This window comes from Coccinella septempunctata, chromosome 4 (genome assembly GCF_907165205.1).
Source record: "Coccinella septempunctata chromosome 4, icCocSept1.1, whole genome shotgun sequence".
Lineage (NCBI taxonomy): Eukaryota > Metazoa > Arthropoda > Insecta > Coleoptera > Coccinellidae > Coccinella > Coccinella septempunctata.
Genome location: NC_058192.1, coordinates 25,197,874 through 25,269,962, shown reverse-complemented (window position 1 = coordinate 25,269,962; position 72,089 = coordinate 25,197,874). Strand labels below are relative to the sequence as shown.

The 72,089-nt window shown below is 34.3% G+C and overlaps 1 protein-coding gene across 2 annotated transcripts; it reads right to left on the bottom strand.

The window, feature by feature from the left end:
- Positions 1–21,550: 21,550 nt before the first annotated feature.
- On the bottom strand, positions 21,551–66,662 carry LOC123311305 (protein Wnt-1). Of its 2 annotated transcripts, none has more exons than XM_044895192.1 (4): positions 66,291–66,662; positions 47,268–47,530; positions 33,459–33,760; positions 21,551–22,658 (listed from the first exon to the last, which is right to left on the bottom strand). In XM_044895192.1, the coding sequence occupies exons 1-4, from the start codon at positions 66,392–66,394 to the stop codon at positions 22,083–22,085; spliced, it is 1,245 nt and encodes a 414-aa protein (XP_044751127.1). In that variant the 5' UTR covers positions 66,395–66,662; the 3' UTR covers positions 21,551–22,082. The 2 variants fall into 2 exon arrangements, with proteins under 2 accessions (XP_044751127.1, XP_044751128.1); XM_044895193.1 differs by lacking the exon at positions 66,291–66,662 and adding an exon at positions 58,457–58,592.
- Positions 66,663–72,089: the final 5,427 nt, after the last annotated feature.

Sequence of the window (72,089 nt, the reverse complement as noted above, 5' to 3'; positions counted from 1 at the left end):
TGTGTCGATGTGAATTCAGGCTAATATTTCAACTAGCTTATTTTGCAACTATATCAAAAACTGGGAGATTGGTTAAGATGGATAAAAAATACGATATAAGTGTAGAATTGAGACCTTTGTTCTTCGATAATTTAGTTGATAGGAAGATTATCTAGACCAAAACACTTCTTAAAAGAAGGCCGACTAGTATCGGTTCTAATTTGAAATCACATTCCATATTTCAAATATGGAACAATTAAAATCATGAAAAGGACATCACGAACGTGCAATTAAAACTATAAATAATAATCATATATTACTATCACAAACGAAAGGAATAACTGAAAATATTATAATGGGCAAATAAATCTCACCAATAATTAACCTATTGAAATCAAGGGAGAAAATGGTTAAAAATTTCATTATAGACATTTCAAACTATATCTTGAAAGGAGTCAATAAACAATCTTTCAAATGTAGGTAGTGGTGAGTTTATGCAGAGTAACTAAGAAGTAATGCCTAAAAAAGCGACCAATCTCATGGCCCATGGGCAAACATATGCACGCTTTCTGCCAATTAGGTTGGTTCCTTTCATAGGTATTAATTCTTAGTTGCCTTAACTCAGCATTACAGTTTTAATATATCAATAAAAGATGCAAACAAACACAACTCATTAAAAATATTCTGACAGACAGTTAGTTGCGTTTAACATACTCAACCATTAAAGAAGAAAAAGGAGCTAGCTGAGCATGTTTCAAATACCTACGCTTTACTCTTTTGACATCCACATCTAGTAAATTTACGAATTGGAGCATTAAAAATTTTTGAGTGTTCCCACTACATGAAATGATTTCTATCAAACAATATGAAAAATAGATTAATAAAAAGAAAGATATTGAAAATTTAAACTTATTATCATCCGATCAATGAAATATCCATAATACTTGATAATTAGGGCCCATAACCAGAAATCATCGTTACATACGAATAGACTATACGGTATCTGAATGACACCGAAAAAATGAAAGGGCGGGTGATTTTTTTAGAACAATTAAAGTGGGTATTTGGTATAAAATTTTTTGAAGAACCTCACACATTTTATTATTGTCGTTTCAAAGCACAAACTACTAGATATTAAGGCAAAATACCTTCGCATTAACTCATATTTTTGAAAATGAATTGACAAATGATATTCACTAAGTTTCGTGTATTTAGCTAAATATGCAGGGGAAATTAAAAAGAATCTTCTGAAGGGTGTAACTTTTCCGTGGGGAGGTTTTTCAAACAATTTTATGCCAAATACCCACCTTTATTTTCACCACAGAATTACCTCTTATATTTTTTTGGTGTTATTCAGATACACCCTGTATATTTGAACTTTGAATCAGTCAGTTCGTTCCCAGTCGTTTTCTCCGATGTGCAGTGAGGTGTATTCATTTCCATCTTTCAATTACATGACTCAAACCACTTTGAAATTGTAAGTGAAATTTCTAAATTTTTAAGAAAGTTTATTGCCTCTTTTAAAGTATAGTTTTAGATATCTATAATCAAATTTGTATCCATGTCCTCCTTTATATTCAAACAGCTCAATAATAATTTCGTTATCCAATGAAACCATTTTTAGTTATTTCTTCTGTTTGAGATCGTTATTTATAATACTTAATCTTAATGATGATAATGGCACCTTTTTTTATGATTTTAATTGTGCCATGTATTGAAAAATTGTATATTTTCATTGTTGTGCCCCGTAGACGATTTTGAAATAAAATAGCAACTAGTAGGTCTCGTTTTGAAAAACGCTTTTTTTCTGATAACTATACTTTTTTCCTATCAACCAATAAATAATATTAATGTTAAGTAGATTGAAAATAGATCTCTGAGCATCTAACACCTATTATGATCTCCAGGCAAATTGCAAGTCGTTTTCTGTACAGTATGTCCTAAATTCGATATTCAGTGAGGGGATCTCGGAAAGCAGAAGAGCTAGAGCCTAGAGAAAAACAGATTCAGCGTTTTCGAGCTCTTCTCCAGAGAAACAAAGAATGGTGGAAACCGTAGCCTCTTAGGATCCTTCGTTTTTGACAGTTTTTGACAATTTTTCATTTTTTTTTTTGTGTTTCAAGTTACAGATCTGAAACTTCAACCTTTTTTTCCGTAGAAACCACTGCCAATATATTTCAGGCAGTGACATTTTAATACTCAGAATCAAAGATTATAGAGTAAAAAGATAGGAAACGAAGCTACTAAAGTTATGTGAGCGCCATCTGTGTTTCAAATGTGTTTTTAAGGCCCTAAGAGTGGTTAAAATATTAATTCGAGGGACAAATGAAATTTTGTTAGATGTCAGATGGCCATTTTGATCAAAGAGGTTTTGAATTTTTGATTCTCGTATCGCCTTTTGTTTATCAAGTTCGTTCTAGTTGCTGATTATTGAAATTTTTGTCTAATTTCTTGGCGAAAACCTGAAAATATCGTTCGAAAATTATTGTATGGTGAAGAACTGTGGATTAAATAAAACGAATTTTTCTAAGGAAAATGGGAATGTAAGTTTTAAAACTGGTAGCATGTGACTCGGTCATTCTTTGACTTTTATTTTCAGTGCTACGAAGTGGATAAAATTTTCAGGGCGTAAAGGCCTGCAAACACTACTGACTACACCATGTGCAATATGAACATCTTACTGCAAGTCGATTGAGAACTGTCCATCCACGTCAATTGTTGCATGCATGAAGCATACCTTGCAAGAAGGCCCTTTTTATTAGAAATTATGACTTTTATACGTCCATTCAAAGATTCTCAATTGCTGCTGCTTCAATATATTCAGAAATGCAAAGGTTTTATCGATTTCGTTTTGGGTAGCGAGGAACTGTCAAATTGTTTTTTGGAAAGTCAAAGTTTTATGAAACCTGCTGTGAATGTTTTGTTTATTCATTAATCAATTTGTATATTGTGTCATAAAGAGACCATATCCTGAAGAAACTATAAAGAAACTATACCGACAGGTCTTGTATACCTCGGTGAAGTTTTTTTTCAATTGGGATTCTGAACATTTTGTAAATAATATGTAAGTAACTAAAATGTGTATGCTATGATGATATACCTATTGAATATTTGTTTATATTAATTTCTGATATGAATTGTACCTATTCAACTAAGTTTATTAATTCAAAACATTTTTTCACACAGAAATAACACCTTTGACGTATAGCAGATCACCATATACTTTGGTGTCCTAGTCAAAGCTCTATTCCTTGTCCATAATTTCAAATTTTTGTGAATTTTTTATAAATTGCAAATAAAAATATAGCACATCCGACAACATGTTTCATTGATATCAATTGATTCCGAACAATGTTCAGATAAAAACTAACATTCTGATCACAAAACAAAACCATACTTCTGTTTTGTTGCTCAGGATGTTTGTTTTATGGTCTCAACAAAGTCGATATTGAAATTCAAAACAAGAAATAGAATTCGAATTTCGCACCTCTCTATTATAAAACAGAAAACTGTTACTAAACAGGTTTTCTATATTGACAGTACGTTAACAGCGCCATCTCATTGTTAAATGTGCTTTCACTGACCAAAATGTTGTCGGTTTTTAGTACTAAAGATATGAGGGCGTCTCCTATCTTTCTACTCTATAATCTTTGCTCAGAATTGTAATTAAAACTATGACAGGAATATGTAAAACCTACCTGGATGTTTCGGGTGTTATTTTATACTTTCTGAAGACTCTGATGATGATTTTCAACTATTGACATATTAACTGTTTCATAGATAGATAACTTCTCTAAAATTGCCATTATGTAGAGGGAGTAAAAACTCAAAATTCGCATCTTTGAGATTCACTCTTCTGCAGTAATGCAGGCAAATTTTGATTTTAAATGAAAGTTTAAGTGAAATCCTATGTTATTATGTAGGTACCTTATTATTTCAGCAGTGTTCATGCAATGTCCCATAGAAAAAATTTCCGGAAATAGTTGCCTCGATGAATTGATCCAAGTGATTCCATGACTCCATAGATCTTATTATGTAATGATAAAGTTGTTTATCGGGAAACCTACAATTACGCCAAATCCGTATTGTTTTTTTTTTCAGCGCCAAATTCCCGTTCTTTTCAGATGTCCAACTCATATCTTTTTTTAATCCTTTGTTCGATGAAACGTAAAGAAAATTTTGCAATTCATATGAGGCGTCATATGTTTTCTGCGATGGTTATTATAATTTATTTACCATATCCACATCGAGAATGCGATAATCGCAGTTCAATTCCTAGATTTTTTTGTATGTAATTGATTCAGACCTCCTCAAAAGTATTGACGTCACTACTGAATAATGGCTTAACTCCATTAATATTATGCCGATGCACAGTAACAATTGAATTAGGTGTGTCGAATTTCATAACCTTTTTCAATAGTTTTTAATTCGCCACGGTCTTAGTATAAGGATCATGAAGGAAATAATTTTATTTAGCTCTTCCCACGCAAATGGAGAGAATGATGAACTGACGTCATAACACAGGGTATCCCAAAAATAATGCACACAGATTCTCGAGACAAAAATTAGCAAATTCGTATTTTGGATATATATTTGTCAGAAATATTTTCGGAGTTACAGCCGACACTGAATTTGGTACACACGAGTTTTATGATATGCGAAATCTGAATTGCCAAAACACTTTTTACTGGACCACAATATCCTTGAAACGATACTGAACATCAACCCTCGTATTTGAATTTCTCGAAAATTGTTGAATCATTATAACCCTTCTAACTGGACAACTTTGAATGAAAAAATTTCAAGAGACAAGAAGTTTAAATGTGATGAAATTGTTGTAGCTGGAATAATTCCATCAGCCTTGAAGATCTCAATAATTATCTTCGACTGCTTTTTCGAAAATTTTCGGAAAAGTTCTTGGAGTGCCTGCGTCTAATTCATTTCTTTCAAAAATGTTGAATTTTCTACCATGCCAGTATGGATTCATGAACAAAAAATATGACCACGGCTCACAAAAACGGTTGGACTATTTTTAGCTTTGTCTAGGGCTTTTGATTGTGCAAAATCTGAAAATTTTTTGATCAAAATATAGAATTTGAACTTATAAAAACTTATCTACAAGGTCGTAAGAAGAGATAATTCATGAGCTTCCTCAGGGAAGTGTATTAGGGCCTCCCTCATACTTGATTTATATGAATTCCTTATCATATTGATCACTAACTTAATGTAGGTACATGCAATGACTATCTCTGTTCCACTATGATGATAAATGGAGTGTAAATTCTTTGCTGATGGTGAGGTCATTTAAAATGACCAACTACCATAGCAATAATTTGGCGTTTTTTTGCCGCGTTCTTCAGGCTGTAGGTAAATAGAATTATTTATTGAAATATCTCCTCAGAATAGAATATCTTTTTCTATACACAGTACTAAAAGGATGAAAAAACAAATGAGATATACATCTAAATAAAAAATAGGAACCGGCAGCACAAACTGAATACATTACATGATACTATTTTTTGCGAAAAAGTTTGAGGTTTGTCGAATGATGCCTTATAATAAATTGATAAACTTATGCTGCCAATTGCTATTATTGATTTTTTTTTACATATGATTCTGATTTTTTATTGTCATTCTATTGTATGTGTGTATCGAAGACGACGTTTTTGTGAGGGGATGTTTCAACAAAAACAAAAGTCTGTCAAAACTTTGCTAGAAAAGTTGGTCGTTTGGCGGTATGTGCTGGGGTGAGTTCACGCCATTTGAAGAATGGCGTGCTCTTAGGATGATTGTTTCGTCCCACTGCTAGGGTCGGGCTCATCAGGTAGGTTAATGAACCCTAGCAGCTACCTACGACAATCGCCGAAGCAGCGTAGTTTGTGCCTGCTATAAACGCCGGTTACGTCGAGGGTATAGAGTGTTGCGTCGCCGTTGGCGCCATCGTTTGGCGTATGCTGCACCGCAATAGACGTATAATCTACCCTGTGATCGCAACCGTCGTGCGCAGTGATGCCATCGTTTGGCTACCCTTGGTACCATCATGTTGAGATGAAGTATTCCTCTACCATGGGTACAACTACGCCGCCACAGTCGTTTTCTTTAACTTCCTCTTTCGAATAATTTAAACTTACTCAACTAATGTATTTAAAAAATTCTATCTACTGCCTGGAGAAGGCGGCAAAAGTACGTCGAAACGTTGCTAAGAACAAGGGCGGATTTAGGGGGGGGGCACGGGGGCACGTGCCCCCGTCTGTCACATTTTTAACTCAACTTGCCACAGGGTGATCCAAATGAAAAATTGGGATCAAGATTTGCCAATACTTTCGTTTCTCATATTAGAACCATAATTTTTTATGGTTACGTCTGCTAAGAAGAATAATGATAGTGTTTATATATGTCAATGCTCTTAAAATGAATAATTTCTGAGTTATTTAGGATTTTCTGAATTAATGTCGTACGTAGAGTACAATTCATAAAATATCTTTCAATGCTCATAGAAGATGAATTTTCCCAATAATCCTCAAGTGGCAGACCTCTTTTTTGAAATAAATCAATTCATTTGAAAATGAAAACGCAGAATACAGAATTTGAATGAATAAAACAAAAATTTCAGGTAAGCTTATTAGATTTGTCACTTGTGAATTATTGGGATAATTTATCTTCTATGATCATATATATTATAGATATGAAGCAGATTTTATCAATTTGACTCTACGTATACGACATACATTCAGAAAATCTTAAATAACTCAGGAATTATTCATTTTGAGAGCATTGACATATATAAATACTATTATTATTTTTCTTTGCAGACTACAACGAAATCATATAGAATTAGAGCTCTAATTTGAGAAACGAAGTTTTACAAAATTCAGGATTCGCACAGTATCAACACATCCTTCGAATTCAAAAATGTGAATACAGTTTGTGCTTTCTTTTCAGTTTTTTTTCGATATTTCGAAAACTATTTGAATGAATGCAATGGTTTCAATAAAAATGTATTCATCATTGTATACTCAATCATATAAAGTGCTCAAGATCCAAAAATATTTTTGCTCGGTACAGAATTTTGAACAATATCATAATCCCAATTTTCAGATTTCAAATATGTCCAGTTCCCCAGAAACTGGCACTTGAACTTGAGACACCCTGTTCACTAGCGGTATTCAATGAACAATAATGTACCTAAATTTAAATTCCAGAAAAACGAAGGGGGTAATTACTGTTTTTATCATACCGATAGATCTAAAATATTACCAATATGACCAAGTGAAATACTTTTGGATGGTAGGTTTCAATAGGCCATTCTTCCAGGCTTCTCGGTATTCGGTAACTGTAATTTGAATCAATATACCTACTTAAAATGACAGTGGATGTATTCACCTTGAAAATGGAGTATTTTTCCAATTTTCCGTCGATTTTGTCTTATGTTATTGATTGCTGGGGAAGCTCATACTATGGTTTCTCATTTGTTGGAAAAAACTATACTGGGTGAGGAATGCATACAGAGATCTGGGCATTTTTTCGTTAACTCTTTCTTTTTATTTGTTCGTTTTCCTTTTTTATGTCAGAAGGATTTATGAAATTCTGAACGTGATCCACCAGCCACAAGTATCGAAAAAAATCTTAAATAATGACTCTGAAACTGTTCAATCTAGTAATAAAGGGCACTAAATCATTATAAAGATCAAGGTTCCATTACATAAGAGGAATCCGTGAAACCACCTCAGTAGTAGTTCAAGGAACGCAAAACGAATCAATAAATAAGCCAACAGAACATGATTAGAAATGCTACTGCCAACTACCAAATATTTTTTGTGTATCAAAATATATGTGAAGACAACTTTGTCTTACATAATGAATTAAATTCGAAGGAATGAAATCTTTGTTGATCATTTCCTGTATTCATTCAAAGTGTCACTGAAATATTTCCAGTCTTATAGCGTACGAGGTTATCTTTGGTGTTTCCCATCATTAAAATCGTTCTCGGTGAATATTCAAATCAAGAGGCATTCTGAATGCATGCGTTTGAAATATGGATTAAACTCTAATTTATTGATATCGGCCTGGACATTCTTGGTGATATCAATCAAGATCTATGGTCAACAATTCCCGACTCACTACTGCCTCATGGATTTCGTTAGAAACTTCAAACGGCAATTTATTAGCCAGGATTGAATTGGACCAAGAAATAACAATTAAATCAATGTAAACGCGTAAATTCCTCAGTTTCGTAAAACCACAAAAATTTAGACTTTATTGCCTTGAGAGCAGGCGGCGGGTTCTCGATTTCTGTTTCTCAAAATGCCAACCCAACACCTCTGGGCAATAAATATGGGTAGGTGGAATATCATGAGAAAGTAGCATTCCCTGAGAATGTTCGGAAAGATAAATTTGTGTTTAGGTCGATTCTACGTTCGAGGAGAAAAAACATGACTTGGATAGATTCGATCAGGGAGGTCATGGAGGAGCTCAAGTGTTGTAAGAGTTTTTACTACTATAGGCAGCTTTAGCTTTTGAGACATCTAGCACTTGAATACGAGTTTGCGAGCAATTTACTTTAAGTCATCCAACAATATAACATATGATAAACTAAATCAATTTAGCACATGGCACCCTCTGATATAAAATATACAAAAATTGCAATCTGAATAGAACTAGCAAACAACCATCACTCAATTTTTAACAGAAATACCACTTGGACGAGAAAGATTGGATGCTGACCATGATTTTGGTCTTATTTAATCTAGTAGGTGTATTATGATTATAATGATGATGATCATGATAATAAAACATGTGTCTGATAACTTATATTTTTGAAATAAAACTTAGGTAAAACACATGATAAAGCCTATCTACTATTTATATTGAAGGGCATATTATTCGTTGAAAAAATATTGAAAAATACAGGGCCGTCCACAAAGTTGTGGAGACTAATAGTTTAATTTTTTCAAGACGAACTCATTACTCATTTCGACTGTGGAATCAATTTGAAATTTTTTTTTAGCCATATATTATAACATAATCATAAGATTCCTATATTTCCTGACACTTTGATCAGTTACTGAACACTAAATAAATTTCCAGAAACAATTTAATGTGTCAGCTTTGAACTGAAACGTATAGAAACCATGGCAAAATGGCTCTATTTTTCAATAAATTTCGAAAATCGCCCTCTTATGCCTACAAATTGACAATTATACAAATTATGTCAAAAATGTCTGTGGGTGATTCCATTTATCGCGAGTAGATTTTTACCAGCCCTACAACTTTTTTATATGAGACATTCTTCGAGAAAACCTATATATATATATTGATATAATCGTTCTGGTGATATTTTTTAATTTTGTATGAATCATTCAATACATTATAATATATTGAACATTGAACACATAAAGTAGCGAAATTGGTCATTTTTACACCGAATAGACAATTTCCGCAACCGTTGTATTGAAAAAAATGTGTACTTGGGATGTTAGTTTTCTACAAAAAAATATTAATTTCTTTCATTTTGTACACTATACAGGGCGAGTCTTATACAATTATTTCAACAGTAGATTCTCAAGGTAAAAAAACACTGTTTTCTTATACCATTTTTCCGAATCAGCGAGGTTTGAAAGGTATAGGCTGTTGAAAAACCATATAAAAAAATTTATTTTTAGTTCTCACAAACGGTTTTATCGAATCAAATGAATTTGGGAATTTAGTTTTTCATTATAATTTCATGATTCTTTTTCGAACACAAGATATCACCCACGTCTTCCAGTTTTCTCATAATGACCATTAATTACGTACCATAACAATACCAAAAATCTCCAAACTATCTTGGACGCTATCTTATGAATATTTGAACATTTTGTAAAATAAAATTATTCCTTATATTTCCTCGTATAATGCGCCGTTTTCGAGTAATTTGATGAAAAATTAGGTACTTTGGCTCTTTGGCTTAAACAACTCTGTTCAAAAGATCCACAGATGTATAGTATTACAGATTAAGCTAGTTATTCTGAAGGTCATATTGATTTTCCAGGGGTTGCACAGTTCATTAGGATCATTATCAGGGCTGAATCGGAAAAAAGGGTAGAGAAAAAGAGTGTTTCTTTCGATCTCTAGAATCTTTCTGGATCTAGTTAAAATAATTGAGCAAGTCAAAGGGTTTTATCATAAACTGGACAAACATACATTGCGCCGCGTAGATGATACCGGTTAAATCATTTTCGGCTTATGACATATACCCCGTTTTCGAAGCATTTTTGAGCAGAATTCGAATGAGTGTGGTCAGTTATGTATAAACTTTTAAGTAACGGTTTCTGGTCAAATATGAGTATCTTTGGGTGCTCAATTCAGAAAAAGTGAAGAACTCCGAAAAACTTGCAATTTTTTTTCCGGAATAATGAACAGTTTCTGTAATTTTTTTTTTATAAATCGAACATTACTTTTTTTTTACATATCTACAGCGAACTCACATCAGGCCTTTTCCCTTTTTGATATTTCAATTTTATTCTACAGGGTGTTACCGCACAAGTGCGAAAGTTTTCAGAGAGCGATTCCTTATCGAAAATTGAAGGGAGGCTTTCATTTAAACTGAAGCTCTCAGGCATTTGCTTTCTGAAATCAAAGTCAAAAAAATATTCTGTGATCGAAAAAATCTAGTATGTGGCTGTCAAGTGGCTTTGATTTTAATTGTAGCCTTCTCATTGGTAGTCCACAAAATGCCATTTTCTTAAGTCTTCAGCACTAATTATAATTATTTCTCATTATTGAAAGTGTCTAACCTTTCGTGGAAAGGCCTTCAATCCAGATGGAAGATCCAGTCTAGTTTTCGCCAATTAATCAACCCCTAAAAACTTTCCTAATTATTTGGTATCACCCCGTATTATACGCATTTGAAGAGTAAAACTTTATTTACGAGCTATACGATATTTTCTCTCATTAGCGAATGAATATTATTCGAACGCAAGCACGGAAATTCCTAGCACCCAAAAACCCTGCTCTTTCAACTGGAAACTTAATCACCAGAAAAAATTCCGAGTATTCGATTTCTCACCAGAACAGTAAAGTTACAATTCCAATAGCCTTGTAATTACCAGATGAAATGTAACTACAGGCCAACAAATCACTGAAAACCCGATTTCAGAAAGGTGAATTCATTTCACGGATTTAGAGGGAATGTGGAATCCGACCAGATAGGTTCTGTACAAGAAATTTTATTCTGGTTGACACGTTGATTGATGTACGAATTTTTATTAAATGCTGGAAATATCGTTCGAAGGATGATAAGTATCGCTACTCTCAGTGAAGTGTTGTTCCTACAATTCCATCGAACATGTATGTCTCCAGTGGCGGTGCTGCTGCATGAAAGTGAAGTAATGCAACATGAAAACCATGAAACTTACCTGTTTGATCGAAGAAGAATATAAGATAAATAGAATATTTTGTAGACAAACAAACATCGAATTTATAAATCAACATAAATATCGTTTTCATTTCATTATTCAGGTTTATAGATAAAACAATGTTAACTGAAGTAATGTCTACAAAAAAATGACATTTATAACTCACCCTCCTCTTATCAGATAATATTCTGATATGAATTCCATAAAAGAGTTATTTTCCTCAGTGGAAATCGATACTTTCCTGCACGCTATCGATTGCCCAAACCCTATGAACTTTCAGACTCTAAAATATCACTCTCGGCCAATAGCCCAGCACTAATGCTGGAAAGTTTCACTTTGGAAACTATAGACCATATTAGTGAGGTTAGAATTACTCAGTTGGCGGGAGATCCATATTCAAATTTTTTTACATAGGAATCGACTTTAAGATGGAATATCGCTAGTTAGAAGTAAATGTTAATATAAAGACATGCAAAATTGGGTGCCGCAATTATTAGAGGTTGTTTCCAAGTACATTTTACATCACAATATACTTTTATATGTCCTAAAATCAAAATTGAACACATTATTATACGGAATATATCCGTATGTCGTAGATCATTTCTGCTATACGTCAATCATGAACCGTAACAAAGAAAATGACATGCTACGCTTGCGCGTTAGAATGATGTCAGCTTCAGAGGTTAGAAACGAAATGAAGCTACGACAAACTTCCATGGATCTTACTGACCAATTTTATATTGATCCATTATTAAAAAAATATACCATTTTATTACGAAATTTTGTTTTCAACTTGTTAAGAAAGGATCATAGAACACATTCCAACAGAAATAAATCTTAAGAAATTCGCTAAAATATCCAAAAACAGGCGAGAAGTACGCGGCATTTTTAGTCCCATAAGAAATGCATAGGGAATTCAGGGACCAGATCCACGGATGGATCGCGATTCAAATTTCCCGCCTAACCTCACTAATATGGTCTATAGTGTGTGTGTGTGTGCAGGAAAGTAGGTTTACATGTACCGGAGTAGAAAATACTTATTTTCCTAAGGCCCGGTACTTTCACGTGCGAATAACTAAATTTATTCGATAAATAAGTCTTATTCTTAGGATAAGTAAAGATGCAGTCTTTTCACTTTCAGATAGCGTTATTCATCGAATAAATCTGTCATTGAAACTCGTTAATAAAATTTTATTTGTCATAGATCGAATGTCGGTACGTCATTATTGGTTGAATTTTTAAGATTCTGGATGTATGGTTATTTTTTGTGTGATTTTCACGGAATATCTGCTTTCTAGTTGAAATTATGACAATTTCTGCAATGCGGTTCCTTATTTTACATTAATCAGTGAAAAGTAGTATACCGTGTTTTCACAGAATTGTTATTCGTCAAATAATTTCATCTGAAAGCACCGAAATAACGTATCCTTCAGATAGGAAATACTTATTGACAGTGAATAAAATTTATTCGAAGGTGAAAGTACCGGGCCTAACCGAAAGATATAAACATAAGTTGAAAACATTACTTATTCTACTTGGGATGGAATCTTGCAAATATGAATATATTGTGTGATACACCGTGTGTAGATGAATAGCTGCGAAAAAATTCAAAGAGTGAATCCTTGGCACAGGATCTTCCAGTAGTTATTTTCCTAACAAGTGTGGAAAGTTATACTTGTTCGCAAGAGACTGCGAAGCTCCGCGTCGTTCGGTCAAGCTTTCGAGTTTTTATTCGAACTTAAATTTACCTTGTATGCGGATATCATGCTGGCATTATAGATAGGAGAATATCACCAACATTTTTCTGATTGTCTTCTCGATTCCATAGAATATCTGCTCAAATTCATTTGTGTTAATTTTCTGATTTCTAAAAAAAGGTAAAAATTGTTTTCAGGGAACTGCACAAAGAAAAATTTGTGAAAGACCCACACCAACTCAGATGTGTAGAACATACTTTTCAGATGGAATTCAGTTGAATGTCCTTGTTATGAATGCGGGGATGCAGAAGAAACAATAAATCCTCCTGTGGCGTAGAGGAAGTCTCTGCCTCCCCAGGAGCCCTGTCAGTCTCAGATCCTGGGATGTAGAGGGCATCTCCACATCCCAGTGTTCAGTTCTGATAGCATCCCTCTATCCTAAGGGCTCCCTCAGATTAGGGATCTATCTCAATCGCGAAGATCGTACCTTAACCTCCTTTTTGGAGTGCAGCACATTCCCTGCCTCCAGTCTTGGGTATGGAGTTTTGAACACTTCTCCGGTTCTATCACGAGGCTTCTTGGGAAAAAGACCATTATATTGGTATCCAATCTGAGATTTTAAATGCGGTACTGACATTATGAGCCAGTCTGCCAACTCTTGACTTACACAATAATTCATCATCATTACATCATTCCACAAAGGAAATGAATGCCAACGAAGTGGACCCCCTTTTTGGGCCCTGGCACATCTCTTCCGCCAGAGTGAAGAGTTCCTCGGCTTTCAGGTTAACCCAGGGTATTGCTGGGGCTTTATTGCTACCCTGATCGCCGCATTTCTTGCTTTGACTGCTGCTTCATAACCAGTGGCTTGCCTGTTTTTCGCAACAACCGTCTTCTGTTTTTTTTTTTTTCATTCTTTAGCCTGTTATGGTATAAGTAATAGCATTCTCACTAGTCCAGTTGCTCGATATCCGCAATAATTATCATGTGAAATTGGTCGCAAACTCTTTGCGGCCAATTATCGGGTTTGGGCGCCTGCTTTCTAGCCTCCTTATATAGGTTCTATCCCTCGATGAAAGTGTCATAGGTACCTCCACAATCCAGCTAGATTGAGCCCCTTCCTCAGTAGGTCCTCTCTGTCACCTGGTTGTCTCAGTTTGGGCTCAAACAACGAATAATTTTTCGGTCGTCTGACAGGGTGCCCGGTTGAGAAGGTCGTGGTTGCCTATACCCTTTTTTCAGTGGTTTTTTTAAATCATTTTTAATGGTCCCACGAGTTGCTAGTAAGCGGAAGTAAGGGTTTATGCAATGGAGTTCATCCTGGTGCTCCAAGGTCGGAACCAGTAGAGACTAGTTGGTGTTCTATCTAGCCACGCATTCCTCAGCCTGCTTTCTCGTCTTGGATTTAAAATTTTTGATCAGGTTTTTTCCTCTCGGTCCTGTTGGTCATACTAAGACCCCCATCCCCCACCACACTCGCTCTCGGGACATAAGTATGGACGGTCATCAGGAAGCGTTGCTATAACAGAATGGACCCGAGACTACTACAGCTGGGACAGGAAAACTTTGTTGGCGGCATGGAATGCTGCCAGTTGAGTTTTTAGGCACAACGAGCCTATGTTATTTACCTGCTAGCCTCCTCCTTATAAATACAGTCAGTGTAAGTGGCAAGCCTCCTATCCGCCACCCAGAGAAGCGCCAGTTTGGTACTTCAGCCCTCGACAAATTATTTACATTTGTCATTCCACATCGTTGAATATTACCCAGTTCAATAATAATTCATCCATAAATATATCAGGAAATTGAGAATTTTTTCTAATGTATTTGACTCAGCTGATCTCATCTATTCTTTACAACTGAAATTATTTTATCACTATTTATAATCGAATTTCTCATTGTAAACCATTTTTACGAAGCATAAAATTTTTGACTTGAACTAGGTATTTGCTATATTTACTTTTGTACAAACCTATTATATTGTTTTGATATTTCGAGAAATATCAGATAAGTAGGTACTTGATTTCTCGATGGAAATTAGTAGAGGTACCTACTTCAAATAAATCTTCTCCAAAGTAGCCACAATTTGAAGGGGATGAGGACTTGACAGTTTCAAATTTTATAAAAGTGAAAATAAAAATGTGTAGTATGACGTAATGTAGATATTCTTCGCACAATTTTTCAACTTCACTCTTAGGGGTTGAAAATAACAACTTGTACTGTTTTTCTTCGATTATTGTTTACGTGAGGAAGATATTCGAAGAGTTAATAAGTTTTATGGCATCCCATTTATTTCAATAGAAAAATTTCTCTTGTAAAATTTCGACGCATTCAATACTTTTAGAGTAAATTAAAACTTACATGTATAGGGACAGTAGGGCTGATCAGTTTTCTTTCAATTTCTTGGATAGGGTGCACCGAGAGGTGCAACATATTATTATGAAAAATCTCTAATAATGGAGTTGAGTGTCCGGAAAAATTATGCGAAGGATATCTACATGTATGTAGAGTTATATTCAGTGTTTCTCAGAACCAGTAAAAAATAAAATATGAAGTACCCCTACTAATTCTTTAAGGACGAATCAAGTCCTGAAGTCTCTCATATATTCAAAGACAAAGTAAATTATTTCTAATAGTCAGTGGAATAAGTGGTATAAGATTAACAGTGTGGTAATCGATATCTCATTCAAATTTTGGAATATACATAGTAACAAAACTTAAAAATATAACCATGGTAAAGATACAGCCTACTAGGTATCACTATAAAGTGATAGTATTTGATTACTTTTACATAGATATCTCAATAATAACTTAGATTCAAAAAAGTTTTTTTCAGAACACCGTGATATCGAAAACGCATTGAGCTCACCACGATCCTCTTATTCAGTATTTTCTTAGATCCCATTATACTTTAGAGTGCGAATAAAATGAACATACCTTCAAGCATTCGTCGACCCAAAACTGAAACAATCCGTATTTTCAATTTCGGCGATGTAATGGTAAGTGGAATCCCTTCTGAAAAAAAGGAATTCTGTTTCGCGATCGTTGATATCCTTCTTTGTACAGCATTCCATTCGAGGAATGCGAAGGCTACATCGGCCCTTGTTGAAATCCTCTCTCGTTTCGCTCACAGAGATCAGCCGAAATGAGTTATTTATCGCCCTATCTAATCATAACTGAAATTGTTTATGAATACTTTGAACTGTGCGGAACTCGAAATTAATCTGAATTCTCCAAGCGCAATGAATACTTTGCTGCGGAACGTATATACATTCCGAAATACCCCTGGTTTTTCCTTTTCATTCTGTGAAATATTGAATAATATCCTACCCCATCAGTTCCTGCTACATTCTCTTTTATTCATTGAATCGTTTATTTTCTATCTTCTAAACTCCTTTGCTATCCGCAGTGGCTCAGCTCAATCTATGATTAATTTTAGATTTGGACCCAACATCGGCAATAGTATATATTACTAATACACATTTTCGAAGAACACAAAAGTTATGAGAGCTAGCAACAAAATCAGAACATCCAATATCTATTCGCTTCTTAGTTGGGGAGCCCAAGAGGGAAAATCGGGATTTACTCTAGCGCGTCAGATTAATATAAGGGGAGATACCATGGACACTGTAGAGTACCTCTACCAAAAATTAGATCTGTATAAAAGGCTCTAGGACAGCCTGTCAGAATAGTTAGAAAAAACGATCATTGTACATACTCGAGCGTGTCAGATTAAGATATATGTGGTTAACTACATGTTGAAAAATATATATTCTCCGACAATTTAAGCGTGACTAAAATTTATGAGGGGGCGCCAAACTTGCAAAAAAAACGTCACGTGTACATTCTCGAGCGCGGTGGCTTTTTTTCTCATTTTGAAGCTAATGATTCAAGAATAACGGAAAAAATATAATCTTGCAGTTTCAGCAAGACGAAACAATAGAAATAGGCCATAAAGGTCACAAAAATCAGTTTTTTTATATTACCTCCTCTCCTAGGCTTCCAATTTTTTTCATAAAAGTTTTAGAGCATAACATTTTCTACAAATTTTGTCCGAAGCAATTTTTTCTACGTTGGAACGTTTTTGAGATATATGGCGATGAATGTACATTAGACTGGGATTCTGCATTGACCTTGGCCTTTTGCATGTGTGGCTAAGCTCTTCGCCCTTATCGACCGCTAACTCGAAAACGGTTGAGAGTATGTAAAATTTCTTCAGACAAAAGTTGAATAGAATTTTATTATCTACGACTTTCATAATGAACACAGAAACGAGTAGAGGTACAGAAAGGTAGATATTTAAAAAAAATTCCTTGTTGTCATCTTCAAACTGTCAGATTAAGAAAACCCCTCTGATTAGTGTCAGAAATGGGTCAATACCGATATTAACCATCTTCATGAAGATCTGACACTTTCGATAAGTATGTGTAAGTTAAATTTTTTTTTGCATTTTTAAAGGACCGATGTTACCTTGCGTCACGTCCGAATTGTCAGTCCCTTGAAAAGTAGCTTCTTTTGGGTTCAATTAACATATCCTCAAAAAAATCTGACCCGCTCGAAAAAATTTTGTTTCACCATTTTAAAGTACTGCCAGCCCCACCACGCAAACCGTCAGATTAACATGAATTTATTATCAGAGACACTTAGGGCATATACTGTATTTGAGTATTTTAATCTGACAAGTTCGATGATGTACACCTGACGATTTTTTTTCATCTTTGAGAACCTGCAGACGGTTTTCCCACCGCTGAAAGTGCATGCGTCATAGAAGTTTTTTTCCTTTCTACAATCTAAACTTCAAAATCTACTAGATCTGCACGACGCTCGAATAAATCCCGATTTAGCATCGTCGGTTCCCCAACTATCTGTAAAGAGTCAAAAGGCTATACCGATATAATGGTGGTTTTTTGTAGACAATGTTCTATTATTGGATTACAGGTGTTTTTCTATGAGAAAGTCTATCCATAGATAGAATTCACTTCTACAATTCAACTATCAATCTAATGACCTAATGAGGTAGATGAACCACTGAGTTCAGGTTGCAAGAAAAGGTACATAGTACATAGTTCAATATGTTGGTAAGGTTTTTGAATTATATCGAAGAAAAACTGGGAAAAAACGATTTCCACTACCTACTGATCTTTCCTCTAATTTTCAATTTTTTTTAATGTGTTCAATCAAAAAAGTCTCTTCAGTTTCACAAATTGTTCATTCATTATTCATTTTTATTGTGTGGTTGAAATGGCTCCACTAGGTGGTTGAAGCTCAATGGTGGTATGGTTTCAACTAAAAACCTAGTTTGGATAAAGCCCCTATAGTTAGCCGTGATAATTATCCACTAGTAAATTATCGAAACTTTGATGATACGGGGGTTGTTCATACAAAAGTGGAAAGTTACAGCTGTTATTGTTTTTAGCATTGCTATTGTTTCCATCATTGTTATTGTTTCCATCATTGTTATAGTTGTTCATATCATTAGAATCATAATTAAAGTAAGAATAGCGAGGCCCCTGGGATTTTCAAATTGGGGTGGCGAATGAAAAAGGCTTGAGTGTTAAGACGTATAAATGGAGTTGGGTGTTTCCGATTGAAGTGTTAAAATGGTTGAGATATGTCTAATTCACCCTAGACGATAAGAAAAATCTAAATACATAAAACCAGCATTTAATTATTCCTCCCCCAAACGTTATTTGATGTTATATTGAACGGTCAAAGTAGAATTTGAAAAATAAATTTTCTTGAAATATTCCTCAGCACCGACCAAAATTTGGTCCTTCTCAAAAGTAAGGTACAGTAAGCTATGCTGTCGATTTTCAGGGCAATCAAGAAGTATCGCTGTTATTTACTTTTAAGAACCTGAGACGAATTGAAAAACCTATGATGGGTATATAATAAATTTAAACTTAACTTACAAAATATTCAAAAAAATATTTGTGATGCGAGTTCCCACATGCATCAGAACATCTTAATAAGGACTTATATGAATGTCTAGTAGTCTAATATATTTGTGGAATCATATTCTTCTGAACAATCTGAATGGCATTACGACTGAAGTTGTTTCTATACAAGAGCATAAGTGCAGGGTATGTATAGTATCAATGAGTATCGACCTTTTATATCACCCCACTGGATCGGTAGCAGAAAGGTAGTTATCACGTATTTATCCAACATGTGATAAATATTTGCATTAATAACCGTTCTTGCTTTCTATTCAACGGTCAACTGGAAAGCACGAAAATTGCACATTATTAGGCTTTTACACGTTAGATAACGTGTATCGGTGTATCCAAAAAAATTTTGAGTTTGGAGGTAGTGGAGAATCAAGCAAACATCTTGAGATTCCTCTGTGAATTTTTAATTTTTTTAAAATTGATTAAATTTTATTCACATTATACTGAAATTGAAAGAAAAATTATAGCTACATCGTTTCTTCTGAAATTCATTCATGCGAGAAGGAGTTAAAAACACATTTTTATGCATTTATTTTCAATCTACTATGTTTTTGTTCAAGTCAAGAATTAATACGATTATTCAAGAAATATTTACGACAAAATTCTTCTTGTTATTGACCCATTGAAAACATCATTGCCAGTAGCCTGACATCACATATACCTAGAGTCCGACCGAACTTTCGGTTTCGTTTTCGGTTTCGGCCTAGTTTCGGCCAAAAAAACAGGTTTCGGCTCAGTTTCGTTTTCGGCCAAAATCCAGTCGAAACTACAGCCGTAACCGAAACTGAGTTCGGTGCAGCTGCGCTGCTAAGAGTTATCCATAGAATTGTTACTCTTTCGTTATTCATCGCGTATGCGCTCATTGTAATTGTCCTCGCTGGATGATATCGAATCATTTGCGTGACTGGTCTTGGCGCAGCGAACTTTGCATTAATGCTGTTTGCTGCTAAATTTCGGTACGGCTATCATGACCTATAAATTACAACATTATCTCGAAACTATAGAAGAAGACGAAGACAAAAGTCTCATTTTTTATTGGTTTCATTCACATCATGTATATGAAATAAAATCTACAATATCATTCACGTTGTCGTCAATAGCGGATTTGCAACCCGCTAGGCACTTAGCCCTGTTGAATTTAGTCAAATTATTTTCACCTACTCTGTTTTTGTCACGAACAGCCGCCCTATCAGGCCTACTTTTGGCCTTAAGGCAAATCCGTCACTGGTTGTCGTTAAATAACGTTGAATAAAGATCTCTACAGTTTTTATGATCGGCATTCTGAGTTAACTTTGGTTCATTGACAAGATAGTCATCTCTTTTCCTAAAGTTGAAAGAATATTCTCGTACAATTAAAAATATTGAGAAAAAATATTTCTGTTTGCATTCTTCCTTTCATGTTTTCCACTAGTGTGTGTAATTCGAAGTTTAATGAAATTGGAAAGATATGGAAGGAATTACTCATTTCATTTCGACATTTTTTTAAAACCACAAATTATTCACTGGATTCAAAAAATAGTTATATGTTTATTTATTTATATTGATTATCAGTTTTAAGATCAGATTATCGAGATTATTATTATGAAACTGATAAATAATGACCGATCATGATGAACATTCTTCCACGGAAACATAGCATTATTGAAGTTTCGGTTTCGGTTTCGTTTTCGGCCGAAACTGGGACCGCAGCCGAAATTCGGTTTCGGTTTCGGTTTCGGCCTTAAAAACTAGTTTCGGTCGGACTCTACATATACCTATTACTGTTAGCCGTAAAATCCACAAAAGACGAAGTGGCTACGTCAGGTTCCGGCAATTTGCCGGCATTCCTGCCATATGAAAAATAAAATTTCCGATAAAGGTGATATAAGGACCCTTTAAAAATACGTGAAAAATTCACGTATCTTGGCTGCAAAGGAGTTACGCCCCATTTAAAGTGTCATAATTGTCCCAAATTCTCGAATTCCGTATTCTTCATTCACAAAAATCATTTGGATGTCTGAAGGATTCTATTTTCCATTGCTCAAAACAGTAGTAATAAATATACAGTGCAAACTGATAGAAATGTCCGTTGTTGAAGAAGACACCCTTATATTGATATTTCATAACTGTTTATTTGATGGGATGGTATTTTAACTTACTATATTTTTGTGTTTTTATCATATGAAATCGAAGCTATCATTTCAGGGATACTAACTCAGTAACTCGTAACTTGAAAAACTTGAAAAAAAAACTTTTACCGGCTATACCTACACCAGGTTTGTAAGTGTGAAAATATAAAAAAAATAAATAAAAAAACAAAGCTTCTGTACTTTGTCGTATTCTTTACGCACTTTCGATGAGTTTCATATCCTTTTGAGAACTTGGCACAACTTTTGAATATACCTACCCAACATAAATAACCATAAAACAATGAAAATATCGAATTCAGTAAAGAAGAGACGGAAAGGACAATAAATGATTAAAATGCAATTAATAGTGACATATACAGTTATATTTCGAAGAAAATAAATATAATCACAAAATGCTACAATTAGCGGTTATATACATATTAAATAATTTACAATTAAGAAGCAAGATTTATAATAAATTAAATGAAAGAATATATAAAATTTCAGTTACATAAATAAGAATAATTTACAATTTGAGATACACTATACTCGCTGATTATTTATTTACAATGCAATAAATTAATTATCCTACATTTCATTCTATTCCACAATTATTATTAAGATGATTGGAACTTGAAGTACATCTATATAGACACAATCGTCATATAGAATGAAATTTCATGCATAATATTATCTTATACACGGTCACATAAATTTACAAATATAACACTAAATTTACATCACAAATTGAACATATGTACAGGATTGACTGGAGTTTTAAATTCGGAATCAGTCTTTAAATTTTATAATACTGATTGATCAAGATGAAATGCAAATTGCGTTGACATTTCCACCAATATAAAACTAAAAACTATTTCACTGGATTCGAAATTATCACAAATTTTTTCGGAGGAAAACATGAACGAAAATTGCAAATTCTTGACTATATTAAAACTAGACGCACGTATGGACCAATTTTCTAGTTCTGCATATTTCACATTTAACCTCACAACACCAGTGGAATGTACAGTTGCATCGCTCAGCCACGATTTTTTCATGGGTGCGATAGCCTCTACCACAGCACATTATGTCACATCCATCGACCCCGATCGATGACGCGTTGCATATTCTGCCGTGGGTTCCTTGGATACCCAGCTTGGTGTTTCTTTCGCAGAATCCGGGACTCATTTCGTAGTACACCAAGTCCTTGGCGCTCGGCGGTTTGTGTTCCGGATTGAAAGGTCTCAATTGAAAATTGTATTTCTGCCTTCGCCTGTTCTCCCTCTTGCTGTATATGCTGTTTCTGGAGATGCTGTTGAATTTGGGGTTCATGTTGATCATCCTGCCGTGTGCCTTGTTGTTCCTGTGGTGATTGTTGCCTGATGTGATGTGAGAGGCGCCGTCGAAACGATCTTTTAAGATGTCGCCGATCACCCTGAAGGATGGAAGTTTCATCCAGCACGTCCTCACGGTACAGGATCCAGACATGCCGTGGCATTTGCATTCTTGTTTCATGTGTTGTTGGACATGCTGTAATGAAAAGAAAAAGTTAGGAACTTTTCGGTTTTCGTTTTTGTTTTGAAACATATGTGAATATCAGAATAAATGACTAATTTCAGAAAAAGAAGATGAAGGATAACCAATTGGTTCACGATTTGACTAGGGGTGTAGAAAGCTTTGAATTTAACAGAATTTTTAAAGGCAATTCAATTGCAATTTATTCATTGAATAGTACACGAGGTAGGGTTATTTATGAAGTAGCACATAGGGCATATGGCCCCCAAGGCTTTTCTGGCCCAAACGCTTTCAATCGTCGAGAATTTCCTTCTACATTCTTTATAAATGTGGCTGAAATTTTTTGCTGCAGCTTTCAACTTCCTCTTGCATTGAAAAAAGACGTTCTTTAAATTCCGCCATCTTTTTGACGAAAGTGGAAACTATTGTAATATTCGTAACTTCTACTTATCGTTCAAAAATGCCTACGAAATGAAGGAGATCAGGATCATTCTTCCAAAATTCCAACAGAAATACGAGTGCCACAAAGAAAATTCAAGGAGCATTTTAGGTCATAATCTTCAATAGATCATTATGAAGTACTTGAAGTATTAGTTATTTTCTCACATCTACATCTTGAATATCTCAGTAAATATTTGCAAAGGATCCCATCATCTGATTCACATGAATAAATCAGGGCTCTTCAATCGCTAAGTGCCTCGTTACACTGGAAGTATCTTAAGAATAATTATGTACCTACATATTTAATTTATGATTGGCTCAGTGCCCGAATAATGTTCTGGGAAATGAGAATTATATCCGGTGGACGTATATCGTAAATCAGGCTATTTGTTTATTTTATGTTATGTAAACGGGTAATCTGCTCAAGAATTTTCAAGATCGCAATAGAATAATTCAATGCCATACACTGAGTGCTCATTAAGAGAGTCCCTGTAAATATTTATCTCGTTAATTGATGCACCATTTGATGATGATTTAATGTACTTAGAGTGAAGATTTGGTGCAATCCAGTTCAAGTGGCTTTATTCAGGAGTTATTCGATTTCTGTACGCAAAGGATGCAGATTCAACACAAATCTTTTAAACCCATGTTTGAAACCCTATACTTAATTTTTTGCCATTGCACTACACTTGTCGATATTTATAGGAACTGACCCGTAATGTAAAATCAGAATATTTGAAAGTAGGTACACTAATATGGCCATCACATATTTTTTCCTGATTTTTCAGTAGGAAAAAAAACCATTGGTCTCAATCTGCGTAAACTCAATTTGGGAGTTCTGATTTTTCGAAAATTAAAAAAAATACTATGCCTATTACAATATTGGGATGAAATGACACATTTTCATTGTTCGGCTCTTAAACAAGTATTGAAAGTTCGTATATTATTCATTATATGGATATCCACAAATGATAGGTATTTTCATATAAAAATTTTACAACTACCCCAACCCAAACTACAATTTATTGAGTTCTGTCGGAGGCAACGTTAGAATTTCATTGAAATTGACGAAGAATAATGACAAAAATCTGAATTGCGCGTAGACAGAAACCGAATTGGCATTATTTGATACCTTAATGATCTCTCCAGTGAAAATATTAAATAAATATGCCAACAGGTTCCATAACTTCATGGGTTTTGCTTGAACAGTTTCGGAATAGTTATTTTCCTATCAAGTGCGGAAAGTGATACTTGCCCGCACGAAACTGCCGTTGCCCGAACGATGCGAAGCAGAGTTCGGGTAAGCAGTTGAGTGCGGGCAAGACACTTTACGCAAGAGTTAGGAACAATATTTTTTCTACAAGCGCTCCAAATATGTAAATATATCAATTTCACGAAACAGATTATATCTCATTTGATCAATTCATACATAATGACAGACGTAATTCTGCATGTCGTTACTATGGGTTTCTCATTGTTGACGTTCTGTGCATAGAAACATGATAGAATTTAATTTACTCTATAATATTTGCCTGCTATTTCTTTCCCGCACGCAAATGCGTGCGGGAATGGATTAGCAGGGGTTTTTCCCGCACCCTTTGGGAAAGAGACTCTTTGCAACTTGGAATGCGTGCGGGAAAAAGGTTGAACGCGCACGCTTGTAGAAAAATATGATTTTCTTATATTTTATTTCACTTTTTTTAACTACAAAAAAACTGGATTTCAACTCAAGAAAAATAATTCGTCTGATTGTGAAGGTTTGAGTTGGAAAACTCTCCCTAAATTAGGGAGGGCCATGTCCTTAACTATCTGTCTAAAATTAGCAAGGATTGGTTGAGCATGATTTCGTAGTATAAAATCCAGAGTTCAGAATATTGGTATTGAAATATTTATCCAGTTTAACGATCTGAAGCAAGAATAGAGAAGGAAGAGTTGAAAATGGTAGTTGGAATTAGAAAAATATTTCAAACTCGAAACCGCAAAAAGTTGTTACTTTTTTTACGAGAAGAGTTTTTGTTCGAGCAAGATTTTCAGTCGATTCAATGGCCTGGTTTTTCCTGAGTCCTCCTCTGTAGGCGGTGAGAGCATATGACATCGACCGAGAAAAAACGGAAAGAGCTCGCCATTTCTTCAAGCCAAGAATCCGATACATCCAGGCGTAAATCAGCTTGAAATCTTTGATCAATGGCAGCAATTAACACATATTTTTTGAGATTGTTTCCATCGCAAACAATGACATCTAATCGATTGAATCCATTTTTCCGAGAAGAAAAAGAGCAGAACTTTCGAACTCGCTCATGTTAATTGTGACATTGAAAACTTTTTATCCCTGCAGGCATCTCGAAATTTCAGAAATGTCCTGAGCCTGTCGATCCTGCCATGCAATTTTCTGCCATAATAATTAAACAGATATGTCCAGGCAACGTGAAAAAAGTCGACATTTAAAATCAAACGGCCAGAGGAGCAGTAAAACAAGAAATACGATGTTTTTTCCTTGAGTGGACACAAAATGAGTACCATTTTGTCTATTAGTTTAATAGTTTTGCCTTTAAATGTTTTCAGAATGAGCCAGAAGGACTAGAATTAGTATCGGGTACAAGTCAAGAAGAATTCCGAATTGCCGATTTGGATTTAATCAAGTATTAATCTGCAAAACACGATCGTTGGTAATTCTACAAGCTGTACTGAAAAACCGGATATGGGATATGACGGAGCACCACGTGTATGCACACATGTTGTGAAGTCGGTCTACACCTTTAGATTAACCAAAAGACCTAAATGTACATCAAATTTTCTTTATCGCATCACTAGGCTGTTAGAGCTCTTCCACTATGGGCTGTTGATGAATACTGATCATCAGATGAATCCAATGTTTGTGAGCATCTCCAAATGTGTACGTGAACAACAGATGAAAAGCTAGACGAAACGTTCCCACAATTTCCCAACACGTTCATTTCGTCATTACAAAATAATTATGGTTTGAAAGACATCGCCTCATCCATGACCGTCACCAAGCTAGGGGAAAGTCGAATCATTTAAAAAAAAAAGTCGTAAAATACAAAAATCACATGGTAGTGTTATAGAAGTGCTTTGTTTTAACCCCCATACCCTTAGTTAGTTTCCTTAGGTTAGGTTAGGTCAGCTAGGGGTTAGGCTAGGGGGAATTCGAATTTTTTTAAAATAAGTCATAAAATACAAAAATCACAAGGAAGTGTTATAGAAGTGCTTTGTTTGAAGCCCCATACCCTTAGTTACAGTTTATAGTTTGGTAGGAGGGTTACATTTCATTGCGACTTTAAGGTTTATTGTGCCTCCCATCTCCTTGACAGTTTACTTATTTTATTGTATATTCCACGGATATATTATTTTGAGACTTTTCAGAGGCATCAGCAAAGGTGTAGTACATGTTGGCTTTACAAGTATTGAATCAACTGCTTCGAAGAATTTATAAATTAATTATTTGAAACAATGAGAAATAAGCTCTCCACAAATGTATTTGTTAGTCATGTTTCGCACCTAAACAATCATCATCAGCAAATCGAATTGTGAAGTGTATAGGTAGATATACAAAAAATAAAACGATAAAATGAAGCCTGCATAGGTCCTTGTAACTAGCATTTTCAATACAGATTTGGCAAGTTGTTTTGAATGCTTTTTCTTCATAATATACCTGTATTTAACATATTGAGAAACATCGATTGTGAATCAACCAAAAGTATTTCTTGAACGAATTGAAGAAACATTTCTATTTCCTTGATGAATTTGGTGAAATGTTCATAACAGACGTTTCTTTCTCTTAAATCTCCCTAACATGCTTCTATCAATCTCGAGGGGTGTTTCGAAATGAAGGAGAAGTTCCCTTAAACACTGTTATCAAACCTGCGCGACAGCAATTTTCTGAGATTTCACGTACGTACGTCCTGTGACATACGAGAGGAGATAAGAACAAGATGAACACATGTTCCGGCTGGTGCATTACCCGTGTAATACGGTGTTTAGCGACGGGGGGCCCGAGGCCCCTCTGCTAGGACATCTGGAACCCCATGGGGTGCCCTTTTATTGCACGGCAAGCCAAGGTAAGTATATCGTTGCAAGAAACGATAGATCTCTAATTTTATAGTTTTCTATAAGAGGGGAACACGCTCATTAGTGGAGTAGGAAAGGGTGAAATAAACTAGAACAATTGACATTAGTTACTATAACGATGTTGGAAAGAGTATGTGGAAATGTTCTGTAAAGAAACACTACAGTTATTTAATTATTGAAATAATTATTTGGCAGATGTAATTTATCAGTTTGAAAAAACCGTTTGATTCAAAATGTATTATGTTTAATGGCGGATGTCGAAGTCTGAAGTATATAGTCTGAGCGAAAATCATTCATACTATATTAATTCATAACTATTTTATTATAATATACAGGGTGAATCTTTGACTCGTACAAATATTTTAATAGTAGATTCTTGAGGTAAAAAAAAAACACTTTTTTCCCATACCATTTTTTCCGATACGGCCCTGATAAAAATATAAAGCCATTTTGTTTTCATAATGAGCTGTGCCACCCCCAAAAAAACAAAATGACTTTCAGTCGCTAAATCTATGATACTACACATCTATGGATCTTTTAAACTCGGCTCAAAATATACAGGCTGTGGAACAACCATAAAAAATGTTATTTTTAGTTTCATCTCAAAAAAATGAGTTTTCTCATTATGACCATTACGAACCATGAAAATACCAAAAATTCAAAGAACCCAAATCTTGAAACTAAGTTCGATGCTATCAAATGAATATTTGAGCGTTTTGTAAAACGAAAGTATTTTTCATATTTTCTCGAAGAATAATGGGCCGTTCTCGAGTGATTTGATGTTCAAATTCATAAATTATCTGTGAAATTTGAAAAATTGGGTACAATTGGCTGAATACAACTCTGTTAAAATGATCCACAGATGTGTAGTGTCACATATTTAGCTAGTGTTATTCTGAAGGTAATTTTGTTTTTCCAGGGTGGCACAGCTCATTATGAAAACTTAAAATAGCTATATCTTTTCATCAGGGTCGAATAGGAAAAAAAAATATTAAAAAAAGTGTTTCTATTGACCTCCAAAATCTACTGTTGAAATATTTGTGCGAGTCAAAGACTCATCCTGTTTAATTATAGCGCTAGACCTTATTTAGTATTTCTCTATTCACATTTTGTTTGGTCATCTGGAGGTTTAGAGAGTGTTGGTATAATTTTTTCAGGATGATTCCAGTTTGACACTCAGTGTATATACCCAATGTTGGTCAACCAAAAATTAATTAAATAGTTATTCTTGGAAATTATAATTGTAGTAAAACTAAATGATTGAAGTATTCCTTATCCTTTTGACTGGAACATGTACGTTGCAGTATTGAGGGTATTTGAAATTTAATTTAAAAAAATGTTACTGTTGATATAAAAATTACTCTTGCGAAAATATATGTCAACATGGGCGAATATCTATAACTGTCGTTTTCAAAAACTCCTGTACACCAATGGATCAATTCCCATATATTTGTCCAGCAAATTTGGAAGTGAGTACGTAATCAAGCCTTCATCTTATGTAGTTTTTAAAAAACTTCATTATCATTTTTGTGTCCAATTCATAGCGGTTCTCGAACATTGATTCAGTTCAAAATTTAATTTCATTCAGAGCGATAGAATGTAGAAAAAAACTACTCTGACCTCGAAATCATTCATCAGTGTGTAATAAACATTCAGAGATCACTCAAAGTTGTAAAATATTACAAACCAATAAAACCACTTCGTGATCCACCAACAACCAAAGATCCCATATTTAACTATGCTGTAAATGAGTGCACGAACTCCCTGAGATATATTTCTCGGTTGGAAGATACCACTAATGAGAGGAGATATTCCTCGATTTATCGGAGGCAATTAATTCTTCGATACGCAAAGTGGTGGAGGGTGACTTACTACCGGCTAATTTTAGTTTATAGACCTACATCCTCTCAAATCTTGCAGCACAGTACGTTTCCGATAAGAAAAGTTATTTTAAGTGTCTATGGCACGAAAATTCTATGTTCGCCGTATGCTGGTCGTTTGAAATATCGCAGACGCTGCGAAAATGTACATGCCCGTTTGGGATCGTTTTGCGGAAGGATGGATAAGCAGTACTCTGCTAGATATTCAGCAAAAATAAGGGCATTCTAGAGTACTAACGAGGATATACAGGATGTCCGAACAAGAAGAATATGGAGCATATTAAGAAAAAACAGTGGAAATGAGATATGTATAATAAGATTCATAGGTTATGTAGAAGCTTGAGGCAGTGCAGGGGTAGTGTTGTGTTTCAGCTTTATGCTGAGTTTTCCTAAATTGGAGATACAAACGAACAAGGGAGATTCCTTGTAATTTTAAGAAAACAAATTTCCATAAACATGGGATCACAAACATTTCGTTTTCGAGATACAAGGTGTTGAAGTTTGAATTTTTAGATTTGTATTAAAACAAGTTATGAAATCACATTCATTATTTAACTTGACGTGTTAAAACTAACAATGAATTTATTCACCACAGCTTACCAACTGAAGTTTTGAGGCAATTTGGATTTTTTGGAGGATTTCGAGAAAATCTTTCAGAATTTTCTTCTCGAAATCAGTAGAAGATACGACAAAACTACAAGAGACCTTAAAGTTCAGTATAACAAGAGAAAAACTTCAAAAAGTAAACTTTAACACCCTGTATCTCGAAAATGAATTGTTTGCGGTCGTTTATGAGACTTTTTTCTTCAAATTACCGAAGGAATCTCTTCTTTTCGTTTTCACCTCCAATTTAGGAACAACCTGTATATGTGATGTGAGTGGCTATACAAAGTGTTTGAACTAACAAAATAGTAGCGCACATTTACGGTACCTAATGGGCATCCATAGACTTATAATACATGGACTCACTGTCACGTGACTTTTCAGTAGATCGAGGGGTTGTATGCATTAGAGAGAGAAGGGCTTATGCGTTTTGATCGAACAAGAAAGAGATGAACTGATTCCGTGTGGGCAATGTCAAAATCATATGATGGATATAAACGCAGACGTTGCCCACAAGGTGTTCATACGTTGAGTATTATTCACATTATATTTATTCTTGAATGAAACTCACATAATTTTTATATTTTCCATTTCGAAGGAATGTTAAGGAATTCCTGTTTGCCTTCTCGGAAGCTTGTTGAACATTTATTATGGAAAATTTTTACAATTTTCGCAGACTTTGCCCACAAGGTGTTGATACGTTGATTATTATTCTCATTACATCTATTTTTGACTAAAACTCACATATTTTTTGACATAATTGATTTCGAAGGAATGCTATGGAATTTCTGTGTGTCTTCTCGGAAGCTTGTTTAAAATTTATTGAAGAAAATTTTCGCATAAACTTGTGTTCTTTAACCTTTTGACAGCTTGCCCACAAACTCTCCATCTTATTCAACCAACCGACTTCTCTCTCACATGCGGAGTCCATGTTATTTATAAGTCTATGTGGGCATCTCATGTCACATCTTGTTGATCTGGGTAGACAGTTCATATGACTGATAAACTCAAAATGCTTTCGAATTGAGACGAACTCTCATCCGAAATTCTAGTCAGCAAAAAGTGCTGCGTCAAAATTAATATCAGAAGGATCCCATATTATAGACTCAAATTTGCGAATGGAATAAATCATGCTGGCGTATATAGGTAATGGAAATTTCCAAGCATAAATCATTCACACTTTGGAGTCTCTATTGAAAACTGCAAGCCAAATATAAAATTGGAATAGATGCAACATCTACCACACGTTCTGATCATATTGATGGATCTACCTGCAGATTTCCAGGGTTTCTGTCAAAACCTGACATAAATTAAACACAGTACGGTCCTGTTCAGCTCGAGAAGAAGAGCAGGTCGCCATAAGACTAAATCGAAATCTCTGTCGTTGAAAATAAATATTATTTATGCCCGATTAAAACATTCTAATGATGACTGGTGTGAGAAAAAGGTTTGATTTATACGAAAAGTAGTCATTACTACCGGGTGGTCGGATCAAGTGCGTATTAAAATGCATATTAACTTGTTACCGAGCGCCTTCCCGAACCTTTTTCCATTACTTATAACTTGACATTACCCCGATCATCGCTGAAACGATTCCAGGACGTCCATGCTCGATGGAAAAATGTGCGGAATTCAGCGTGAATTCAATTTTTTCTCCTCGATAATTTTCTTTCGAATCAAAACGGGACCAATCGATATTAATACAGGACTACGAACTGCGATGGTGTGGCACGGCTGATGTATCATTAATTGAATGGAATTATCAATATGGAGTATTTTGTAAGCGGAAATCCTGAATTAATATTCAAATTTTATCGAGAAATTAAGGAAACATTATTCATCATTACCGAAAATGATCGGCTACTTAATGGTCTCATAATCAAACGTTATATTTTTCTAACCGAATTATTTTAATTAAGAATCGATCTTCAAATTCGGCTTTGAAGAGAAGAATTCCAAAAAATTCATATTTGAAGTTATATAAGGTTTATTATTATTAGATAACACCAGAACTAGAGTGAGCATTATGCGATCACAAAAACCCAAAGGGGTATTTCTGTGTGTTCTTCAATTGGTGATATCATAAGGAATTTTATTATCACTATGTGAGACTGTTTATATGCAACGCAAACATCCAGGGGCGCATCGAGAGTCTAAGAGTCTGAGTTTGGGGGGTAGTTGCAAGTTTAAGAGGATTGACCTATCTATAAGAAAATGACATGAAGCGGGAGTACTCAGGTGCTCAAATTGTCTATAGTCTATTCATTTTTATAAAAGTTGTCAATTGGCCTTGTCAATTTGACTCATTACTCTATAGTACGAAAATGTGAGGTTATAACACTTGTCAAAATATTTTTGCGTTCTAAATCTAAATAAGCAGGGGTAGTCCCTATAAATTTTTTTCGAAATCGACCTCCCTTCCAAGATACAGCCTCAGGAAGGCGATGACGAGTTCACAGTTTTTCATTTTTTTTACGGGTTCTAAAAAACACTGAGTCATAAAACTATATATGAAGCACTAAGTACATGTTACTCACACAATATTTTTTTAGATTCTATAATTTTATTATAAGGGGTTGAAAATAACAACATATATTTTAGCGGGTGGTAGTCATTCTATGGAGCACTTATACGATGAAATGGAATGAGTGATCAGAACTGCTTGTAAGTTTTTATTTATTCCGAGAAAAGTATCGACTGTATTGAAATTTTGCAAGAGTCTTTTTTTCTCCAGAATTAAATGGGTAACCATAAGAGAATTTTATTTTTCGAAAATCTATACTCCGAAAACAATTTTTGAAGGAAAATCATAAAGGGTTGTTATTTTTAACCCCTAATAGTAAAGTTATGGAATCTAAAAAAAATTGTGCCAGTAACATCTATTTAGTGCTTCATATAATGTATAGTTTTCTGACTCAGTGTATTTTAGAACCATCAGTAAAAATAATTAAAAACTGTCAACTTGTCAATGCCTTCCAAAGGCTGTACCTTGGAAGGGAGGTCGATTTCGAAAACACTTTATAGGAACCACCCCTGCTTATTTTCAACGAGGAATCATCTCCCTAAGTCCTTCGCATTTGTTTACAGACACCCTGTATAAAATGATAGGGAATGAATGAAAGGGATTCATTATCTAGTTATTTCCATGGTACAAAAGATTCGTATTTAAGCATATTCATTTTTGCTGTGAAAGTAAATTAAATTAATGACACCTAATGCAAATGCTTAAGAAAAGTTAACGTTGGCCTATTGGACTGAAAATCTGATATTTAGGCATATTGTGAAAATGGTTGCAACAGAGTATTTTGCCTGCAATGAGAGGCTTTTGTTCACCTAAAACTTTGCCTCCGTTCACCCTTTTATATTTATAATCCATTGATTCCAAAATTTTTAAAGGTGATGTCCCTCTGAAATTCCAACTTTTTTTTCAATTTGTCGTTGCATCTTTTCTGAAAATAAAATCCTCAAAAGGTTGTGGAAATGATGCTTTGGCATTAACGACATTTTATATTTGCTAACTTTATCCCATTTTGAGAAAATTATTCCATTGCCAACTGACAGCTTTTATGAAAGTGAATAGGTATATCCTGAAATTTGACTGGGTTTCAAATTTCTTGATACAGATCCCGATTGCTAAACACTATTGCCATTAAGTATACAATGATTTCATTTTCACCGCATAATACTATGTTTATTTTAATTGTCAAAATTCATCAATGGGCCTCTCCTTCAAAATCTTCATTAAAACTGATATTCACATAATCATTAGAGTACAATTTTATTCAATGTTCCACTGTGAACTTACCCATCTGCCAGCTTCGTTGTTATGCAAATTCATTTTCTCCCTAAGCGTCTTTCCCCTCTCCCCAGTATCAACAAACTCACGACTCACAGCAAAACCAAATCCAATATTATCAGAACACCCACCCCACTCAAAATCCCGCACTCCTGGAACTGCCACTGAGTTTTCCAAAAATTGATATTTCCTGGTCTTGTGATGATTCTCGCAACTGCAGGTGTCTATGGAGCCCTCGCTGCAGGCTCTCGCTATCGCATGCGTCACTGCCGCGCTGGTTATCGCATAAATGAAGGCTGTTTCTCGACATCCTGAAAAAAAAGAAAAAGATTGTAAATATAATATTAATGGAATAAATAACAAACAATGCAGTCTTAACAAGAAGGAGAATATCCACTGATTGCTCTGCGAGATTCCATTTGATCCTGATATGCAGGAAATCGATCTACTGTTTTCATCAACATTTATAGCATTTCAGGCAAGATCAAAAGTACTATTGTACAATTATAACCAACTATTTAATGACCTACGAGATCTTCGGATCTGACACCTCTAGACTTTTTACTTTTTTAAAGAGGTCGGTTGAGGAGCGTTGTGTTTAAGACAGTACCTTGTTGGCATGAAATTAAATAACATCTATGGTGTTACAGAATGTGAAGGGAAATGTATAAGATACTATCATTATTGGTAAGAAATAAACGGTAGGTAATTTGCCATCTTATTTCTTTCACGAACTTGACCTCTGATCGTCACCCATCACTTACAAATAGTTTTTTCCACCAAAACAAATGGCAAGAACAAATTGTTTAGAGCAGAGTTATTTCAATAACTGAATTACTGTATCGACAAGTATAAAGTTATTATAATTTCGTAATAAACCATACACTTGCTTTTTTGGAACACCTTGTATTATATAACCTTTTGATGCAGATAATCATAAATTCCATTATTGGTCTTCCTCCGGCAATAAATCATAAACAAGAACCGAACAAATCCATTTGTGCTGAAAAACCTGATGGTGGACGATCAATATAAATTATGATTTGCAAAAAGTAGAATCGGAGGTATCGATATATGGGATCGATATAGTTGGCATAGCTGTTTGAGTGACGGGATTCTTGTGCCAGCAGATATAAAAATGACGAGTTATTGAGTGCACCTGTCATATTTAATAACAGAATGGTAGATCCTATCTACATGTCAATTATATGCAGTGCCGTCAGATGTTCCTGAATGTCTTCATGATTGAATACGACGAATAACTTAATCTGCTTTTTTGTACGATGAACGAGTCCAATGAGCAAAAAGAGACTGAGGAATTGGTCAAGACAGTTTTGAGATGATTAGAATGGTCGATGAATAGGTGTAATAAATAAGAATTGAGAATCAACTGCAGAATTTGACCGAAAGTTAGTTGACTGAAAGATAGTAAAACACTAGAATCTGGCTGATGGTAGGTTTATGCAAAGTAACTAAGAACTAAGACCAAAGAAAGGAACAAGGAGCAAAAGAGAAAGTGCCCTTTTTGAACGCCCCATATCTCCGAATTTCACCCCATGTTTCTGGCGTGAAATATTGATTTTTTTGGACAAGAAATCATCTCTGGCATTCTTGGCGCGTATCTAGCAAACACCTTGTATATTTCAGCTTCCATGCGCTGATATCTCGTAGTTGTTTGGTATTAGTATATATAAAATTATATTTTTTACAATTAACTCATGTTGGATGGTAGGAAAAATTTATATAAATAAATTATCCCCATCCAAATATATCATGTCCCATCATATTGTTTCCTAATACTTATTTAAAGCGTGAAATCATTTTCAAAAGGCTGCATGCTACAGGTGCGCAATTGATACTGAAACCGTCCTAAGCTACCTAACAGTAATTTTTTTCCATTAAGCAATTTGCTGAATAGAACAGGACATCCACACCTCATTACAATATTATGTATTCTTCAAAAACTAAAATACCTTTCCTCGGTAGATTATAGCTACCGTTTGGGGGACATCCAACAGGGGCAATAAAAGCAAGGTGGAAATAAAGACCCCCCAGTACCCACAGGGTAGTGGAACAGATTGTTGTATGTTGAGTTCGAACGGGCTTCATAAATCCATAATGATGAATGAGTACGCCTGTGTGCAGTTCGTTCTTGAAAATCTCGGAGATAATGAAATCGTAAATAAAAATCGCCTTTCCAATTAAAGCAGAAAGCAATATATGTTATTGTTTGTCTAATTTAGTTCGTAACAGCACAATATTTGTTCGGACAGAAGTGCTTCTCTTCTTCATTGTGTGAAATGAGGGCAATTTGGTACACAAAAGGTGATATTTCTACAGATTGATAAATCCTTAGAACCTGAAGTCCATACGGATGGCTCTCTATTGCTCTGCGCTAAAAATTGATTACATATTTCATGATTTGAGTTATTTGGATACAAAAATGGAAAAGGTCGTTATGTATTCGATTTGATCCCATAATTGATTTTTATAGACTGTTTTCAATTAACTTTGTAATTGATTCGAAATAAAAATTTTGCCTAATTCATCAGAATATAGTGGTAATATATATGATTGTGTTGTTTGACATCTTCGATTTCCCGGTCGTTTCATGTTTGACATTTCAGTGTTAAGTCTTTGTGGCGATGTTTTCAGAAAATGTTGCATATGATTCAATTGAATACTTGTTAAGAACCAAATATTTGTCTCTAACCAATTAATATTCTTTGGGTTGGTATCATGACCTGTCTTTTGTAATTGTTTTGTTGAGTGTTTCCTTTTTGTCTTTTAAGCCATGAAGAAAGATAAATTACACCTCCGAAACTTTGAATAGAAGGTGAGAAGAAATATAGTCCAAATTCCTGATAAGTTGTTTATTTGACCTCAATCATGGATGAAAACCAAACTGATAGTGGTAATATTTCGATAATATAAAACCCATGAAAGTTCGTACTTTTCAAAAACAATTCAAGAGATTTATAAAGTCAGATAACTGTAAATATTAAGACAGTCAATCACAGTAGTAATGTCCATTGTAAAAGTATTTCCTGAATCTATTCACAAACTTTTAAGCAAATAAACATTGCAAAAGTCTATATTGAATGATATCATGCGCAGATAAAGTTCTACAGATCGACCTACCCAATCAGCATAATGGGAATCGAAACTTGCGAATACAGGGGGAAATTTGAGCTTTCAATCGCCATTCAATCCAGCGAATACACAAAACGAAAGGGCATACACGTCCAATTTGGATCTGGCACTCGTTCTCAACTCCACTTTTTGATGTCCGGCACACAAAAAGGGAGAACAAAAACAGTGGGCCACTCGAATCCGCAAACATCTGGACAAGAGACCCCTTTATGTTTTGCACCCTTTGACAAATGGTAATAAGGACGAATAATATGTCATTGAATGCGGTGAAGGACTAAGGACATGCTCGTTTTCTAAATGGACTGCGAACCGGTCAAGTCCATCGAATTTATTAGGTTGACAAATTACATGTGTGTAGTTTTTATGCAGTCTCACATAAAGGGCTCTTCAATGCACTCTCGAGATAGGGGAAGGGGAAGGATATACAATTTAAATCCATTCAAACGAGACTCATCAATGATTTGTCAGTCATGGTTATTTTTGAAAACTCATGTTTTTTACCACAACTAAGCAATAAGAACACTTAAACTGAAAATTAACTCAAAAAATCCCCAAAAAAAGACCATGGAGCGTTCAAAAACATTGTAGAAAAAAATGTGTAAACTTGATTCACTATATTATTCGCTTATTGAAAATATAATAATAATAACGATACAGAGTGGGCCATTGAAAACGAAATAGTGGCTCTGTAGGTCGGCTTATTTAATTTTTTTGATTCAATTCATTCGTTTTCGAAATATTCTCATTTGAATTTCAAAGAGCCCTGGTTTTCCTTTAAGCATGCTGTTTAAATCAATGGAATTTTCATCCATTTATTCTGCAATTTCGATGATCTGCTAGACGCTTCCTGCACTGGTCAATTTTGAAAAATGAAGAAATTATTTAAATTTTTCGCCAATGAATGACCCATTTTTATCTTAATTGTCAATAAAACAAAAGTAATATGTATTTTGATGTCTGATGTAGGGCAGTTAACGATTATCGTCAATACTATAGAATAAATCAGTGAAAATTTTACTGATTCACACAGTATATTCAAAAGAATGACCAATCTGCACAAAATTAAACTTTGAATATCTCAGAAACGTTTGGATTTAATAAAAAAATTAGCCAGAACTCACAACGGAAAGGCCTTCCCAAAGCACAATTAAAATGCATCCTCACAATTCAAAATACATATAGAGGTTGAGGTTTTTACACTAAGGGTTGAAGCAATATAGTTTTTACTTTGATCTCAAAAATTGTTAAGCGTTAAATTCTGCGTCGATTGCATCTAACTGAACTTGAAAATTGTGAAACTAACTCCTCGGATATGAAATGGGTTGTCAGAAAAATTACATGCTTGATCTCATTAGATGGCTGTATTTTGAAAAGGTAAAAACTTTCCAGAAGGATAAAACCGAAAAAAACAAAAACATTCCGTTGACGACATATATTATTTTGGACTGACAACTGTCAACCTTACCACTCCTATGAGGGAAAACTTATGATAATTATAGACCTTTGCGAATCTCTTCATTAATTCATTGAAATAATAAAACCTTCCTAAGGAATTAAATTCCTACTGATTTGTGCGAATATGGGGTAGTTACTTTTGTTATTCGAATATAGCCAGTAGCACCAGCAATATCGGCCATTGCTGTATGACTGAACAATAAGCACAGAATATCAAACTCAAAAATAACAAAACCTATTAGACGTCGATTTTTTTAATGTATAAATGTACCAGGTACATAATTATTCGAAATAGAATTATTCTTTGTGTAAAAATCGAACAAAATAAGTATAACGACTGAACATCTTTCGATAGGTCAACGACTCTATCGGCTTCTAATCAACTATAATAATTAACATGTTGACATCGTTGTGTGTGGCACATGATTTGCATAAAAATATGCATAATTCCCAAGTTTCACATTCCATACAAATTTATTTGACCCGACTAGTAGGACTCCCCCATATTTATTGATTCACACAGAACCAATGGGCCTCTATTAAGATATAAACCCAGGTATGGCCGTTTTTCATTCCCGCTCTGTGGGTATATTATGAATGACCCGAACCTATGTAAATTTCCTTGTAGTGATGTATGAATAAACAACTATATATTTTAACAATACCGGGTCGTGTATCCCGAGATGTTGTATATTACTCGAGAACCCAGCGGGACCTAAATGTGATGACGTAATTACTGGGAACTGAAGGTGAAAACCACTCGGTGTAATGTGCTTACAATGGTCATAACTTTGGGGATTGTGTTTTTCGCTTTTAACACATTTCGTGATTGAGTTATAAAAATGTGACGATATGGCTGTCCAGTTTGCGGACCTTGCTCGTGTTTCCAGAGGGCGAGCTTTTATGGACATGTTAATTCTTCTGATGAACAATTTGTTTGTAAACATTGTTCTTCTCGGAATCCGCACATAAAACCGAAGAATTTTTAACACAAGGATGATTGACTCTTGATCAGTTATGCAGTATCGCCGTATGCTGAAAATGGGACCATTTTCCTTTCGAGATCTTTATTTTCAAGAATATTCTTGGCAGATAACTTTCATAGTGAAAATATATTAAGGTGATTCATTTCTCTTCATTCTTTTTATGGACTTGTTATTCATCATTTCTAACAGGATCAAACTCTATAGATCAATAAATACTCTCAATACCACCCTTCCAAATTTGCATTTCCATCAATACACCCTTATTCTTCCATAACATGCGGCCTTTAAAATACTATAAATATACATCTGCGATTTATGTATACTCCATTCACATTTATTTCAATTTTTATTACGAAAATTCCGAAAGTGAGTGAAAAAAGAGACAGGGTTTCAGGAAGTGCTGTTTAGAATTCAGGTCCGCTCATTCAAATAGTTATACCCTGATATTCTAAAAATCCACAATACGTCAGACGGTAGGGAACATATTCAATGTAAGAGAATTTATATAATGTTTCATCTGAATCTAAACGACTTATATTTCAGCTGAATATTTCCACAATCAGAAAGATTGCGAATGAAGAGGATGACAAAGAATTTCCTTCTATTGGCAGACCCAAAAAAGTGGTGGCATTTGAGAATTTTATGTTTGAGTGAATTAATGCGAAAAGTTTACTACAGGATTTTCGATGAATGTCATCGTAGAATAAATTCCCAAAAATTGATTTTTCAATTTTTCATTTGACTTGTCCTATACATTGTAAATGTCTTATGGTACCAATAAATACCTAATTATCGTTATTTTATCAATGTTTAAAGATGAACAGCCACAAATACGCGCCAGTTGTCCTGTTAATTGTTTATTCATGTGAAATATTATGTATATACATACTTACTAAAGTCAATTCAGATAATTTCAGCTTTCTTTTTCTTTCTGATTATCTAAATTTCCAAAAACTCCGTTTCACACTAATGAACCAGAACAACAAAACAAAGATATAATAAGTCCCATTTATAAACCCGAAGACAGAGATATCCATGACACCTAAACCAGCGATTAATAAACATAAGTGGGCTGTGGGAACCTGATAATGAAATTAATGCAACAAAAACAAAACAACGTCGGTATTAATATTTTCATGGTTGACAGCACCTTGTCCGAAGATAGTGTTGTCATCGGCGATACGTTTGATAGGTGGCTGTGTCAGCATCAGTTAAATAGTCCTTCCGAACAGGATAGATAGACTGCCGATAATACAGATCGCTGCACCGGTGACAAGATCTGGGGCCCAGTAAACTGCGCGCTTCTTTCATGGGGTGCACCCAAATGACCGATCAATTGGGGGACTAATAGGCCTGGATTATATTCAGATGCTCTATCGGATGGAGTTACAAACGGGGACAGTGGTGGCGGTTAAAAAATGTGCCATAAGGCTCGAGAACGCCACAAAGTTTATCTTTGTAATTCTGTGAAATAATTACTCATTACGAATGTGAAAGTTAATCGCCTTGACATCTTAACAAGTGTTTCATTTTAGTCACTATTTCTCATGAAACATAAAAATTTTATGATCGCAGCTCGATCTCTTCAGCTGCGAATATACAACCAATGCTCAGAAATATTCGGCAAGTTGTCTATGCTATTCTGTAGGTTAATATTCTGTGACTATCTAGGAATGATATGTTCATCTTGACTCTCTTTAGTCTCTTTCTTTTTCGTCCTTCTTCAAACCGAACATATCTGTAGGTAAAAATTGTAGTATCTACTGTCAAAGTAGCTAACATGTAAATTAGTAGACTAATAAATAAAATATTTTCTTGAATTATGGCCAAAGATAAAACGTCATTCTGGATCAATCAAAGTGAAGATGTTATTCCTCTCTTAGAGTAGTACTTCTAGTGTCCTCGTGCATAGTATATGAAATAAAAATTCATGGAGTCTGATATAGAACCGCCTTGACACTACGCCTATGTGGAGGTATACCTAACTCGACCTGAGATCGAAAGATAAGAGACTACCCGAAATACTACTCTATTTTTTTACATGTTCGCCCATAGCTGACTTCTTGTGTATCTAAATTGGACCAATCTTTCGGTCTGTCTATCTAATTATTCTAATTAAACCACGTGACAAATTGATCATACTGGACATTTTTGAGTCCGTAATTAATAGACCATTAGCTTAATTAGAATAACGTGTTACGTTTTGTGTTGTAAATTTTCGACCAAATAAACAAATCATCTGTTGGTAAACCGAGACAGATATCGATGGGTTTGACAGCGATCATTTGATTTCATTTCGAAGGCTATAAATCTTGTGGAAGTATCGGATGTTGAGTTGAGAGACAGTCTATAATCGGGTTTTTTGCAATCGAGGTCGCAGATTGATAATTTTCATGTTCTGAAAATTGATTCCTATTATTTGTGCTTGAAAAAATCGCAGGAAAAATATTCTTTCCACTGATTATATGTCTGTGAATCCTGCTTTTAATTATACCAATTCATCGTCGGTGAAACGATTATTTTTTCCCAAGTGGTGCATTTCCTGTCCTATCTCCCAGAGGATTCTCACTAAATCCTTGATTTGTACCTGATGCTTCTCGAAAAACTCGGGTGATAATTCAATATTTGCACGAATTGAATAGGGTTGTCAGCATATCTAGTCAGCCACTTGAGCCCCTTCAAAATGTTCTAAGCAATAAACAAAACCTAAGGAAACTATGTATCCACACAGTTCAAAAATTCCTTTTCAGGAGAAGAGTCGGTATTTTTATACTTGCAATAGTTAAGAACAAGTTAGAAAGCTGAACAGGGCTCAAATTTCAGATCAGTCAAATTGGTATTCATTCAAATATCAACATTGTATGAAGATTATTCCAGATTTACATCATTTTTATTTAAATATATTATGATTCCAGGAAATGAAATTTTTATTATTTATTTATAATAGTATTTATACTCCCGATACTACTGCATATAAAGATGATAGTTTCTATCTCTAGACAAATTGTCTCTCAGATTCCTTTAGTACCTGATCACGATTTTACTAAGAAATCCCTGATTTCCAACAAGGTGTTACATAAAGATTCCAGCATAATATTCGACCATTTTTCAAACTGACAACTCTTTCCATCGTAAAATAGCCCATATCCATGAAGGACGCGTTATTGGTCGTTATAAACCGCAAACTATTCAACATTTCTGCGGGTGTAGCATAAACAGATGTCCAGACGAGAACAAAATAGAGCCATTATGAGGAACGTCATAATTTTAGGGAGACACTGTGGAATCCGTGCTTGTGTTATAGAAGAGAAAAATTAATTTCAGTATTTTCCAGTGGCGTATATAAGAAGGACTAGGGGACTTGATCCCCCCAGAAATCTGCAAAGTTTTTATTGACAGGGTATAATAAGTAAAGAGGTGATGCTTTTTTTTCAACAGAAGGTATAACTGGTCAAAATGAAGCGTTTCACCAAAAATTACCTATACAAAACTTCCAAAATGACAAAAGTTGAAAAAAAAATTGAAAATGATTACTGGAATAGATCCTAATACAACCTAGACCGTTTGTTAGCTGAATTATCCCGAAGCAGTGGGAAAAAACCTACCAATCTCCTGATTGGACCATGTGGATTGTGTGGACCATTGGCTCGTTCGATATTTACGTGGTAATGAAAATGGCAACTCAGGATTGCCGAATTGTTCTCATTATTTTTTAGTGACTTACACGATTTCATTAAATGGCTCATTTCGATAACAACTGACAGAAGAGACTTAGGACATAAGTGTGAAAAAAAGAATATTACTTCAAAGTCTCACCAATAAGATTCGTCTAAATTATTCACGAATTTTTTCACAATGGGCATCACAATCTTCTTGTTCGAGCCTTCCAACAATCGTCGTAAAAATGGGATGAAATAAGGAAAAATCATAGCACTTTTTCATCATAACTAACATAAGCACTTTCAAGAAACCTCATCGATTTTCTACATTTTTTCCACCCTAAATTGCACGATACAACAAATGCGATTTTCTCAAAAGTTATGCATCTAATCCGATGAACTTGGTACTGAACCATTCCTTGTTCAGCCATATGTTTTATTATGTTCTGTTTCGTTTTTGTGATGCCGGAGTCACCTTCCACAGTCCCGTACTTGAAATTCAATGAAATTTTGTCGAACTTCTAGGGGTTGTATTTCAGCCATCTTGGATATTTCATATAGACAATCTTTGGTTAAACGACTTATTTTGATGAGTTCTACCCTCTGTCAAAAAAAAAGACTCACCTTTGAAAACACCCTGTATATTGTAACTTGTTTACACTATTTCCTTGCGTTTGCATTGAAATCTTAGACAGTTTTTTAAAATTTCCATTTTATTTTATCTTTTACTTTCAATATAATTCAATAAAAGTTTTATTCGCTAATGCCCCCACCTAAAAATAATTCCCGTTTACGTTCAATTCATTTGAACACTAGTGAAGAAGTTATTTTTTCCATGTCAATGAGTTTTAAAAATCCAAAACGATTGGTTTTAGGGAATTATCTCGAAATGACATTGAAATCTACAACATTATAGATAAAATCCTTCGTAATATTTATTGCACTCGCTTGGAAATTGAAGCAGAAGAATTGAAATTGAAATGAACCTGTTTCAATCAAAAAATCTCGGTTCTCTTAGTTTATTCTAAATGTTAACGCAGTTTGTTATAATTTCAAATCAAAAATCAATTTTCTCATTGCTGTACATATCTCATTTCCTAGAGAAATGATTTGAGTCGATTGCTGGCTACTTTTTCATTTGATCGCCAAGTTTTATAAAGTTAACAAAAGATGAAAATAAGCCTTGAATTAAATTCGGCGAATATTATTAATGAGGAAGTGAATAACCGTTGTGTCGAACGAGAAAGAGCTCCAGCTCATTTCTCGTCTTCTTCAGGATGAAAGGAAATACGAATCCACATCAACAAAGAACTGCAATCATCTTTATCTCTTTCAAATCCTTTGATCTCGTAGAGTAATAAATACGTACTGATGTCTAGAATGAATGATTGCCTGAAATCTCAATCAGGACGTTGAAATCGAAGAATAACGCAAATAAAGAAGACCGGAAGGGGGAGGGAGATGGTACTTCATCCCTAGGGAGTAATCGTCTCGTCTTTTCTTGAAAATTTGAGCGATGAGCTAGACCCCACCGACATCTGAATCATTTCAGACACCGATCGAGATTCTTCAGACCTTGTGAGTTTCAATTTGATTTGTTCGATTTTTCATGGATAAAGTATAACTTCGAAACCATTAATATAGAATGCATTCTGCTCATGCGAACTTCGTCATCACTTTTATATTCAACATTCACAAAAAATTTGTTTTTTTTTTCGGTTTTCTGCCTGTCCTGGCTAAAAAAGATGTGAAAACTTCACTACAATTCATCCTCAGATCATTTGACAACTCAAAATAAAAGACTTATGAGAACATTCTTGAATTTGAAGTGGTCTGAAATATCAATTGTAGAAATCCAAATTTGAGCATTTTGTGAATAGAGTTAGACTTCCAATTATTCTTCTATCATCATCATATTACCATAACGAAATCAAAATCTGTGTTAGCACTATTCTAAAGAATAATATTACATTTTATGCAGCCTGATTCTACTCAACCAAATAATCTTCCGAAGCGGCCGTTCACCAGCATAAATGTGTTGGAAAAGAAGCCACAATAAAACCGAAATGAATAAAGTTTTACTAACCCGCCTAATTAACATGTTTTTAAATATGTCGACTGAAACCGAAAACCCACACACATACCCAAAATGTGCGGTGTCAAAAGAATAAAATGATAAAAATATTTAATGGATCGTAAAAACATCACCGAATCTATAAAATTCGACCGCTACATTAATCGAAGATTTGGAGTTTCTCCGATTTCGATATCTGACTACAACCGACTTCTTCAGGGGTCGTTTAGTAGTTTGTTTTCGAGGAGGTCCGTTTCTCAATTAGCCACAAGGGTATTTGATGATTTATGGGTATTTTGTTACTTTTATAGTTATTTTATTCACCAAATGCGATAAGGAGTATTCCGTTCTTTGTAAATGGGAAATAGTCTATATCGAGAAGTGGATATGTGGGAAAATTAGAGAAGAAATTTTATCCAGCAGATGTTTTCTATCCACGATTAATTATTCCCTTACAAGTTTGACTATTTCGCGGTATTTTCCGGAGTTCTTTGAATTATCAATACTTGTTGGAATTTTAAATCTCATCATCTTTCCCCTCAATCGATAATGGTTTTCATATTAGTAGATATAGAAAATAACTTATAGTTTTCTATTTCATGAAATATAACAATTATTTTCCCAAATTCTAAATTACATTTTCATACTTGTGGCTCTATTACATCTTTGAAGTTGAACATAATACTTCTTTTAATGACTTTGAGAGCCTACCAAACAGAATTACTTTGCAAAATTGGATATAAATGTTTCTCAAGAAAATTGATTGAATGTTACAGATACATCAATATTTCTGACTAATTAGTAGGTACCATACCATATTCTCGTCCACAATAGAACTAAATTTTCGAATCTTGAAATAACAATTTGTCAGAATATCATTTTATTTTTACTTGTAGCTAGCTACTAATGAAGCCAATTCGGAAAGATTGTTCACCATTTTATAAATAATAGCTAAATAATAGATGATAGAACCATCAACATACGCGGCATATTGATTTTTCCTGTGAGGATTCCTGTTTATGTAGACAAATGAATAAAATGAATAAATAAAGACGCGAAGAAAAAGTTGTGTTAAATGAGACTGCCATAAAAATCTCATGAATTATATTATGAAATATAATATACTTGAGGAATACTCCTGTATTTAAATATCTACAATAGAGAAAAAATCAACTGGTTTCGTTTGATTAATTCCGCATGAAAATAATTATATATTATTCCATTCAAATGTGTTTCGCGCTAACGAACGAATAAATAATTCGAGGAAATGTACGAGAATGTGAAAGAGCGGACACTTCCAGATTGTAATTGACAGTATCGGCATCCCTTTCACCATTCTTTCCTCAACGAAGAACGATGCCAAACATTTAATGAATTGAACTGATCGAGTAAAAACAAGGCGATTAATTTAAGCGTATGTGGCCTATAGTGGTGCAATTAAGAATCATCTGCGTGTAAGTTAGCAAGAAAAAACTGACCCGTATAGGCGATTTTTCCAAATCGGTTTTTCTGTCTATGGAGATTCTTGTCTTGGACGGTTACTCCGAATTTGGTAACGAACAGCCGTGGATAGCTTGATTAGCTGGCTTGTTTATGGTTGCGACAGCAAGGCACCTCAAGAAACACTAGGTATGAAGGGTAAACATTTATTAGCTCGTGTCTGTGAGATCTAGATTTCAGACTTTTATCTATGTTGTTCATTAGACTATTGTTAAACTCTTCTTACAGCAGCACTAGCCTTGGTTTTTCTGCCTCTAAATATTGTTTCCCCCTTTGGCTTTATACCTCTCATAAATCGACAGATGAATTTGTTTGTGATCTTCACATATTCATTAATTACTAAATCTTTCAAATATTGTACCAACCCATATTTGCAGATTTAGAATACATAGAATTCATGCTGTATTCCAAGACAAAATTTCCACGTTAGGGACTGAATGGATTACATGTGATATTCAACAAAGATCTAATAACTCATCCTTTGAATGGATTCATGATTTTGATCTTCCAAGGAAAATATATTTTGTTCTGAATAGTATGAGAACAGATCATGGACAATGAAATAACCTGCTTTCATATAGAACTGAGCATGAAGCCCCAGTTTTGAATGTGGAGAGCAGAGGAAATGGATAATCCAGTTAATAATTGTCCCATATTGAGGTTGCTTTAAGGACTGTATACCAGTTTCTTATCTTATTCTTTTTAGAATGGGTAGTGAATTTTAAATGATAATTTCATGTTTTTCAGGTAGATACATAGATACTTAATTTTGTCATTATCTTGGTTTTTGTCTTTTGCCTTTTTTATTTCAGATTAATTAAATTCATGACTCTTCTATATTGATACTTATATTTCTAAGGGATGCTTTTTGTACTGGGAGTATAAAGATTACTTGAAACAAGTGCAAATAAAAGTAAAAACCCTAATACCTATGTAAATAATTTGACTTGATCGAAACAAAATAAAAAAAATTGGATTACTGATATCTTACCTCTATCCACAATCTTTCCAAATAAGTTTTTTCCCCTCAGAAAATTTCGAGTCGAACAGTTCCATCTCTGATGTCTGAACTGATACTGACACTCCTGGATGGCCTGGTTGGCTCCTCTGTTTACAGCAGCTAGCAATCCTGGGTTCTCCCTGGCTAGACGATGCTGCTTTCTCCTCAGCGTACCATGATCTGGCCTATCCATGTAAAGTCTACCTGGAGAAATTGGTGATAGGTTGTTAGGTTCACCGGCTTTTGCTATACCCCTAGAAAAAATTAATTGCTCTCAATTTCATCGACTTCCACCAATTTATTGCAGGAAACATTGATGAAATACAGAAATTCTTATATTCATTCCCGTCTTATTTACTAATTTATGATTCTTAAAGCTGAATATTATGGGAGTCCGATTCCAAATATCTTTGTATGTGTGTAACATTCCTTCTTCATCAGGGAATTCAAGTAATTTCCTCCATTTGAAGAATGAAAGTTCTGATGCCCAATATTTGTACACGCGGGATCGGCTCAAAGCGATAAGAGATTTTATTTTATTGACTCTTTCGTTTATTGATGGTGTTTATTCAAGGTACACTCCCAGTGGGAAACGCTGGAATCTATTTTCTTCTTACGTCAGTTTAGAATGCTCCTCGAAAGTATCGAAGATAAGAGATGGATTGGTGATGTGTGTTGAAAATTATCGACATTTTATCGACCTTGGAGACAAAAAGCTCCATGACCTGAGTATTTATTGTGGTACATGAGACTTAAAATCTATTTTTTTCCATTTGGACAAAACGTAAACGAGATCAATCGGTTCATTTCTACCATTGAGAAATTTAAGATTATTCTAAATAGGAAACCTTGATAGAAGGTATAAACATATTTAATGACTTAATGATATTTCATGTGAGAGATCAGGATACACTTGTATCCATAAATTATTCAAAAGTCGACATGCCAATAAATAGTGTGAATGGAGCTACATTTACTGAAAATTGTGGGTTATTGAATATTGAATGATTGGAAATTATATTTCATATATGAAGTATATTAAGAACGAAAAAGGGTTCATGGAAAGTTATCCTCAAATGGATGAATTATGTCTTCGTAACATTGCCGAGTGAGAGTTTCAACAGATACATAATTGTGGGTTATCGTGTGCTTATCACAATTTATACTAATACTATTTGTTTCCTTTACATTGAAGGAAATTTGTTTGTAAAAAAATAGTCAACTGAATGTGGCCTCAAACTATGTTTCGTTTTGAAATCGATGATTGTAAGGCATCAATCGAAAAAATCTGATATATAGGTAATAATGAGGTGCCTATATCCTGTATAAATTTAATCAACATTACAAAGCATGAGCATGAGCTCGGCTGGGAAGAGGATATAAGATGAAGTAATTAATAAAAATATTCCAGTCTTCATAATTTCATCTGAGGCGGATATAAACAGACTTTAATTTGCCCAAACTATAACTGCTATACTATTAACCGTAAAATGGTTGTAAACAACTATAACCATCCAACACCACATATTTTACCAGCATATCTCCTTCAAGTTCTTTTTACGATCGAGCTCTCGAAACCCAAGGGCAAATATGATTTGAATATCGCGTTGCAGATCTACTGAGCGATAAGTAATTTTTTGTGTGCATTTTTTATGTTTAAATAGAATGAACTTTTGCAGGATCTACAAAAGAGTATTATTTTAGTTATACACAACATTATATAACCCACCACGAAAATTCAGTATCATCCGAAAAATATATGTTTCGGAGCAGGCCGAGAAAGTTATTTCGTCAATTTTTACCGCTTGGGTAAACTTCACCAATTACTTTCAATTTGCAATAAATTGCCTCCGGAATGAAACAATAACCTATAATTAAGTTGATATAAAAACAGATTGAACTGGTGGTATAAAATGAAGCTCCATTAACAGGTTAATTTCTGCCTTAAACGACGTAAGTGAACTTTTGAGAAGCTCATTTTGTGACTCATATCAATGACTTATTAGGCTACTAAATTTCTTCGTTTAAAACGTTTTCTCATTAGCTGGCAATTGTTGTGGAAGAAGGAAATAGCTGATACTCTATGGGTCTGGCATTTTTTCTTTCTTTCGGGAGAATTTCAGTATCATATATTCATGAAGGTATATAGTGAATAAAAGTGCCATTTCAAATGTTGACTTATTGAGTTGCTCAGATTATGCAGTGACCAGAATATTTCCTTCAAAGTCCGATTCTTCCAGGAAATATACGGGATGTTCCTTAATTGGGGGTACAATCTAAAGAAAATAGTCCCATAAACATGGAATCGCAACCCTTTTTTTTTGAGATACATGCAGAGTGTTGAAGTTTGAATTTTTGGATTGGTATCAAAACAAGATGTGAAAACATTTTCATTTTTGGAAATACCAAGTTTAAGTTGATTTTCAAAACTAACGAAGAATTTATTCACCACAACTTACTAACTGAGAAATTTTTATGACAATTTGGATTTTTCTGTGCATTTCGTGAAAATCGTTCAAAATTGTTTTCTCAAAATTGGTAGCAGATACAACAACTTGAAAAACCCCTAACCTTAACAACCCGTATCTCGAAAACGAATCGTTTGCAGTTCCAGGTTCATAAGACATTTTTTCTTGAAATTTTAAGAAGTCTCGTCTCTTCGATTGAACATCCAATTCAGCAACACCCTGTGTAGTTAATTAACGTAAAGTGAAAGACAATAATAAAACAATTAGTTCAGCAAAATATCATGACCGTCAGGTGTCCCTTACTGAAATAAATTTTTTTATGCCGAGTTGAATGTTTTCTTGTTGAATGGCAATTTTATAAATGATTTTTTTAGTCTCTCGAACGCTGCATGTAAAATGTATAAATTGAAAGAAATAGCTCACAATTTAGTTCAATTTATTTTTGATGAGAACCCAAAAATCAAGAAATATCTCGGGATTTCAGCATTTTCCAGTGAATTCAAACTTCTGTGGTTTTTCAAATTCATCCTAGATTATGACATGAATTAATTTGTTTTCACTTTCATTTCAACATTGATGTTCAAGTACAAGAATCCTGAATGAATCGATAATAAATATTAATTTTTTTCATCATTTTTGGAGTTCCGCATGATGATAAATTATATTATCACGCTAAAAACATACTGTTCTTGCTCTAAAATAAATCAGAACATAATTATTATTCAACGAGCACGAAAAAAGTACCCCTTTGTGGGTTTCACAGAAAAAATAATAGAATAATGTTGAACTAGAACTTGTTTAAGCCAAGAAACAAATTCATGTCTGAAGTAACGGATTGTGTCAGTTTCTGACATGTTGTTTTTATTCCGAGCCCCATGTTGTGGTGGAGTCCCTCTAAAAACCGAAAAAAATGCAAAAATTCATAAAGATATGACAAGTGATCGCCAATAAAGACGTGTCCGGCATAAAAATGTCCTCGCTGGCATATAAAATGTATCGAAATATTTGATTCCTACAAGCGTTCGTACCATGGGATTTTCTCAACAACTTAATGTTACAAAAAATTGAACGTATGCGAATACGTTCGTATAGGAATATATTTATTCGTTCAGTATTTTAAGGATCTCGACAGGAGGTTTCGCTATAAATAATTAATAAATCGTGGCGACCCATGAGTAAAAGAAGTGGAAAGGAGTATAATATTGTGTTTACGAGTGTGTAAATTTTCATTGCACAGATTGGAACTTTTATGGCCAAACCATGTGAAGAGGCGACACAAACTCCCATTGGCGTAGTTGTGATGTGTGAGACGGAATAATTGCTTCGTAAAACAGTAAAACAGAGGATGCAACCAAATTTCTGTTAGGGAAATAAACTTTCGTAGTTCACCATGAAAAATATCAATTTCTCATTGGTGGACAATCATTTATCCGAAATAATAATGTGTATTAAAATTACGGAAAAGAAATGAGCTCCTTCAGCATGGAAAATACCCGATTCTTCACCTTGGATTCACAGTTATAAAAAATGAATTCCTCATTCTGCATCAATTTTGACCAGCCTTAATCACGTCATTGTCAATATTTATGCCAATATGCAAACAAAAACTGTGGGTTGAAACTTGATGGAGATCCATAATACAGAATTATTTCTCCCACTCTGAAGAAGCCTCAGAAATATCGAAACACATGAGCTGGTGAAGACTCATCTTTGTACCAATTAATTTATTATCTTTTGTTTTGAAAGATGAACGCATTGTCGATTAATTTTCTGTGGTTTCCATATTTTTGCACAGAAATCCATAAATTACTTGAATTTATTAGTCATTATAAAAGTCCTTATAACTCAAATTAATTCTTGAATATTTTTTTTCATTTAAACATATCTGCCTTCATTCACTTGCAAAAATTCCGAATTCAGAAGTGCGCTCTTATTATATACACAAACCAAACATTCTAAGTCATTTTCACAATCCGGTATCGCCCATTGAATCAAGATTTTCTGATCACCATAGTCTCATTATTAAGCGTGGTGATCACATTTGACAAGAAAAACAAACAACAGATATAGACTCAGATTGAAGAAACAATTTTCTGTAACAAAATTTTACATATTCGAATGCTTACGTGCTGGTTAACTTATAGGAAATGATTTCTAGATAATTTTAAATTCGATTTTGGAAAATTGCCATTTTAATAACAACGTTAGTTGTGGTTAAACACCAAAATTCGTTTCTTTCATCCTATCGATTAACCGTAGAGGCCATGTTTTATATTGGTGGCTGAAGTCACGGATTGTTGAATGGTTTTCGATTCAACTTTGATGTAATTTATATATTTATTTATTTTTTCATTTATTTATTTATTGCCATTTTACAATCTTAATTCTATAATGTTTTCTGAACAAAAAAAAGTGGTAATATTTCTTACTCCTTTTTGTATACGTATGTTGTAAAAGCACGATAAGGACACGTTTCGTATCTATTGGTGGTTAGATTAATGCGTTTTTGATTCAACGCTGATGTGATTTTTCTCACTTATTATTAGTATTTGTATTATAAGAAGTAATAATAGTAATAAAAGTAGTAATAAGCTCATTGCTATCAATATAAAATAGTACGAAGAGGAATCGTTTCTCAGTGGTGGCTACAAAAACTGATTATTGGATGGTTTCTTTTTCTTGTGTAATAATAACTTTGTAATGTTTCTTACTCCTGACTGTAGGAACGAGTTGAATCGCATACGTTGATTATTATAGGTGATATCAACGTGTGGTTGAATTTAGTTTTCGAAAAACGCCTCACGAAATTCCAAGAGTAAACTCTATTCAACGTCCCCTACCATAATAGAAGTTATAATCAACGAGTATCTATGAGTTTATTGGATAGATTTTTCCAGAAAAATCTAATGTTTCGAATACTTCGCAGGAAGAAATACTTACAAATAAATACAACAATAAGTTATCCATCTGTGAATAATTAATACGTTAACAAGATTTCATAGAAAAAAAAATGATATAGAAGAAATCGAGATTTTTCCTAACCATGAATGTAGGATAGGAGGAAACAAAAAGCTACATCAAACGAAGAATCTCTGTCTGTATTCTGTAACCTCATCATTATGATCTTAACGTGTGACCATAGACTTATAATACATGGACTCACTGTCACGTGACTTTTCAGTAGATCGAGGGGTTGTATGCATTAGAGAGAGAAGGGCTTATGCGTTTTGATCGAACAAGAAAGAGATGAACTGATTCCGTGTGGGCAATGTCAAAATCATATGATGGATATTAACGCAGACGTTGCCCACAAGGTGTTCATACGTTGAGTATTATTCACATTATATTTATTCTTGAATGAAACTCACATAATTTTTATATTTTCCATTTCGAAGGAATGTTAAGGAATTCCTGTTTGCCTTCTCAGAAGCTTGTTGAACATTTATTATGGAAAATTTTTACAATTTTCGCAGACTTTGCCCACAAGGTGATGATACGTTGATTATTATTCTCATTACATCTATTTTTGACTAAAACTCACATATTTTTTGACATAATTGATTTCGAAGGAATGCTATGGAATTTCTGTGTGTCTTCTCGGAAGCTTGTTTAAAATTTATTGAAGAAAATTTTCGCATAAACTTGTGTTCTATAACCTTTTGACAGCTTGCCCACAAACTCTCCATCTTATTCAACCAACCGACTTCTCTCTCACATGCGGAGTCCATGTTATTTATAAGTCTATGCGTGTGACGGTCAACACATAGATATAGTCGGCGCCAATGCGAATCTTACATCTTAATCGCAAAAACTAACAACTCACACAGTCGACGGTGTAAGAAATTGACGAACGACGGTCAGCCAAGTCACAGAAATGAACGGGTGGCGTATCAGCGGTACAGAGGAGCGTGAGAACAGCATCATCTAGCTGTTATCTATGGTCTTAGTCTTGGTCATACGTTAACCCCTTATCTTTGAGCAGCGGATTCCACGGCCGAAAGGTATGTCACAAGGACCGACAAAAAACACGCCACTACCGTGGACTAATATAGGATTCTTCACTTAATACCGGATCTGACGATGCTTCCATTTGTCTCAGTCCACCGCAGCCAGCACCCGGTGCCAGGGGCGGCATGCAAGAAATAGTCATGTGTAACAAAAGCTCACCCGAGTTAAGTCCAATTTTTCTGCAGTAGAAACTTTCATCTTGTTAATCAATAACCATATATATAATGGAGTTAAATTTTGTTTGTCTATGAGCAAACCACGAATCCTTCAAATTTAGAAACTACTATTCCCGAGTTCTACTTATTCTTTTAAGTGTTTGAGTGTACACAGGGTGAGTCTTTGACTCCTATAAATGTTTTAACAGTAGATTCTAGAGGTGAAAAGAAACACTTTTTTTTATCTACCATTTTTTCCGAATCGGCTCGGTTTCAAAGATACAGACTGTTGAAGAACCATAAAAAATGTTATTTGTAGTTCTATCTCATAAACGGTTTTATGGAATGAGATGAATTTCGGAATATGGTTTTCAATGTTTTCAATTTATTTCATGAATCTTTTCCGAGCACAAGATATCGCCCACGTCTTCAACTCTTGAAACTAAGTTGGACCCTATCTAATGAATATTCGATCATTTTGTAAACTTAAAGTATCTCTCATGTTTTCTGGTATAATGCACCGTTTTCGAGTAATTTGTTTACAAAAGTGGAAAATATCTGTGAAATTCGAAAACTTGGGTACTTTGGCTGAATACAACTCTGTTTGAACGATCTACGAATAGCTATATATTTTTATTGGAGTCGAATCGAAAAAAATGGTATAGGAAAAAAGTATTTCATTTGGCCTGAGAATCTACTGTTTAAATATTGTCAATTAGTCAAAGACTCACCCTGTATAGTGTTCCAGATTGAATGAATGGTTAAGCCTGTTTCTGTATTACATGGTTACAAATAAATTTGAAAGTACTGCTTCGTTAGTGTTGTTGGGAATAGTGAAAATCTAATATATAAAATTCTCGTGTCACAGTTTTCGTTGCCATACTCCTCCGAAACGGCTTGACCGATTTTGATGAAATTTGTTGTGCTTATCCGGTATCTATGAGAATCGGCCAACATCTATTTTTCATCCCCCTAAATGTTAGGGGTAGTCCACCCCTAAATTTTTATTTTATTTTTTAGACAAAATTTTAATTTCTATTTTTTTATGATACATACATAATACAACATACAAAAGGAAATTATTTATATGGCAAAACAACGTTTGCCGGGTCAGCTAGTAATGAAATATTTTTCATAGAGTGTACGATAGTATATGGATTTAATTTTATGATGTACTTCTGAACTGTGGTAAAATAGTGGGTGATTTCACAAAGGATGAAAGAATATGTAGAAATCGAGACTTTAAGTAGCCTCTGCATGAGAACACCGGAGGTACAAAATATTTTACTCTGCAAAATAGTCTCCGTTGGGGTAAATACACTTTGTGTTTTGAAACAAATTATTTACACATTGTATTATGTATTTACATTCACCATCGAAGTGACGACGTAGCCTAAGAGGTTTAAGCGCTTTTAACTCTTCCCAAAACTCTAGAACCTCTTCTTGAAATTGTAGTCAGAACGTCTACCTCCAAATTATTTCAATTTCAATTGTGATTGTTCTTCCGAATTTCTTTAAAATATCGTAAAACGAGATTTACCCGACTTCAAAGAAGTAGACACCATCATATTATCATAGACTCCTTGAAGCCCTCTCAGATAATGAAGTTCATTGGAACTCCATAGCTGGAGGCCAAGCTATAAAGCTGTAGGGGGCGCTGAGAACAGCTCTGATAGGGGACACAATAGACCTTCAGGTCGCAGTGACATGTAACCTCCTTCTAAAACTATAACTATTGATTTCTCATAAATGCTAAGAATATGTTATGTGTGTATTTGTTATTTTTCACATTAAGGTTATCCTTTTCCTAACTTTATGTTGTTCTCTTCCTTGGTAATTGCTGATTTTTCAAACTGTGAAAAATCAAGGCTATATAACAAATAACTTGGTCTGTCTTGGAACAAATTTTGAAAGAACCAATACTTTTTGGCATAGCATGTTTGGAAACTTATCTTGGTATTCTGAATGGGAATCTCTATTTCACTTCGAATATTTTATTTGAACTTTCCCAAGGAGTTCTACTCTGTATAAAAATCGTAATAAATATCCATAATGAAACAGCTTCGTTTTCTCATCAGAGACCATGAGCTATTTCTTCTTATACATTTCTATCACGTAGGTCTGATATCTTCCAGAATTTATTGAAGCATTCTTTCGACTTTACTGCCTCGCACCGAATTTTTGTCGACTTGGGATTCAGTTTTCTCGATCTTTATTACCAGAAGTTCACATTTTCGACTCCTCGGATGTCCCTTGTCTTATCTCAACTATAAAGTACCTTTAAGACTACCTGATTTGTAACCCGGAGACCGCTATCTATATTATCTGAATGGCTTAAGTAATAGGTTTTCATTCAGTTTTAACAAGACTGAATTGCGACCACGCTGTAGATAAAGTGGGATTATTGGAGTGGATGCGACCGCATTGCTTCGGGTCCATCCCGTCCTTTTCTCGGAAGGATCCACGTCCTTCAAGGAATTCCTCCAGTTCCTGCAGCTCCTGTTCGGCGCTCGATGAATGGTCATTCGAAATGACGACATTTCCAACATAATGTTGTTGACGCGAATGGAAACAACAGCACTATGGTTAAAATGTCAGCAATTCGAACTCAATTGGATTTTGTCCTCAGATTTTTTGATGCTACACCTCCAACAATTTTACCCCATAGAAAGATCTACAGCGCGTCAATTTGAACAGTGACCAGCCTTAATTTGTCAGCCCACATGCAGAATCAGAAAAATACGTAAAGAAGAAAATTTGGGTCGTAGGGAGACATTTAATACTGCTGGTCCCAAACCATTTGTGTCAACCCTGTGAGCGTGATGAAAGCAACTCATGTAGTTATTTATACAACAAATGAGTTAAATGAATGTGTATTCATGAGAAGAAAGTTTAACACACGAGTCCAAAGATTATTTCTTCACGAGAATAAACATTTATTTGCTTTGAGGTATTCGATTTCTTTTTCAAAGATTCCATACCTACCCTTGAACTTTTTTGTTAGTACCTACCTCCGAAAAATAGAAAAAAATAAAGCAAAATAATTACGATACCAAGAGTTGCAACGAATCATGAAAATTATATAAAATTTTTTACTACAAAAGATTTTCAAAATGTTGTCCGTTATTTTCAGACAAAATATAACCTATTTTTAAATTCCGCCCTAAAGTTGTTGAAAATTCCAACTTAAATTTCTGGGCATGTTGTGCGTATACTCTTACTTTCAATTCTTCTACATCTCGGGGTTGTGTTTTATATGCAACAGCCTTCAAATGTTCCCAAAATAAAAAACCTGAAGGCATCAAGTCTGGGGAGTGTGGCAATTTAATTGGCCCTCTTCTACCAATCCATTTCTCTTGAAAGAGATCAATTGGCCGTAGCCTCACTTGATGAAAGTAGGTAATGAGGTGGGGTTCCTCCTAGTTGGAAGTGAATGAGGCCTTATTATAAAGGGATAAAGATGGAAATATATGTTTGAAATTATTGAGGCAACGGCTCACCGATAATTTGCAATACTAAGAATTTTTTCAATATTTTCATATTTCATTTCAACTTGCAACTGTAATTACTCTGCAACAGAACTGTCATCACGCTCACAAGGTTAGTTATACAATATGCTGAACTATTGATATAAAAATGATTCAAAAACGAAACAGAACATAAACATAAGGCTGGACAATGAATGGTTTAGTACCAAGTTCATCGGATTAAATGCATCAGGTCACTTTTGAGAGAATCATAATTGTTGCATCAGTTGTATCGTACAATTTAGGGTAAAAAAAAATGTTGAAAATCGAGGCAGTTTCTCGAACGTGCTTATGTTAGAAATGCTGATAGAGTGCTATGATGTTTCCCCATTTCATCCCATTTTTACGACGATTGTTGGAATGTTCGAACAAGAAGATTGTGATGCCCATTGTGAAAAAATTCTTGAATAATTTGGACGAATTTTATTGCTGAGATTTTGAAGTATTATTCTCTTTTTTACACTTGTGTCTCAAGTCTTTTCAGTCAGTTGCTATCGAAATGAGCCATTCCATAAAATCCTGTAAGTTACGAAAAAATAGTGAGAACAATTTGGCATACCTAAGTTTTTCAATTCTTTTTTCAACTTTGTTATTTTGTATAAGCGATTTTTGGTGAAACGCTGCATTTCGACCAGTTCTACCTTCTGTTGAAAAAAAAACCTCATCTTCAAATACACCTAGTATAATTAGTGTTTCTGAGCGTAAGGCCTTGAATAACTCCATCCCTTGAATTAATTTTTCACCACACAAATTTCTATTTTGCTAGGTGGTTCTTAGCTAGGAATCTGTGCCCTATTGACTGCCAAATGGCTTTGTTATTTTGTGTTATTTCGATTCTCATTTTATTTGTCGTATAAACTCACCCTAAATGGAATGGTTAAGGGATGAACATTCTGGATCCCATAATTCAGCTTCTACCTTACAATTTTTGAATAGACTTTAGTGTCCTCTGAAATTTACTGGTTGTTGATGGAAGAAAGGGTAGTCATTTCAGAATTCAGTTGGTAGATACATATCTATACCTGTAATGGCAAGAATCCGAAAATAAGTAGGCTAGTTTAGTGTCCCCTCGAAGTAAATAGACCATGACATTCTCTCGAGGGAATTTCTTGATTATCATTAGAGCCTACATAGCTGCGCTCCACACTCCACACAAACGAGGGTTCTGGAATCCCAACACCGCGACAAAAAAAAACGATCCTTCACATATAGGATGTTGCGAGTTCTCAAAGCAGTACGAGAAACCGACAATCCAAACACCTGTACGCACATATCTCGTATAATAACTCTGTATTAATTTCCGTCATGCAGCCTACTTGATGTTCATCGTCGGCAATTAATACCGCATTAACAGTCTAAGATGGCAGCACGGCGTAAATTGCGCCCGTCTCTTCTGTTGTAACGAACGTTGATGTATCGACACAGAGGAAACGCCAAAACGCAAAAAACGCACAAAAGAAACCAGTCGACGGTAACTTGATGTGACGACTTGTCCAGGTATTGGAAACTGAAGATTAGTCGAGAATGATGACGACGGGATGAGTCTGGTGTGAATTCTCGGGCTTGCAGAAGTGAAAGTTTCGTTTTATGGCGGGGTAGAGATGAGTAACGATCTATGGTCTTGTTGCGGAACCGCAAAACTCTCCATTTTCCTTCAGCGATGATTGACAGGTTTCGCGCTTGGTCGCCCGTTGAAGTCTCCGGAGTTTTCGACTAAATATGCCAAGATTGCTGTGCTAACAACAAATAAAAAGTAAAAAAGGGCAACAAATGTGTATTTCCCATCCTAAAATCCCGTATGTGGATGGCATATCCTTGAGAACGACACAGAATGATGGAAATTTGAAATTATCATCTTAAATGTCAGTAGGTTTAGAAACATATGACAAAAACTAGGAAGGCTTTGAGATTTTTTTCAAAGATTGACTACGAAGGTTTATCACCAAAACCGAATTTATTGTTGATATTATCGGTAATATATTGATGGAAGAAATATATTGGAAGAGCTCAATCAATTTTTTTCAGTAGGTAGTTACATTTAAGTCAAACACCTTCATACAGAGGCTACAGAGCGAGTCTTCGACTCCTACAAATATTTTTATAGTAGATTCTTTTTTTCTATTACCATTTTTTCTGATTCGGCCCTGTTGGAAAAACAAAATTACCTTTAGAATAACTAGCTAAATCTGTGACACTACATATCTGTGGTTCTTTTAAACAGAACTGTATTCAGTTAAAGTAACCAATTCTTCAAATTTTAACCTACTTTTTAATTTTTGAACATCAAATTACTACAAAACGTTCAAATGTTCATTAGATAGCGTCCAGCTCAGTTTCAAGAGTTGTGTTCTTTGAATTTTTCATTTCGATAAAACCGTTTGTGAGGGAGAACTAAAAATAACATTTTTTTTGGTTTTTCTACAGCGTGTACCTTTAACTTTAAGATTCGGAAAAAGTGGTAAAGGATAAAAATGTTATTTCTTTTGACCTCAATAATCTACTGTTGAAATATTTGTATGAGTCATAGACTCACCCTGTAGAATGAGAAACAAAAATACAAAAACACTATATTATGTTTATCTCCAATGTAACATGAGTTGTCTGAATATTTCAACAAAGGAATTTAAATCGCAAAAATTGTTGAGAAATTCTTTTCCCTCAATGAGTTCCAATTTGAACGAAAGGAATTCCATATATATTTTTCGATATCTAACGAAGTTCTAAGTGAGCTTGATTCCCAATAGTTCTCAGTAATATCAATAATTCCACATAATTTCATTTGCTAAAATGTTGTTAAAGAAAGTCCTGTGGAACTTGGAGCTGTATTTTGACTATTTTTTAAGCCTGGCATAAAAAAATTTTTGAGCAAATTGTACAGTGTATCAGACTTGACAAAAATATTGGATAGAAAAGTTCGAGTCCTCGGAAAAATAATCCTGAACTAGTATCATAAATGGTAATGCATGTTCTTGGGTTATCCATATATTTGTCCCTACATAACTTCCGAAGCAGAAGTTCTTCTGATAAAGATTTCACTGTACCTAGTTGTGAATAACTAATTCAAAAAGGTGAAATTCGCAAACAAGTCGTTAATGAAACAGTTCTTCCAAAATTTTATGGCGACAATGAGTAAATTATGATAGGAAAGGAGAAATTTTCTGATGAAATTTTATAGATCTTCAGAAGCACACTATTAGTAAGTCAGCGTTGCTATATTTCGATCGAAATATTATTATGAATTGAATTCATTGAATCGTATGTTTCATTTTGACTTTGACTTAATAAGCAAAAGATTTTGTCCCTTATTTTTAGCATTTATTCCTGATGAAAAATGTCCTTTATAGCATATTTTTCAACAAATAGTTTGCGAGACATTTCTCGTTGTAAATTTTAAATTCTTCGATGTGGAAATGGATGAGGATGCGTTTTTTTTCCCAATAATGTTTACAATAGTATGTACCAATTTTATAAAAATATTTCGCTGCGACATAGTTTCAAGTTCTAATCATTATGATCTTTTTTTTTAAGTAAAACGTCAAATTGAACAGTGAGTTAATATACAATATACCATTTTGACCAAAATAAAACTCTGCACGTGTGTAGAAGCCCAATTCATCACATAATGGATCATACGGAGAAAAATAATTGAGCCTTAGTTTGCATACAGTAATAATCTGTCTTTACAGAACGAATGGTTCTCTGTAGCTTCTACCCGAGTAGACTGTATATGGCCACCGACATAAATTGTCCGGTAATTATTCATTCTGCCATATTCCGATTTTATCTGAACCACTATTTATTCACAATTATAGTGACATCCAGTGGTACAATTTCTACATAAGATGCCTGTGGATTCTTAACGCAGCATTCATTATATGGATCTTCCTACGTGTACGAATTTGAATATGAATTAGGTTATTTGAAATTGTAATTAGACTATTAAGGGATGGATTCATTTTGGAATATCTACACGATTAAGCTCCACTCGAAAATTTTTTGAATCTTCGATTTCACTAACGCAACAAGGATTTGAGCGAATATCTACTCATTTATTCAACTTTTCGGTGGTGTACTAATTTCTTTCATAATTAATAGTAGGCATCATACAGAAAATCTAGCAGATGAATTTGGATTTCATATACGATCTTTGAAACACTTCATATACTCGTTAAAAAATTGACCTAATTATTTTAGTCAAAGTTCGTAAAAAACTACGGTTGCATTTATTGACTTCCTTCGAATACGGTGTTGTTCTACATGTTAAGAAGCATGGTTCATACGATATCATCTTCTAATTATTTTATTATATTGACGGATGAGAAATTTTAAAAGTAAATGTAGCAGGCGATGCTTCACAATTGATTTTCTGTGAATTATAATTTATAAATACTGAAATGAGTTCTCAATATAACCATTTTTCGAGGATAATTAAAGATCAACTCTCTGAAAAATGATAATGCCGTCATCCCTAAGGGCAGTAGAAACATCAGCAGGTCTGATCATTTCAATTCAACCTATTGGGCTTTAAGAAGTGAGTAAATAGAGCAGTAGAAAATTAGGTACTTGATTCAGCGTCCCATTTTATGCTACAACATGTGAACCTTGCAGCAAGTATACTTCAGAAAATCCATGGATTTGAAATATGAACTCCTTGGAAATATTTTGACTACCTATTTGACACTACAACAGTTATTTATTTTTCAACGGACCACTGTGTATTGGACTCCAATAATTTGAATAAATCAGATATTACATCACATAATAACAATTTGGAATGAATAATCAACGTACGATTTATGGAGTTTGTGAATATTTTTCACAACTTGTAACTACCTATACAGGATGAGTCTTTGACAAATATTTTAACACCAGATTCTTGAGGTCAAAAGAAACATTTTTTTTCTATACCCATTTTTCCGATTCAGCCCTGATAAAAAGATATACCATTTTAAGTTTTCATATTGAGCTGTGCAACGCCTGGAAAAACAAAATTACCTTCAGAAAAACTAGCATAATCTGTGACACCACATTTATGGATCTTTTTAAGTGTTATTCAGCGAAAGTACCCGATTCTTCAAATTTCAAAGCTACTTTTCAATCTTTTAACATCAAATTACTAGAAAACGGTGCATTATACGAGAAAATATGAGGAATACTTTTTTATACAAAAAATTTATACAAAACGTTCAAATAGTCATTAGATAGCGTCCACGAGTTGGGTTCTTTGAATTTTTGGTACAGTACCCAATGGTCATAATGAGAAAACGGGAAGACGTGGGTGATATCTTGTATTCGAGAAAGATTCATTAAATAAATTAAAAACTATATTCCGAAATTCATATCATTCGACAAAACCGTTTGTGAGATAAGTAGAACTGAATATAACATTTTTTATGGTTTTTCAAGAGCCTACATCTTTTGAATAGGGCCGATTCTGAAAAATGGTTGAGGAAAAAAGTGTGTCTTTTGACCTCAAGAATCTACTGTTGAAATATCTATACGGGTCATGGTCAAGGAACTATAGAACTCCGACATGCTCTTTCCTCTTGTGGACATGGCAATCTTTGCCATACAGTTTTTTGCCATTGCAGTGTTATATTTTCGTATTTTCTGTCAGAAAGTGAAATAATCTCCCCTAACCCATAAAATGCCGTTCCAAGATTCCAATGCGTGTCATACGCGCGAAAAAACTAATTTATGTTCATATTAGGAAATGGATTCGTTGTTACTTCGAAACAAATGAATAAATGAAAACAGATCGACCAGGAACCACCACTCGACTACGCTGAGAGGACAACGAAACGGTCCTATACATAAATTACATCAATTTCGACCGCAAAAACAAGGGCCACTCGTTCCGAATGCTCCGGGAACGGAGAAAAAGAGACGGGTATAAGTCCGGACGGATTGATGGATGGACGTCGTGGCGATCAGAACACGATCCGGAGTGAGTCCCTTAAATCTCCTCTGTCACTTCGCCAACATGTCACCACGGCAATTGCGATTCTATTTTCGTGAAATTTGCAGGTCGCGGCCTACGTGATCCGGGTACCAATTGGGTCAGGTCTTGCATGGGGAACTTTTGAATTAGTCGACGCAGGATGATGTAGCGTTGATGGGTTTCATGGAAGCGGACCGGGGTGTGTGGATAGGTGAGGAGAATTCCTTCCGAATTCGACCTGGGATGACTCATTTGGGTTTATCTTGGGGAGTTAACTCATAAACGTGATTTCCGGTCCCTAATTTCAATCACTTCCTTGGAATATACAGTCCCTGGCCATATTATTAGACGCATTGATTCGATGCAAAATCTCAATATTGAATTATTAAATTGAATGTATATGTTACATATACTTAATCTGTAAATGGTTTTCACATATAATATATCATATTCAATAAAAAATATTGATTTATTGATGATTAAACATGAAATTCTAATATTTTGCTGAGCCACCCTGTGTAGCTATGAGAGCTTCATACTATTAATGCAGAATTGTTCGGTTTGCAGCATTCGAGGATAATGATTTCATATGTGGATTATCGAAATAACGTCCGAACCTGCAGAATCCAAGACGTCCACTGGATATACTGGATATACATAGTACTGATTCATACTTAAGTACTAATACTACAACATCAAAAATAAATGCCAAATAGAACAATTTAATGAGAGTCGTAGATAAAACTGACATTCAGTGGAAATGAAATTCAAATATTCTGCTTTTTCCTCGGACAATACCAGTAAATATAAAAAAAATTCTCAGTGCGTCTAATAAACTGGCCAGGGACTGTATATCATAGTTTTCTAATGATATGTCAGTTTGTGAATCTAGTAACCACATCGTGGATTTTTCTTTAGGAATAAAACTTATCATCTAGCTAGAATATAAACTCATTTTCACCCATTATTTTCTGGATTGAATCATGTTGGTGAAACAAATTGCAAAACTATTGGAAATTATAAGCAACAATGTATAGCGGTTATGAACACTCCCAAAACATGTCCAAAAAAATTCTTTTTATTTGAAAGGTATTGTTTCTCCCGTGTTTCACACTAGAGAATAAATAATGTGATCTTCCAGGAAGTTTTTATTGAGGAAAAAGTATTATAAGATTCTGGGAGCTTTCAGTAAGTTTTTAGATATCTTGATTTTTCAATTAATGTTTTCGAAATATACGCTGTGTTCTGAATACTCTGAGATTTCTGAGGTATATACCTCATAAGGTCTTATTAACGTTAGGATCAATCAGGTATACAGGGTGAGTCTTCGACTCGTACAAATATTTTAACAGTAGATTCTTGAGGTCAAAAGAAACACTTTTTTCTGATTCGGCCCTGATAAAAAGATATAGCCATTTTGAATTTTCAAAATGAGCTGTGCCACCCCTGGAAAATCAAAATTATCTTCAGAATAACTTGCTGAATCTGTGACACTAAACATCTGTAAATCTTTTAAACAGAGTTTTATTCAGACAAAATAACCAATTTTTCAAATTTCATAGATACTTTTTCATTTATGAACATCAAATTACTCGAAAATGGCGCATTATCTATATGAGAAAATATGAGGAATACTTTTATTTTTTAAAACGTTCAAATATTCATTAGTTAGCGTCCAACTTAGTTTCAAAGAGTTGGGTTCTTTGAATTTTTGGTATTTTTATGGTACGTAATGGTCATAATGAGAAAACAGGAAAACTTGGGTGATATCTTGTGTTCGAAAATGATTCATCGAGTAAATGAAAAACAACATTCCGAAATTCATTTCATTCGATAAAACCGTTTGTGAGATAGAACTGAAAATAATTTTTTTTTCATGGTTTTTGAACAGCCTGTATATTTTAAACTGAGCCTACGCGGAAAAAATGGCAAAGGAAAAAAGTGTTTCTTTCGACCTCAAGAATAACATGTTCAAATATTTATACGAGTCAAAGACTCCCCCTGTATATATTCGAATTTCGAAATCCGAAGTTGGTAATTCGATTTAATATTTATAAGTTATCAGTCTACCTCCCATTGAGAAACCGAACTTCAATGATTAATGATTATGTAGCTTTTGAATTCGATATGAGGCTAGAATTTCTGATGGCTCAATTAATTAATCAAAATGGCATAGTAGCACTTCTTTGGAAGAATATTTCAAACTTATTTTCCAATTTCAATTTTACTTTTTATATCCAAAGGTGGTTGAAAAACGTGAATACCTATAATATTTAGGGATAGATATATCATCCTCCCCTTATAAGTTTTATAGTTTAATAGAATTACCTGCTATATTCATAAACGTTTGATGGTATATAGATCATTAACAGCATATGATTCCTTTCGTTCGTGTTATATTGATTGTCAGGTATAATTTTTTACTTTATCCTCATTCGTTTGAGGTAGTGAAAACATTATGCTATTATGAATACGAGTATTAATATCAATAAGAATAGCAATTTAGATAACTCGAATCATTTCAATTGTGGGGATAACCAATTTATTAGATCCTTCGTACTTATTAAATGATATATGAGGGCACTGACATTTTTACCACCGAAGAAATGTTAAGGAAACTATTTGTCAGGTACCAAATTGTAGTATTTCACTTTTTCCTTCACTGCATTAGCAAATTATTTAGCGAAATGTTATTTCAATTCACTCCAAAAAATATGAGTGTTTAATAAAAATCTTGGATGGTTACCTACAATGTTAGGATTTTAAAAGTGATTTTGAGTGAGCTCGAACTTTTGATATTAGCGTAAAAAGTCCTCCGAGTAACAGGGTTGAAATATTTTCCGAATCAACGAAACCCCATCAATGAAAAAATTTTCTTCTCAATTTCCACCAAGTTGAAATAAAATCCGACGTACCACCACATAGATCCTTTTCCCCGGTTCTTGTTCCTCCCTCCAGCCACCTCTCCTAGGGTGAAAGCACACCCGCAAATGAACATAAACACGTAAACCACTTTCATATTTTTAAAATGTGTCCACCCGCGCACTAACTGCACGTCCACTTCACTTCAAAAGCAAAAAATAAACAATATCACCTCAATATGAGTGAGTATTTACTTTACCGGGGTACATTGGAGGGGTGGCTTACGAAGACACCCGATCATTTCCGAATAGAGGCGGAGCATGAGCACAGAACTGACCACCCACAGATGAGGTCTTTGTTGCACTGAGATGAGGTGAAGCTGTTCGGTGGTAGCACGTGTGGTCCAGATGCACGTGGATGCTGGGCCCGCCCCGTTTCCAGAGATCGACCAATCGGAGGAGCGTGACCGCCTTACTCCGGTTTGAGTTATTTAAATCAACGCCATTGAACAATAAGTTCCCTAACTCACCGAGAGAATGTATCGCCTATTTCCTGCAAAAGTTTTCAGTGCTCCCTTTTTTTTGGTTCTGGATTCCGTTGGTTGTGCATTCTTTCGAGCCCGTTTGAACAGTGCCGTGCGGACGCATTCCTGAAAATTGTTAGTCGGGGTATTCAAGCTTTCCGTGGAAAGTAAGTGGAGGGGGTTCCGACGAACGGAGCAGATAAAAGGTGGAACATCCTTTTGTGATTTGAATCAATTTGGGATCCTACCACGATACAAGACAAGCAATGAAATCGTGACTTGTGTTGGCATCTTTATTTCGTTTTCGATTATAAACGTTTTATTTTTAAATACCTATAACTCTTTGGAATTTTTGAATTTGATGCGTACAGATAAATCTAATATGAATAGGTACATATTCCTATTTTTTTCTTTCGCTAATCAGTTAAAAAGTTTGGCAAAAATAGATATAACAAATTCTATTAAAATCTGATTTTCCTCTAAATATAAAAAATACCATGAAAATTGAAAATTCGTGATTAAAAGATGTAGCCATTTTAAATTTTCATAATTAGCTGTGCCACCCCTGGAAAAACAAAAAATTACCTTCAGAATAACCATCTGTGGCACTACACATTTGTGAATCTTTTAAAAAGAATTGCATTCGGTGGAAGAAATCAATTTTTCGAATTTCACAGGCACATTACAAATTACTCGAAAACGGCGCATTATACGAGAAAATATGAAGAATAATTTTATTTCACAAAAAGTTCGAATATTCATTAGATAGTTTCGAGAGTTGGGTTCTTTGCATTTTTGGTACATATTTTTATGGTACATAATGAATGATCATAGTGAAAAAATTGATAAACGTGGGTGATACCTTTTATTCGAAAAAGATTAATTTCATTAGATAAATCGGTTTGTGGGATGAGTAAAACTATGAATTTTATTAAGGTTTTTCAATAGCCTGTATCTTTTAAATCGAGCTGATTGAGAAAAAATGGTAAAGGAAAGCACGGCCATTCGTATCATAACCTCTCTGCAGAAAAAGACATATAGATACATCATTATCGCTATTTATGAAAGAATGAATTTCCTTTTTAACGTAGTTGACAATTCTTGGATCTTTTTGTGGATCGAAATCTTGGTGATCAACAGAAACATTTAGATATCCAACTTGGAATTTCCTATTCTTCTCCTATAGTACCTACTTGCTCCATGCATGTGCTATACATTTTTGAGGAGAAACTCCGTTATGAATACTTTTTGTAAATCATAAGTGAATTATGAAGACGCTGAATTTTCATAATGCAACATTATAATGAAGTAAATCACAAATATATAACCACATCTCTCGAAATTACTTAGCCTTATTCCCAACTTTTATCAGTTTTGTCCAACTAACGATACACAAAGATTTGTTCACTTTTGCGTTTGGTAAAAGTCTAAAATCACGGATTTTTTCTCATTTCCGATCTGGCTCTCGGGTCGAGCCTATTATTGGCCAGTCACGCTCTGGTTTATTCGTCTTTCGTCTGACATTTTTCGAGGCCTTCAAGATGTAGCGGTTCGCTCGGCGATAACGATTTTCAAACACTCTAAATCAGCTGATCTTTCTTACCTCTCCCACTCGCTGCACACGAAATTATTATCTACATACTTGGTGTTTTAATTTCCGAATCAGATTGGTCTGAAAACTTTTTACTGCTGTGAATTACATATTCTATTTACCAATTTACCTATTTCTATTAAAAATTTGAAACATAGCAACCATATTCCAAGAATTTGGTATTTTGTTCTAGGAGAACATCGAAACATTACAACCCTTTTTTCACTCAAATGAAAAAGTAAACAGATCACACCTGAAGTGCTACGAAATGAATCAAATTACTACCTGAAAGCGATCAGTTTAAACACCTCATCAATCAAATAAATGAATTTTCAAAAAAAAAACAATACTTCGCTCAAAAACTCATCGACTCAATCTATTTCATCCATTATTTCCGACGAGTTTTTTTACACCGAAACGAGCTCCGACAGGAACTGTTCAGCATATTCATAAATTTGCGAGAGCTTCAAAATGATATCATTGTAATCATTCTTTTGTTGTTTAAGATCATAGAAGTGAACTAAAAACCGAATTAAGTACGTGATTTTCACTTACAAAAGTTATTTGACATGTGTTTCGGTATTACAGAGTAGCATCTTCAGGTGGATGGAGTTAAACTAGATGACTGATATGCTACTGTGATAGCTAAAAACGTGTCGTGGCTGAAAAATTCTTGTTGGCTTGCTAGTGAAACTCACGTTATTAAGTTTTTAGTTCAATCATGGAATTTGATCAAGTATCGACCAGATCAGTTCAATGATTCTTGAAGTGATTGCCGACCCACTCAGGGAGATGATCACAAATCCACCAAATTCAAACCAAAAGATGTTTTCAAATAAAGTATGTCCTTTCTCATCGTTTTCTGAAAAATCTCATAATTACAGAAAACTTCGGCTACACTGTTTTATGTTAGCCATACACTACAGTATATGTTCATTTTTATCTGAAGCAGATATTTCTATGGTTCTTTCACTTTCAGCTATTTAATTGATGTTGTCCATACTTGATGCAAATACAAAATTAGACTAGATACTGAATGATTTTCACTAGGCAATGAGTAATTCAACCATCAAACAGGTTTTGATATCATAAAAGCATCTTTCTTGAAAATTTCTGCACGCCTGTAAAGAAGATACAAAGACCTTGCCGAAAAAATACCACATAACCCACCTTCCCTATTCAAAAAGTTTAGAGGGTTGATGGGGATGGCACAAGGTGCAACAAAAATCCTTCCAAAATGCATAAAAATTTGATAAAAGTAAAACAAAAATTGACCTGTTTCAGGATTTTGTTGCCAAATATTTTTCTTCTGAGAAAATGACTATGTTCCATAATTTTTACGCGCACTGTATAGGTACTTTTGTTTGAAGTTGCTGTTTTATGTTTATTTTCTTCTTTTGAGCTATTCAGTTCATTTGGTAATTACTGTGGATTATATCGGAACAACGTAGGTAGATACCTGATTTTACCTTAAAAAAAATGAGTAGGAAAAATCTTCAAGTGCCAATGATCCTACCAAAGAAATTTCATCACTCTATACCTCGACAGTAAGGATGTTCACGACATATAATATATGTACATTCAAATAAAGCTTTTTTCTCGAAATGGGTCTGAGAATCACCCACTCGAATAATAGCATATTCACCCTGTATAATCGGAGAAGAAATTACATAATATAAGGTTTTTTTGTTTTGCTGAAAAACGATCCATAACTATAAATATCCTATGTGAATAAATCACAATGGAAGATTTGGAGCCTCCATTTCGATAGTGAAAAAAATTGAGGAATAAAAAAATTCTGAATTTCTAGGTGACTTTTAACATATTTTTCTCCTTTTCTCTTTCATTATTGAAGGGAAAAAGTCTTACAATGAACTTGAAGAAACTAAATTGTAGCTCCAAGTGTCAAATTACCAATATTTTCTTCAAAAGAATTTTTTCAAAGAATTGTTTGTCGGGAAATTCAGTTTCAATTTCAGAAAATTTAATTGAATTTGTATAGGTGAAGAGATCCCGAAATTAGTACAGGAATGGTTTGAAATCATTAGAAATTTTGAAGAAAAATTTCCTTAAGTCAATGAAGAAAATTCAGAAAAAAAATTTGAAAAAAACTTTTTCTCAATTTCGAAAAATTTTTCAAGCGCTTCTCATGATGAAAATAAGAAATTAAAATGAAAAATATTAAATTTGTTGCATTTTTTTTATTATCAACAGCATTCAAGGAGAAAAATCGTAATATTCCAATTAATACCTACCAATTAATGGCAAAAACTGCTGGATCGATCGAATTGCTATTTCTAGGGGTTTGTGCGTATAGAGTGTGAAAGGGGTAAGCAACATGAGTGATTCCTTCGATACTACCAGTAGCACTCTTTTCCTCTTTCAAATTCATACGAAAATTAAAAAAGAATGTGTAACCTGGTCCAACAAAGAGCTTAAAATAAATTTTTCAATTCCAATAGGAAAAACCTAAAAAATTTTTTTCTGTTGTATATACAAAATTTCTCGAAAACCGAATTTTGATTCAAAAACTAGAGTCTTTGAGCTACAATGAAATTTGCTACATGCCTTTTTTCTTCAAGTGCCTAAAAAATTTGTAATTTTGGTCATATAATTTTTAAATCTAGGTACGTTCTTGAATTGATATTCAATTAAAATTTTTATCTTCAGGAAATTGTGTTCTATCGAAGCTTAACTTTCAGCTTTTCACATAATACGATACCCGCCCGACCTGCCAGAGCACACTACGCTCCTGGTAACCCTTAAGCCGCGTCTGAATGGGTTAAAAAGTCCAGGTAATGATTGCCTTCTGTGAATGCTTCTGACGCATTCGTCTGGAGATTTGTGTGAGAGAGTTATACGCGTCTCGGAAAAAATCACATGTCCAATGATTAATTTTGGGAATGATCCCCGTAATGCATCGGACCGCTAGGAATGAATCCGAAGCATTTAAATCTCTGTCGAAATCGTCTCGCGAATTTGGGTCGGAATGTTGTACACTCTCGGCGGAAAAATAAATTTCTTCGGTAAAAAAGGCCGAGCGTCAAGTGATTTCTTCAAGATCAGTTGGTATGGTTTGTTAATTTTTTGCACTTTCCATGCATTTAAAATCAGAATACATACTAGAAAATTCGGGTTCACAAAACGAACTGTGACGAAAAGAATTGAAATATCTACAGGGTGTCTCAAATCTAGTGAATCAAACTTCACATCACGGTAGAGTAGACCTAGTACTATCGAATGACACCAACATTAGTTCAGTGAAAATGTACCGTTTCCAAAATAATTAGAATTTTATGAAAATACTTAAATTTGCCGATTTTCGAACTATTTCTTTCAATTACAGGGCCAATTCGTGATTAGGGATAGCGTTTTTCAGCCACATTGTATCTAGGTTATTGTATTATCACCCCTAATCAAAATTATTATAAGTATCGAAAACCTCAGAAAATGTAAATTTGAATAATTTTTTTTCTACTCAGAATTTGAAAAAATTATGACTTTTTTAAACTGGGGGATTATAAAAATATTGTAAAAAAATGTTTCTATTTACTGAGGTTTTCCATTAAATAATTAAAATAATTTTAATTAGGGGTAATCCAGGCACAGTCTCATTCGAAAAATTTGGGATCGAACTCGATTGCTACTATACAGGAAAACAGGATACAAAATATGAAGATTTAACTCAAACTATCTAGATGTGTCACTTTCTTCAGGTACAGGTTTTATTTAAAAATT

Excerpts from the sequence above, each read along its gene's own strand:
- LOC123311305 (XM_044895192.1), bottom strand. The coding sequence starts at position 66,394 with ATGAAAGTGGTTTACGTGTTTATGTTCATTTGCGGGTGTGCTTTCACC. Across the intron at positions 47,531-66,290 it reads GGAAAAGGATCTATGTGGTG|GGGTATAGCAAAAGCCGGTG; the intron begins GTACGTCGGATT and ends AATTTTTTCTAG. Across the intron at positions 22,659-33,458 it reads ACAACGAAGCTGGCAGATGG|CATGTCCAACAACACATGAA; the intron begins GTAAGTTCACAG and ends TTTTCATTACAG.